Source organism: Crinia signifera, chromosome 6 (genome assembly GCF_055691185.1).
Source record: "Crinia signifera chromosome 6, ASM5569118v1, whole genome shotgun sequence".
NCBI classification, from domain to species: Eukaryota; Metazoa; Chordata; class Amphibia; order Anura; family Myobatrachidae; genus Crinia; species Crinia signifera.
The window spans coordinates 93,206,018-93,278,106 of record NC_139222.1 but is presented as its reverse complement, the minus strand read 5'-3'; the positions used below and the strand labels follow the sequence as shown (position 1 = coordinate 93,278,106).

Here is a 72,089-nt window from a genome sequence, read left to right as displayed (position 1 = left end):
GTATTGTGTTATGTGGAATAATTATTTCTGTTTATGTATTAAAGCTGGAGAATGCAAGACACCGGAGCAGGGAGGTGGAGCCTTCTTATAGGGGCTGGTGTCTTTTTTTCTTTTCCGAAGGACTACCCAGAAGGGAGGAACCCATAGTAATGGCTGCCATGGTGGAGTAGAGGAAAACATATTACCAGGTAATAATCTGATATTTTTGTATTTTTTTTTTCACCCAATTGGCACATTCTTTAATATTCACTTTTACTGTACAGCGCAGTGTACCCCTTGTTTTTCTTGTACCTAGAAAGAGGTTGACTACCCCCTATACACACTGCTGCTTGGCAAAGCACCCCATATCTATTGCGCCTCCTACACTAGTTACCCACTACCTTTCCAACTTCATTAGGTATACCTGGAATTGTGTGGATCGGTGCAGACATAGTCAAGCAGATTCAGAATTTGTTCATAATAAACAAAAAAATGTGATCTAAGTTACTTAGATGGTAGAATAATTACTGGTGCCAGAGCAAGGTTTTAGTATCTCAGAAACTGGTGATCTATAATTTAAGGATAAACAAAAATAATCCTGGGGTAGATTTATAAAAATACAATTATTAAGTTTCTTACATAACGCGCGCACACACACACACATACATATATATTCCGCAGCGCTTTACAGAGAATATATCAACATTCATATTAGTCCCTACCCCAGTGGAGCTTACAATCTATATTCCCTACCACATGTACATGAACACACAGACATTCTAGGTTTAATTTGTTGGGAGCCAATTAGCCTACCAGTATATTTTTGGATTGTGGGAGGAATCCAGAGTACCCGGAGGAAACCCACACAAGTACGGGGAGAATATACAAACTCTGCACAGTTAGGGCCATGGTGGGAATTGAACCCTTGACCTCAGTGCTGTGAGGCAGTAATGCTAACCATTACACCATGGGTCTTCAACCTGTGGCCCTCCGGAAATGGTACATCTGACAGACCAGACTTAGGTCTACAGTGATTAGGTTGACATGGGTCAAGGTCGACAGTCATTAGGTTGACATGAGTTTTTCACTGTTTTTTGACCCGAATGTCGACATGGACACAGTTGAAGTTGAACCGCAGCCCCTCGCATCGCTCGCGATGCTTCGGGCACGGGGCCTCGCTACGCTCAGCACACTATTTTATTCTCCCACCACGCCCTAGTGGATGGTAGGGCATGAAATACCGCCTGTCGACACATGTCGGCTCAAAAAACAGTGAAAACCCCATGTCGACCTTTAACCCTGTCGACCTTGGGGCCAGTCGACCTTCCGGGGTCGACATGATGACTGTCAACCTCTGGTCTGACAGATGACAGTTTCCCGTTCCAACATGCATTGCCACATTATTTCCTATCAGAGCATGCTAAAATGGTCAGTGCATTTTGGGACATGTAGTTCCACAACATCTGGAGGGCCACAGGTTGAAGACCTGTGCATTACACCATCTGTGTTTTGTATTATGCTGCTGGATATCTTTAACGATTACTATTAGTGCTGCATTTTCTTTTTTCATATATTGGCTACTGCACATGCACCTTTTAAAAAGCTAGCACTCTCTCCCCCGGCCGGCTGTAATGGGCATGCGCGAGATCTCCTGTGCAGCCCAGAGCCAGCAGCAGATACAGCATTGTCCCTGCTGTGGGGCGAGGATAATGCCAGCTTGGGGGGGGGCGTTTTTTTTTTTTTTATTCATGTCTGCAAACGGATGATACATTGGGGTATGGGCAATAGGGCAATATACTTAGTGCTAATTTGTTAATGAAAAGCTTTCCCCATTACCAGCTGCATAAAGCACATAGCACATTTTCATACATCTACCATCCAGTGAGCAGCAGTTCTGTGGATGATGCCACTTTATTAATGAGAGGTCAGAGGAGAATGGCCAGGCTGGGTAACGTTGACTTAGATGGCAACAGTAACTCTAGTAACCATGCATTACAACAGTGGTTTGCACAAGAGCATCACAGAACACAATAAACATTGAGTGCATGGCCTGCAACAGGCCACCATAATCTCTAGTCTTGTTGGCTAATAGCAGAAAACTCGAGGTTACAAGGGGCAAAACTGGGAAGTTGAAGATTGGAAAAATGTTGCCTTGTCTGGCAAATCTATTTTTTTGCTGTGGCATGCAGATGGTAGAACTATAATTTGACTTGACCACATGGCTCCAAATCGGGATGGGCTGTCTATTTTTTTGCTGTGGCATGCAGATGGTAGAACTATAATTTGACTTGACCACATGGCTCCAAATCGGGATGGGCTGTGCATGATTTTATTGTTGGGAAACCTTTTCTCATGAAGAATAAGGGCGGTATCCTATTAGCCACTTATTGGCTCACCTGGGCCTATATGATTAGCCCCAGTGCCAGCGCTTATCTGAGATTTTGTTGAAGCAGGTGATACCAAATCCATAATGAGTAACCATTTTTCCATGACAGCTAGTGTGAAAACACTTAAGTCCACAGATTTTTGCAGACCATAAGTTGCTGCATGAAAACCCGGGATATTATTGAATAGCCTGATAATGGCTATTAGGTTTTTATCGCCATAAAAGTCATTTTGTTTCATGCAGCAGGTTACCGTGGCTGAGGGACCCCTGTTAGTGCAGGGTCCTGTAGGGATACCACATGTCTGTGTATGATATTGCTGTGATGGAACTCTATTTCCCTTTGCACCTCATATAAATGAGAACAAAATTCAACAGTGTTGTGAGGACTGAAAGCTCCGATGGGACCCCGGGCCTCCTTGTTTTTGGTGTGTTTTTATTCTGTAATCTCCTTGTGCGTACAACATGTATGTCAGTGAGCTCCAACTTCAGGCTAATGATAGTAACAATAATCTATGCTTTGTTTCCTGAAATGGCAGTCGAGGAGCAAACTTTCTAAGCCAGGTCTTGCTGCGTCCAGGTGCCTCTGACTTAACTGGAAGTTTCAGGTAAATTAAAAGTAGTTCTATTTTGTATATAGAATAAAATGGGGGTGTACTGAGACACTGAAAAGGAGACTTCTATCAAGTCTGGACTATATTTTTAAAGTATGAAGATGGTGTATTCTTTTGCTACACCTTTTAAGAAAACATTGAGTAGAATTAAGCTATTTCGGACAGAAGACTGGTCTTTTGGTGCACTGTTGGATCCTGATCCCAGCTCAGTACCCTCTTTGACCCCCGGTGGCATCGCATCGCACCTCCCGCAAAATCGCATGCAATTTTATAGGATGTACGATGCCATGACCTTAGGTATACAATAATAGCATTGTATGACATACAATGAGGTTAAACGCACCCCCCACTATCAACGCATCCTCCGAACTTTTCATACCCCCTTTATTCATGTAGTTTATTTTATATATTGTGGCGAGCACACGCAGAATACATGTAAAGTAATCCGCGTCCCCTCGCGGGGCTCGATACGCTTGTGATTTGCTGCGCTCGCCACACTATATAAAATCAACTCCACGCCGACGTGGATAGTGGGGGTATGAAAAGGTCAGAGGACGCGTTCCGCTGTGCTCGCCACGCTTCGGGGTGGCGTGGTTAGTGGGGGGGTGCCTAAAACTGCATTGTATGTCATACAATGCTATTATTGTATACCTAATGTCATGGCATCGTACACCCTATAAAATCGCATGTGATTTTGTGGGAGGTGCGATGCGATCCCCCGGGGCTAAGAGAGCAGTGAATAAATTACATAGGAAAATCGCATCGCATGCCTCTTAAAATGGCACATGCAATGCGATTTTCCAAAGTTACTGTACGTATGCTAATTGGGTGCCCAACTAACATATAAGTACCGATAATTCTCATCCGTCAATTCACAGCCGTTTAGATACTCATTTTATATGTTCATTGATTGTTACGCAGGTTGTACAAAAAAGAAGTTCTACAGAAATTGGTTGAGCAGTGTGTGTCCAAGGGTTATGTCTTCCAAATGGAGATGATCGTGCGGGCCAGGCAGTTTCATTACAGCATTGGAGAGGTAAGTTTTATGTAATCACACCTGCATTATGGTACGTTATAGTTCAGAGGACCTAATGTTGCCTGTGTGTGTAAGATGTTAGCCAATGATTATCATCATGCATGTAGGTAACTAAATCAGGGATGATCTTGATCCCCCAGTGCATCCAGTCTTATTCTGGTCATATCAATAGTGTTGCTGAAAGTGGGCACTTATTTTGTACTACTACTTCCACCTAGGGCCTTGATGGCTAACCTTGACGCTCCAGCTGTTGTTGAACTACACATCCCAGCATGCTCTGCTTTAGTTTTGCTATTTGGCCATGCTAAATTTGATGCAGGACATGCTGGGATGTGTAGTTCAACAACAGCTGGAGTGTCAAGCTTAGCCATCAAGGACCTAGGGAATGCTTTTTGACTTGTCTGGGCAGAATTAAAGCAGGAAATAAATGTTTTTTTGGACATCAACACTATAATTATATGAAAGTGATGCTGCATTTGTATAGCGGTAGGAAATGTTACCAGTTTAAGCCTTGCACTACCGCTGTAAGAATGTACATTGGTTTTGAAAGTTCTTCATTATTTTGAATTTAGAGAACTCAAATTAACCACAAAGGGTGCGAGTTGCCACCGCTGTGGTGTTGCAACACCAACAAACAACACCACAATTCGCACACATCGTGGCACGATCACAGACCTGCAAACAAAAATCTGCAAGTCCGACAGTAGCATAAGTGCGGCATATTATTATTATTATTATTATCATCGTTTATTTATATGGCGACAAAAGGGTTCCACAGCACCTGACAATACATAGATGAGAAAATCACAAAACTAGAAAAATAGTGATTTACAGTACAAACGCAAATTAGGACAAGTACATGGTAAATAAAAAAGACAGTTGCAGCAGCGGACACCGACGCAATTATAACAGTGGCAGAGATCTACTCTAAGAAAAGCACATGAGGAGAGAGGGCCCTGCTCGTTAGAGCTTACATTCTAAAGGGAAGGGGCAGACAAACCAGGGTCACACAGCAGGGATAGAAGCAAACCTAAACATAGGATTAGGATGAGAAATGGTTGGATTTGCCCCATCTATCTAATCTAAATGGTTAGATAGATGGCATAGAACTGCACTTGTTCATGTCGCCATGATCTTGCGGTTAAATTGATTGACCCTCTAGTTTGAGGCTAACGGAACAGATCTAAATATGGAGGCCACCTTTCTAATACCAATGGGAGGTAGTGATGAACAGGGTGTGTAAACTAATCTGCATATCCTTAATGAGACAAATATCATAAATGATTGCTCTTAGTTACATCCATAGTTTTTCTTTCCTCTAGATCAGGCATGTCCAACGTTGGCCCTCCAGATGTTGTGAAACTATACATCCCAGCATGCTTTGCCACCGTTTTGCTATTAGAGAATGCTAAAACTATTGCAAAGCATGCTGAGATGTGTAGTTTCACAACATCTGGAGGGCCAACGTTGGACATGCCTGCTCTAGATATTACTGCAGGTCAGCGGTTGAAGTAACTATATACTTATTTACACTCTCCATTGAGATGACTGTAGATGGGGGGGGGGAAGCTGTGGTTCTCCATCACTGGTTGTATCTCAGACCAGGATATTGACGTTGGGTTGAAGTTAACGGAGAAGCAGAACATGGTGTCCCTGCTAAAATGATGAGTGTTAATGCAGCATGACTCTGCCATACATGTTCCCTGATAAATGGAAACTGGCCAGTTTAAATAGAAACTGAAGAATTATTTTTGTAGAATTCTTATAACTATTTGGATCTTGTTTACAGGTTGTTAATTGAATATTTTTGTCAATTTTTTTTTCTTCTGCTCAATAAAACAAAATGATTCTATTGAGAGTACTTCAAGAGGTGTGATAGCAGGATTGCCATTTAGTTTATTACAGCTTGTACAAGTGAAGATGAAAACCCTTGAATGCATGGAAACAACTTGTACTTTGCTGTTAGTGTTCGAGACATTGGTCCTGGTACAGACCGGTTAGCAGTGCTGCAGTGTTTCCAGATGGACCAAATCATGCTGCACTGCAGAAGGGGCAGATGTAATATGTGCAGAGAGAGTTAGATTTGGGAGAGTTATTTTGTTTGTGTGCAGGGTAAATATTGGCTGCTTGATTCTTACACTGAAATTTAGATTTTAGTTTGAACATAACCTACCCAAATCTAACTCTTGTCTGCACATCTGTTACATCTGCCCCACCTGCAGTGCAGCTTTGTCCATCTACAAAAATTGCAGCCTTGCTAACCGGTCTGAATCAGGCCCATTGTTCTGAAAACCATGAGCACTGCAGGTGGGGCAGATGTAACATGTGCATGGTTTTGCCCATTTTGAGAACAAATTTGTGCTGCGATCAGATCTGAATAAGGGCCCATGTACTTATGGATCACTCTTAATGAACTTGGAAGGGTTTCTGTTTTTAATGGTGTGTTTTTAGGTCCATCTGCTATCTTGGTTCTGTGTGTGTGTGTTTTTTTTTTTTTTTTTTTTATTATTTTTTTTTACTATCTGCATCAACTTGTGTTTGAATAGCTTTAAAAAAAAATGCACATTGAATACTTTTACATTTAATACTTTACAATAACATCAAAGTTTACAAGCTTACACTATGCTTGTGCTTCTAAAAATGAATCGCTTTTTGTCCATTATAACATGTTGCTGTAAGATGCATTTCTCACCAGTGCAGTGCTTTACATTGGTCTGCAGGTGGCAGCAATAAAACCATTCCATCTCATTCGGCTCCCAGCCAATATAAGCTTACCTCAGTCTCCTAGTTTAAAGTACAAATTGCACTCCACTTAGATTAGGAACAAGTTATTAAAGTAATTAGAAGGATGTTTGCGCTCTTTATGTTTTGCAGAGCAGTTTGTCATTCAATATTGGAGGTAAAATATTTGTGGTGGACACCGCGCACAATTTTAAACCTCAATTAAATTAAACTTTACCTAAGCCCCTGGAGTCCATCACAAATATTTTACCTCCAAAAACTCACCTATATGGTTAAGGGAAACCATATTGCTGTTGGACTAAAAGGCAGCTAAGGTAGCAGGTATGAATATCCAAATCTACCAACAATTTGTCATTCAATATTGGTTTATTTTCCTATCTCTATGAGGCCCAGGAATAATTTCAAATTTTGTTGTCATATCTACACAAAGCATAGAGAAATTCATTAATGATATGGGGGGGTATATTCAGCAAAATCTCTAACTTTGCTAATGACCCAAAACTAAGCCAGGTAATTAGATCAACTGAGGATGTCTCCACACTCCAGAGCGACCTTAATAAACAAGAAGAGTGGGAAAAAAATTAAAAAATGAGGCTCACTGTGGATAAATGCAAGGTTATGTATCTTGGGAGACCTAACCAGTGTGCTAGTTATAACCTTAGCTGGGTGATATTGGATAAATCAGAACTGGAAAATGATCTAGGAGTCCAAATTGACAATGCTCAGTGTCATGTAGCAACAAACAAGGCTAACCAGATACTAGCCTGTTTAAGAAGGGGTATGGAGACTAGGTACTCAAATGTAATTATGCCACTCTACAAAGCATTGGTTAGACCACATCTAGAATTTGGAGTACAATTCCGGGCCCCACACTACAAAAAGGACATCTTAGAACTGGAAAAAGTCCAAAGAATAGCCACACCACTTATAAAAGGGGTTGGAGAAATTAAACTGTGAAGAAAGATCAGACAAATTGGGATTGTTTACTCTAGAAAAGAGACATTTAAGGGGACCACACAATTGGCTGGTATAGTAATTGTCACAAGTGGGCTATTGAACTGCCGCTGACCATGACCCTCCCTCTCCTGGAAATGGCAAGTGCCGGGGGGGTCAGTTGAATACTGCTCTCCATAGGGCATTGAATACACCCAATAGTGTAACCTTCAGCAGCAATTTTGGAGTCCAACTAGCATTTTGTTTCTAGTACTAGATTGAAGTGAACGTCTTCAGAAACCCTCAGGCAAGGTATCAGGCATGTCCTTCAGTGTTTTGTGCACTTTCATTATTAAATTCCCTTTTAAGGTTTAGGAGGGTATTCAATCGTTGTCGTGCACCCGCAGCCATCTCCCGATGGGGGAGATGGCTGTGGGGCCCTATTCAATGCTGTCTTCCCCGACAGCATTGAATAGGGTTTCACCGCAGAACGAGCCCAACATCGCAAGCTGTCGGACTCGTTCTGCCGAGGAAAAGCCGGAAATAGGCGAGCTCCTGGCCGGAGCTCGTCTATTTCCGTCATCAACTCGCAGCCACGTCCCCTTCTCGCCGGTCGGGACATTGAATCCCGACTGCCGAGCTCCGGGCGAGCTGAACGGGACAGGGGCACGGCTGTCGAGCTTGCTCGACAGCCATTCCCCTAACATTGAATATACCCCATAACCTGGGTGTCCATCCTAGATTATTTCAAATCTTATTCATTAACTATCTAACCTCTTCATTGCAAGGGATGTGCTTCTACATTTATAGTGTGTGTTTATAATTGTCTTGGACAATCTGATATCACTTTTTTTTATTGTTGAGATATTTGCATTCTGCTTCATGCAATCATGGAGGAACGTAGTCGATGTTCTAGCTGTACTGTAGAAATATAATTGTTTAATTGAACCTGTGTGCAAGAAATGCTAAATGCAAATCTAATAGTGTGTTATATGTGTTCTTTTTGTCTGTTTTCACTACTTGCCATACACAATACTAATTTTGGAAATTCCCAGTGTAGGAAGGCTGTTTCATGCGGGTAATATGTTGATGATCTGTATTGAATTTCTTTCTGGACAGGTCCCCATCTCATTTGTGGATCGCGTTTATGGAGAGTCCAAGTTGGGGGGAAATGAGGTGGTCTCCTTCCTGAAGGGGCTGTTAACTTTATTTGCAACCACGTGATCTCAGATGGAGAACTTGCAACATTGCCAGATCAATCGATGGATGCATTATTGTCAGTCTGTGCTGAACCATTTTGGATCAAGGGAAGGAAAGTAGAAGATTGATGTTCGTTATATTAAAGAGATTTATCCTGTTCCAAACTTGTATTTTGGCAAATGAGGACATAACTGAAAAACTTTGACAACTAGATTTGTCAATTTGGTAAATTCTGTTCTTTTCTTTTTTAATATTTTTTTATTTATGAAAACCAACATGGCAAAAAAGCAACATTAAAACAAATTTGATAGCTTTCGTTGTTTGTTATTATAAAATGACAGTAATGCAAATTGACTGTGAAACCTATCTACATTAGGTTGCAAAAATAGTGCATTTGTCAATCGTCCCAAGCCAATTGGCTGCGTTTGCAGCAGTCAATCAGCACCCAACTGTCATTTTTCAATTTGGTCACAATTAGATCACTTCCATTTGATGGGTTCACCAGGCTTATTACATCTGCCCCAGTGTGTGATATAATATGCTGGGGTCACCACTTTAGCTGCAGTGATTGTGAGAAGTATGGTCGAATATCACCAATAACCCAGAACATATTTTACTTTTGGGTGAAAAAAAATATAACCGGTAGACCTGTACAGCATCTCTATCAATAGGTTTAAATTAGAGCTAGGTGCTGTTAAAAGTGCACTTTGTTGTCTGAACATTCGGACGAGCTGCCACCTGTACATAACTGTAGAATCCCAGTTCCGCGTGCAGCAGTTGGGTTTGTATTAATACCACCCCTCTGCCAATTTAATACGTTATTCAAGCAAATTTAGCTAAAAGTAAGACCAGTCAGATCAGACAGAAAAGCCACAGACATTGATATAGAAGCCTGTAAATGGGAAATGTTTGACTTTTATGAAAACTCTGCCCCTCAAATACAAGTAAACATTACAGTATAACAACATTTGTTCGTAGTGCCAAAAGATGGAGCCCAAGACTGCATCTGAGAGATCAGTCCCTCATCTACTACATATGCTCTGCTCATCCTTCCTTCCTGCACCATATCCTTTCCTCACACAGAAGGTCTTTTCCTCCCAATAGACCATTTCCAAACTGGAATATTCAAGTGTAGCCTGTGTCTATGGTGAGTAATCCCAACAACGGTGATTATTGCTTACATTCAAATGCAAGCTAGTTTCAAGCAAGGAAAGTTACTTTTGTCAATATTTATTGGTCAGTCATTTTTAACTGGCTCTATTGTTTAGATCATGCTGCCATGCACTCTGATGGTCTTGCAACAGTTCCTAATGCACCAAAAACCCTAAGCAGGCATGTCCAAAGTATGGCTCTCCAAATGTTGTGATACTACAACTTCCATTATTCCTTGCCACAGTTTTGCTACTAGGGAATGCTAAAACTATGGCAAGGCATGCTGGGATGTGTAGTTTCAAAACAGCTGGAGGGCTACAGTTTGGACATGCATGCCTTAATGTATTGTAGATTTTGTCAGTATATAGCCGCAGTCAGGTAGTTCAGTGCCTAGACAAGGCATGTCCAAACTGGGGCCCTCCAGCTGTTGTGAAACTACACATCCCAGCATGCCTTGCCATCGTTTTAGCATTCTCTAATAGCAAAACTGTGGCAAGGAATGATGGGACTTGTAGTTTCACAACAGCTGGAGGAACATAGTTTGGACATGCCTGGCCTAGACATAGGTTTTATCTACCCTGCCTATCGGCTTCTGTGAGTTGAAAAATTTGTAAAAACATCTGTGCATCCAGTTTCACCCACAGCAGTTCAGCGACATTGACCAGTGGTCCTGGTTCTGTGCTCAAAATAAATCCAGAATCTGACCTATATTCTCCACTCCTCACATGTCAATAAGGAATGACAAGAAAAGTGTAATTATATAATGATACTATTCAAGTTCAGTGGTTTCCAATCTTGGGCCTTGAGACGTCATAACGGTTTTAAAGATTTCCATTGCCCAGCACAAATGGTTACGTTTCTTAAACTGAGGACCTAATTAAGAGTCACCTGTGCCCAAGTGAAGATATTCTGTACTTAAAACCTTGGCTAATAGAGTTCCTTGAGGACTGAGTTTGGGAACCTCTGCCCTAAATTCATTCACCTACTAAAGGTAAAATGTGGACATCAAATGGTTTCTTCGATATTGCTGTCAATGAGCCACTCCTATAGCAGAGGAAGGATACTATTTATCAACTTTGTATGCTTTGGCCAGTCTTCCCCCAAAATGGAAAGAAATAAGCTCTATTAGTGCATCACCACTAATAAATATATAAATATATATACACACAAACAAACAAAGCACTCACATAGAATTATTCCTCCTATATTTTCTCTATATCATTGCCATCATTTTGCTTGGTAAGACATATTACACTTTTCAACTTTGACCTGGGAATGGTAGAAAACACCAACGCATTTCTGATATACTATCCAAATTTACAGGAACAAGAAATGAGGGAGTTATGAAGCAGAACACATTATGTAATCCGTATGAGTAGAAGCCATAGTCATTTCTATGTCATCGTCACAGCTGGTAAGCCACAGCCTTCTGCTTGTCTTATCAGCTTGGAAGTGACTGTTTAAATTCTTCTCACTTACTGCAAGCTCACAAAGCAGCAGAGTTCACAAAAGCTTCTGGGATCCCAGCAATTGGTACAATTCAAGTCCAACAGGAGCCATGTAGGAGCTGTTTGGTAAGATACACCTTATTAGTTCCCAGGGTGATGTCTTCAATAGGGTTGATCTTCGATGAGTCTCCTGCTGTCCACTGATCCTCCCCCTAGTGACGAGGAACAAGACAAAAGGAGAGACTAAGGGGTAAAATTACTAAAGCTTCTAAAATTGAAAAAGAGGTAATGTTGCCCATAGCATCCAATCAGATTATATCATATTCTAGGATGCAGTAGAAAAATGAGACACATAATCTGATTGGTTGGGATGGGCAACATCTCTTGATTTTTAGAACCTTAATACCACCTTCTCACTGCCAGTGAGAATAACTCGCCATTTAAATCCTGGGGACTGCAGCGCTGGACCCCCGTTCTTACTGCTAGGCAAATTACCGGGTAAAGCGGTTCTACCCAGTAATTTGCCTTTTAACATAGGTTATTTTGCAGTGTGAACATGTCTTGTGTTGGCATACCCGTGTATCCAACCGGAAAAAAAATAAGGCAAACTACCGGGTATAACATGCTTGGCCTGGTAATTTGCCCCTTAGTGTCAACATAGATATTTAAATCTTATTTACACAGCTCAAAAAAATAAAGGAAACACTCAAACAACACAATGTAACTCCAAGTCCGTCACACTTCTGTGAAATCAAACTGTCCACTTAGAAAGCAACACTGATTGACAATCATTTCACATGCTGTTGTGCAAATGGAATAGACCACAGGAGCAAAATATACCCCTTTCACACTTGCAAGCCGGATTCTAATGCAGGGTACACACCAGGACGACCCGCTCACTATGCACACCGTGAACGGGTCCGATCCGATGGTGACCCGCACCCGGGAGTATGGTCATTTCCAGATCCTACCTGCTGCAGGTAGGATCTGAATTCCGACCGACCCGCGGGACCGTGCATCGGATCGGTATCGGTCCACACCAGGACAGAAAAGGGCCCAATCACCACACAATCTACATCCAATCGGTCGGAATTGGATCTAAATTAATGGGATCGGACCCTTGTCGTCCTGGTGTGTACCCAGCATTAGTTCCGGGTTCGACCCGGCTTGCAAGTGCTTTCACACTGGCCACCTGACCCGGAATGAAGTCGGGCGGGTGGCGTCATCTGGAGGCTTGGCTGCGGCGCTGCATTTTCACTGCGGTGAACGGGATCTGGGTCACGCTGACCTGGAATACCCGTTCACACTCACCACATCCCGTGGTGAATTCAGAATCTACCCAGGTCAGGACCTGGGTAGAAATCCCGGAATGCTGAACACTGGATGCGGTGACAAGACCCTTTCACACTAAGCTAAATCCCGGGTTGATGCGCGTTCATGTGCAAAAACCCGGGATATTTTTCCAAGTGTGAAATGGGTATTCTAGGCAATTAGCAATAACACACCAATAAAGGAGGAGTTATGCAGGTGGTGACCACAGACCACTTCTCAGCTCCTATGCTTTCTGGCTGATGTTTTGGTCACTTTTGATAGCTGGCGGTGCTTTCACTCTAGTGGTAGCATGAGATGGAGTCTACAACCCACACAAGTGGCTCACGTAGTGCAGCTCATCCAGGATGGGCACATCAATGCGAGCTGTGGCAAGAAGGTTTGCTGTGTCTGTCAGCATAGTGTCTAGAGCATGGAGGTGCCCCCAGGAGACAGGCCAGTACATCAGCAGATGTGGAGGAGGCCGTAGGAGGGCAACAACCCAGCAGCAGGACCGCTACCTCCGCCTTTGCGCAAGGAGGAACAGAAGGATTAGAATTACGTTCTGCAAACATAAAAAGTGTTTCTAGCTAAATTTATTATCCAAATAATTTTATTTTCTCATTTGTGTTGTGCCCAGGGCTGCAGGGAGCAAACTAGGATAGTCACCATATAGCAAAGAAAATATTGAGGTTGCAGTTACTTGAATCCCAATGTAATATAACAGATTATGGCAGGAAAAGTAGTGTAGGACATATTTTACCCATCCCTGTATGGGTTTCTTCTCTGTGAGTGGTGCTTACAGGGTTAACAAGCATATTGGCAGATTACAGCAGCTGCTCCTGTCTTATATCTTCAATAGTGGTGAAAATGAATTGTTTAAATTGCAGATGATCTTCTCAACTGGGGAATATGGATGTTTCCTATAACACATGTGTACGTAAACCTTCTGTGCTGAGAACAAGGCAATTAGCGTTAAAGAGCTGTAAAATGCAAATGTATTATTCTAGAGAGATAGCGAGAGACTCATTTTCAAGCTGTAGTCACCTTTTTCCTATTTATTACTGAAGACCTTCTGCTTTTTCAGTGGTGATCTACCCAATCTGTAAGCAGTTCAGCCACAAGTGATTTACACGAAACAGGTCGTAAGTCTAGCAAATGGATCATAATGAAAAGCTGTCCTCATCTGGACAGTTCTAAAAGCTGCCTGTCTTCACAAACCAGCTGCTCTAGGGCATTGGTAACTTCTTGTTTCCTATTAAATATAAATCACTATATATAAAATCTTCCTCTCCTTTTTGAGGTGAAGTACCACCATTGACCACTAGAGGCCACTCAATTAACCAAATTACTCTTTCACAGAAAGTGAAACCAAAATTATATATTTCAAACTTTCTGGATAGGGGGACAGAGGGAGCTGTGAAAATAGAGATTTGATTTAGGAACAGATAGGGACTAAGCGTTATTTTTATGGGCTTTTAACAAGTTGGTTAATACATGGCCATGCAGTGTACTATGGTTGCCCAGTGTCAGAAACCACAATAATATCTGCAAATTCAGATGTTTTGATTATCTGAGGATGCGGATGTGCAGTGATAACATCGGCCCAACACGCAATGCGATAATTGACATAGTACTGCCTCCATCCCCGCTCCTGCCAACCTCTCTCCGTCAGGATGACCCCCATGCCGTGATACCCTCCCTTCACCGCTGGTATGCTCACCTACACAGGGATCAGCTCCTGCAGTGCTGTGGGTCTTTGGGACTTTCTTCTCCTGTGACCCTCGGTGCTGCAGTGAGATGCTGCTGTGCAGCATCACTTTACTGAACTGGGGGTCACAGTGCAGCAGGAGACCGGCAACCCTCACTGGACCACCGATCCCTAGACCCTGGGGAGATGAGTATGTTTGTTTTTTACACTGTGATCAGCCAGCCTGTGTGTCCATCAGACAAAGGGGTTGATCCTGTTAGGTCTGAAGGGTGCAAGATGCCATTTGGGTGCCGTTTTCACGTGCCCGTCCCCGCACAGCTTTCTCTGTCTAGGAGCAAAGAAAGCTGTACAGAAGCTATTGTTATTATCACAGGGCCAAATGCAATTTTATTTTATTTTTTTCACAGTTTTTTTTCTTGTAAATTTGGCCAGATCACATTTCCCATTCTAAGTATGGGAAATGTGATCTGCTTACTAAAAAAATTGGAATTGAAGGGTTTGGAGCATTTTTTCCCGAAAACGGCTCCACAAGCCCTTTAGAACATTCAGATGAAACTAAAATAATGTTTAAGGGTGTTTTCACACCCATGTCACATTATTTTAGTAAAACTACTGTTAGTAAATGGGCCCCATAGTCTCAAACTATTGTGAAAAGAAAACAACCACTGTAGTTTAAAATCTTTTACTTCACTCATATAAATGTAGTTTACATGTACTGTAATATCACCTCCTGACTACTGTATGTCACAGTTAACCGCAGCTGATTGATGCACAGGCAACCTGTATAGTTATTCCAGAGAGACTGTCAAATGCCAAATGATGGAGACCCTGCTGAGGAAATTACGTGCACATTTTCAATGACAAGCATATTAATAATAGTGCTCTAAAGAGGAAGCTTTGTCTAATAATATATCAAACAAGAATTCTATGCATATTACTGAGTAATGAAGTAATGTTTTGCAATAAAATTGTTTGTATTTGTGAATATATTGCTTTATAATATATAATTTGTAATTTAACAGTGGGGGAGATAGCAGTTCATTACCATCCCCTGCTTACGCAATAGGTCACTATTGGTTATGAATTTTTTTTTTTTATGGGACTGAATGATTGAGTGATAGCGAGATTATACATTTTATTGAATGTAACACGGTAGAGGCATTTCTTGATTGAATATTCTTTAAAATAAAAAAAGCAAGTCAGTATGCAAGTAGCTTTGCTACAGGAATACTAACATTTTTAGCTAGATATTAATCTTCTTCTTGCCTTTCAATGGTTAATGCCAGTGGGTACAGTATTAAGTCAATACAGTATACAAAAAAAAAGTATCTACCCCTAGTTTGCAGATGAGACCAAAGAGATTTTCTGCAGTTATTTTATAAGCTGTACAGCTTTATGTGAGGGTGACAGATAATGACTCAATGTTTTTTGTGAAGAGCCCCAACCCCCTTTTCCTATCCCCTGGTCCTCTGGTGTTTTAGTGTGAATATTAGATATGCAGTTGGAGGTAAGATATGGTAATGCCTTGGTGGAGAGTATGAGGGCTAAGCATGCTTTAGCAGCCTAGGCCAAGGTAGCCTGAGTCCTTTGAGTACCACAGAAAACTGTCACAGGTGCAGAATTATACATTTCCAGGATATATTGAATTTCGGGATATATAGCATCTCTATACTGTTGGTATAGGTGTGGACTCGGGAGGTGTAATGGCGTATGGGCTGACGGATGGTGTAATGGTTAGCATTACTTCCTCACAGCACTGAGGTCATGGGTTCAATTCCCACCATGGCTCTAACTGTGCAGAGTTTGGATATTCTCCACATACTTGGATGGGTTTCATCCGGGTACTCCAGTTTCCTCCCACAATCCAAAAATATACTGATAGGTTAATTAGTGTTCGACAAAAATAGGAAATAGGTAGGGAATAAAGATTGTAAGCTCCATTGGGGCAGGGACTGATGTGAAAGTTCAAATATATGCTCTGTAAAGCGCTGCGGAATATGTGAGCGCTATATAAGAAACTGTTAATAAATAAATGTCCCATAAGCATAGTGTCAGAACACTGACGTAGAAAAGTGGTAGGCAGCCATCAACCATCATCTTGTTTCATTGTCTCTTGTTTTTTCTCAGTGTAGAATAAACATAAATTTTGTTCAGTCATATGGCTTATTCTTTCTCTGGTCTCCTCAACACTTTACCCATAGGTGCCTACCTTCCTGTCTTCTACAACAGACTCCCAGAAATAGCAGCAATCTCCTTGACTCCATGAAGATTCTAGCAATCTCCTCAATTGCAGCTAACCACATTATGCAGCTGTTACATTTTGGGGAAAAATAAAGATAAATACATTCAAATGGGATATTCTGGGGCTACCGCCCAGATAAATAGTTAACTGCTACATCTACTTATGCACATTCTTTTGAAGTGCATACGTAGATGTCAATATATATTTATGATTGTTATATTAGAGTAATGCCATGGCTATTTATGTATATTTTATGTATTTTCTATGTACTCTTTATGTGTATTTTTTAATGGTCGGTATATATCCTATTTATAAGATGTATAAATATACCAAGCAACACTAAACCACGCTGGTCAATTTACCCCATTCACATCTGGTTGTTGATTGAGACGAGTCACCATCAAAATCAGATTAGAATTAGATGGTGATTTTACAGAGAATGCACGACAATTTATTTTGGATTCAGTTAAATGTATTGTTTCCCACAACTACTTAACATTTGATGGTGTATATAATTGATTTCCCTATAGATTGTAAGCTTGCAACTAGGCCCTCTTATCTCCAAGTCTTTCTGTTGTTAACCAGTTTGTTTTATCTGTCTACAATTGTAAAGTGCAACAGAATCTGCTGCGCTATATAAGAAACAATAAATAAATAAATCATTTGCAGATTCTTGGTACCGCGATGGGCACCAGGTTAGCCCCTAGTTTTGCTATTCTCTATATGGGTCTCTTTAAGGAGAATTTTATCTGGGTGTTCATATAGGATGAACCCGGTGCTCTACGGGTGGTACATTGATGACTTGTTCTTTGTTTGGAGGGTAGTGCTGACATAGCAATCTGGTGGCCGCTACTCAAAACTGACTTTACGCCTCAGATCTAGCCCAGCACTCTCCCTCCACAACTTTGATTAACACGCAGGATTGGCTTCCAGAGCTACTTGCCTGCGGCAATACTCCTCTGTACGGCAGCTGCTGTCTGCTGACATTCGGGTCCCTCATACTGAGATCGATCAGCTGGATGCTACTTAGATCCTCCACCAGCATAGGAACTCACTCATCTGGGACCCAGCTGCAGGACATTGTCTAGGAACCTGTGTGCATAATTGCTATTCGCACTGGAGTCAATATGGCACATATGCAAGCCTAAGGTAATTGTGCATAATTAGCTTTTAAATAATTGTGCCAACTGACAGCACATTTGTCTGGAGAGACTTTTCTACAGCAAACTACTAAAGGATATATTTTGGTATATGGTTCAGAATAAAGACAGAGACGGACTCATCTCAAAAAGGTGTTAGATTTTAGGAAAGCTCATTATGTAGAGCTGGGAAACTCTGTGTGGGATTCTTTGGCAGAGTGGAGGAAAAGTGGGGAAAAACAACAGAACTTTGTGTCAAAAGAGTTAGGAAAAACACAAGGAAAACCAGTGTGGTTTGCGAAAGAAGTAGCAACTATTGTGAAAACAAAAAAGTTGGCCTTTAAGAAATATAAGCAGACGCAAAATAATGAGGACAAAGAGGTGTACCTTGTTAGACAGAAGGAGGCTAAGAAGGTAATCAGAAGTGCAAAAGCACAGGCTGAGGAGAAAATGGCCCAGTCAGTGGGTAAAAGAGGGAAGACTTGTTTTAGGTATATAAGTGAAAGGAGAAAAACAAAAAATGGAGTAATAAGACAAAAGAGAGACAGAGAGTGGAAATCTTCTTGAGGGTGACAATGTAATAGCAGATCATATTAATAATTATTTCTGCTCAGTATTCACTGCTGAAAGAGAGGGGAAGGGGACACATTTAAGTTGCAAGTATAGTCAGAAAAATGAGGGAGAACAAGTACATTTACAGTCCTAACCGAACTCTCAAAACTGAAAGTTGATAAATCAATGGGGCCAGATGGGATACATCCAAGGATACTAAAAGAGCTTAAAGGGGAGCTGGTAAAACCATTAACATAATTAACATAATTAACTAGCTACTGGAGTAATCCCAGAGGACTGGAAAACTGCAAGTATCGACCAGTGAACCTTACATCAGTAGTAGGGAAATTGATGGAAACACTCTTAAAACAAAGAGTTGTAGAGTATCTCAAAACCAGCAACTTACACAATCGGAAACAGCATGGGTTTACTGGGGGAAGATCATGTCAAACAAATCTTATTGACTTTTTTGACTGGGTGACTAAAGTAATAGATCAAGGTGGGGCTGTAGATGTAGCTTATCTAGATTTTAGTAAGGCTTTTGACACTGTCCCACATCTCAGACTGTTAAATAAACTTGAAAGCTTGGGATTGGATTCTAAGATAGTTGAATAGATAAGATCTTGGTTGCAGGACAGAAAACAGAGAGTTGTAGTAAACAGAGTACAGTCAAAGGAGGGAAGGGTTACCCCAGGGATCTGTACTTGGACCAGTGCTTTTTAATATATTTATTGGTGATATTGCAAATGGAATTGAGGGAAAAATGTGCCTTTTTGCCGATGACACAAAGGTATTCAACAGGGTAGACACACCAGGAGGGGTAAAACTAATTATTGATGATCTACGTAGATTAGAGGAATGGTCAAGAGCATGGCAACTACAGTTTAATGCCAAAAAATGCTAAATTATGCACTTGGGTCTCAAAACTCCAAAGATTAAATATAGTATAAATGGCACTATAATGGAAACTACTGAGGAAGAGAGGGATCTAAGCGTCATTATTTCAGGGGACTTAAAGGCAAGTAGGCAATGTAACAAAGCAATGAAGAAAGCAAGTCAGATGCTTGGTTGCATAGGGAGAGGTATCAGCAGTAGAAAGAAGTAATAATGCCACTGTATAGGTCATTGGTATGACCTCATCTAGAGTATGGTGTTCAGTTCTGGAGGCCATATCTCCAGAAGGATATAAATACATTAGAGACTGTACAAAGAAGTGCAGCTAAAATGGTGCATGGCCTACATCACAAAACGTACCAGGAAAGACTAAAATATCTTAATATGTATAGTTTATAGCAGAGAAGGGAAAGGGGGGACATTATTATTATTAGTAACAGTTTCTTATATAGCGCATACATATTCTGCAACGCTTTACAGAGAATAGTTGAACATTCACATCAGTGGAGCTTACAATCTATATTCACGCACACACAGACATTCTAGGGTTAATTTTTGTTGGAAGCCAATTAACCTACCTGTATATTTTTGGATTGTGGGAGGAGACCAGAGTACCCGGATTAAACCCACGCAAGCATGGGGAGAATATGCTAACTCCGCACAGTTAGGGCCATGGTAGGGATCGAACCCATGACCTCAGCACTGTGAGGCAGTAGTGCTAACCATTACACCATCCGTACTGCCCTAAAAACATGATAGAAACTTTCAAATATATCAAGGGTTTTAACAAGGTACAGCTGGGAGACATTCTTCACAGGAAGAGGAGCAACAGAACATGAAATATGGTTTGCGGTAACATATTTAAAAAAGGGGCAGACTAGATGGGCCATCAAATTCTATGTTTCTATATATGATTATACCATCTCGAGGATCATCTATATTCCCCATTATCCTGACTTGTAATCTAGGGGTTTATTCTAGTTCATTCTTTCTGACAAAATCCTTCTTAGATGGACAAAACCATGTGCACTGCAGGGGGGCAGATGTAACATGTGCAGAGAGAATTAGATTTGGGTGAGTTATTTTGTTTCTGTGCAGGGAAAATACTGACTGCATGATTTTACACTTCAATATAGATCTCACTTTGAAGAAAAACCCCACCCAAATCTAATTCTCTCTGCACACTTACATCTGCCCCACCCGCAGTGCACATGGTTTTGTCCATCTAAGAAGGATTTTGTCAGAAAGAATGGACTAGAATAACCCCCCTAAAGTGGAGGGTTATTAATTAAGTGCGGATTCTGCTCACTCCCTGAGAAAATATATATCCACCAGATTTGCATTAATGACCAGATAATTAAATAATTGTTGTATTATTAGAGTTATTTACAATATATGTGTTTAATGTCTCATTTATGTCTTATTAATACATTTGATTTTTTTTTTTACTGTAAGCGCTCTCAATCTAATTATCCACCCATTAGTTCTTAGTCTCAAACTTAAATATTATAAAAATGTATTTACATATTGCTATTTATATTAGAATTTCCTTATGTTCTCCTCTGCTGGATCCACCGACCCCACCTTCTTCTCCCTCAATGCTTTCCCATGTTGACTATGTGGCAGAACTTATCACTATCAACTAAAACTGCATCATCTATGCGTAGGCACCAAATGTATGCCTAGTAATAACTAGATTTCAAAGATACTTAAAACTAAGTAAAACAACTCTGAGTCTTATACGGCCTACACACATGCCGATATTAAGGCATTTTCTAAGCGATTTTGCTTAGTTTGGCAAAGTCGCTTAGCAAATGCCCTCACATTGGTGTATGTGTGGGGGCTATATCGGCATCCGTGCGCGTCCCCTGCGCGTCTTTATCGCTGGCCGAGATTGATGGACAGTGTCCATCAATCTCGGCATCGGCAGTGTTCTCCCACCGGAGAACACTGGCGCTGTCTGCTCGCTTAGCACACAGAGCTGACAGCTCGCTCTGTGTGTGGGCTGTCAGCTCTGTGTGCTAGGCGATAGCGGCGCAGCACAGCCCGACCTAGCATAGCTAGGTAGCCCTGCACACATCGCAATGTGTGTAGGGCCCATTACTCAACTTGCAGTAGCTGTACTTTTGCATTGGGGGGGGGGGGGACAAGTGTTAGATATCTCACTGCAAAGTCTCTCAAACTTCCCTTCTGTTAACTAGCTTGTGGAAACTGCATAGTCCCCCCACCACCTAGATCATTTATTGTATCAACCCCTATAAGCATTAGTCTTTATTCAGAGGTGGACACAAGTGTAGTTATGGTAGAAGCTGCATTGAATATGGTAATGTCATGGTCAGCGGGCATCCTATTGAGATGCACAACAACTGCAACATAAATATGCTAATTTGCGTACAAAGATAAACCATCGGACATTAGAGCAACATTATGATTGAACAGAATGTCTGATGATAAACCAGGTAAACTGGGCCACCAGTGCCAGTGAAAGTGGGACTGCTTTTTTTGATGTGGTCCCTGAGCAGACCATCTCCAACATGTCCATTACCGATAGTCACCGTCCCACACATTCTCCACCCAGGAAAAAAAAGCATTTTGAAATTGCTGTGTCCTTTGGCATTAACCAATTGGACAGGTGCAGTGCATTGTGCAGGTTAATTTGAATACTGGTTGCACGTTACACCTTCTTTTCTTACCCGTCAATGGTTCCATTTTTATAGGCAGTTATCACTAGTTCACAAATAAAAAGTTAGCTAAAAGTGTCCAGCCACTGACATCAGGAAAATGGCATCGATAAAACATAAAAAGTGCAAATAGCATTTGCAGTTGGCTACAGTAGAGGACAGTTGATCCCAATGTGGGGTAGCAAGCTAACAGAATAGGTAGCATGTAAAAAATGCTTCCATTCAGAAATAAATTGTTATGGGATCATTGGGGCGATTCACGCCGGCTCGCTAAGAGACAAATTTGGTATGCGGACCGATGGTGCGGCTTTACGCATGCATTGGTGCATAAAGAGCCGATGTGTGAATGCCTCCGGCGACTGAGGCGTTCGCAGACATCGGGGCATGCCCACAAAAATGGTGGGTGTGCCCTAATGCTGGGCATCTCCATGTGAACACAAGTGGGCCGAACCCTGCATGGGACACTAATGAAACAAACAAAAGACAGTGAAAAATTACTCTTTAGCAATCATTACCGTATGTTCCTAATATTGATTGATTCCACACATTCATCCAAAGGTTAAATATCATTATTATGAAAGAGTTCAAAATAATGACATTTCCATCATCATGGCTGATAAAGACTACATATAAAACGACAGTACGAATCTAAGACTGTGTAATAAATATGCTTGTTCTCATTACACATGCAGATGACAGTAAACTCTAAACTAGCATGTAGTAACATCCAGTTTAATAAAAAAAAGTGTTTAACAAACATTGGAGCATAATACATTTGGCACAGATAGCTGGAGAAACCTTTTGGCACGTTTAGTAATAATGGCTGTTTGCCAGCAGTTTTATTTTTACTTCAGATGCACAATAACTCTCAAGAATTGTTATATAGAATATTTTTTTTTTTAAATAGAGCGACTAATACCTTGTTAATATAGAGTCTCAAGACCCAGCCCACTGCATTTAAAAAAACATTTGGATATCAGAAACAGCTTTACTTGTGTATAGTAGTAATTTGATTTGGATTGCTGTGCAACTGCCAGGGTGGAAACAAGTAAACAGTGATGGTACAGATAGATAGATATATATATATATATATATATATATATATATATATATAACATGTGCGGATATACACTAGGTGAGAGTGGTGGACAAAGACAGGGGGGGGACAAGGGGAAATATATTTTGGCTGAGCACAGTACCCAGGCAGCCACCAGCGGCGCCACATGGTCATTGACACAGCCAGGTAGGTAACAAGTAACATATATAAGACGGGGGGGGGGGCATATTTGGCTGAGCTGCACAGCTTCTAGGCAGCCATCAGTGGCACTCTCTTGGTCAGCAGCAGGCCTAAACAGGCCATTTTTTCTTATTCATTGTGATTTGTAGCTGAGTCCTGATCTCCTGGGAAGCTGAGGAGTGGCCAGCGTGTCCGGGGGCTATGGTTGGAGCCACTGCTGAGGGGTGGGTCAGAATGTGGAGAGAGAGGTGAGGCTGTGGGCTGATGCTGGGCCTTCATTGGATTGTGTGCCCATTGCCGCTGCCCCTCGTGGAGGGAGCCAAAAATATTTTCCAATTTTTCTTGGTGTTTCTCTGATATTTTTAAAGATATTGAGTTTCGTCGCCCAATATACAATTTCTCCAGAAAACACACAGGTACAGTGAAACCGATGTGGCTCCTTGGATAGCCCCTGTGGAGTCAAACACCCGCAATCAATGTTCGTGGGTAAATGGATACCTATCACTGTCTCTCAACTATCAATATCAAATTAATAAAATTACATTTAAAACTAAAGTTTTAAATGTAAGGGTGGATAAAACAAAGAAAATGCAACAAAACATTATGCGCTTGATATGCAAAGTGTATTATTATTCACTTTTTAGTAATTCCAGTCTCAGAGTCATGTTTAGTAACATTAGATAGGTGTAAAATGTGAACTAAAACTATAGTACCTACAGTATGGTTATTTTTGCTCTATATAGTATACAGACATAGGAAAAATATTTGTTGTGGTTAATGCAAATGTTGCTAGTAAATAACCCTTTCAGTTCTTTAAATGGATTACTAATGACAAGTCTCATGTCCATTATAAAAAAAATATTGCCCTGCAATCGGTTTTCCATTTAATGAATTTACTCAAATTAGTTCTTGAAAATTTTATCCGACTTACTTAAAGTCAGATTGCTTAGTCTACTAAAATGAAAAATTAGCAGCCGATTCCGACCAAAAAGACACAGATTCGCTGATCTTCGTCTTTTCTGAAATTTTCTGAAAGTCAGAAGATCAGAAATTAAATTGAATATGTTGAATGTAAATTCGACCTATTGTAAAAAAATGGACAATATTTTGATGGTTGGAAAAATTAATACCCCACAAATTTGATAATGTTACTAGTAACTCTTCAACTAATAGCTGCAGTTTTTAGGCTGGGTTACCTTACTAAGTTTAGTTACAAGTATTTTGGTTCAGGTTTACAGAACTATACAATTTATCGTCTGAAAAGGAGCACACAGCTCTTTTAGGCTGCCATTTTATTCCTAATATCCTTTTACTCTAGACAAGTGGTTTCCTGGTCCTCAAGTACCCCTAACAGTGCACGTTTTCCAGGTCACTCAGCAGGTGCACTCATTATTCAGACACGTTTTAAAAGGCCCACAGGTGGAGCTAATTATTTCACTTGTGATTCTGACACCTGGAAAATGTGCACTGTTGGGGGTACTTGAGGAAAAGGGTTGGGAATTAATTCCCTAGACCATGCACCACGTTAGTAACCCTACTTGTTTTCCAGGTGTGGTATTATCAATGGTCCAATTAAATATATCACCTTAGAACCTAATCCAAAGCAATCCAATGTATTTATCTGTTCTTAATGTAGGATACCTGAAAAGCCTAACTTAAGCTAGCACTAATAATGTCAGGCTGGTCTGTAGTTACTGGCATCTTTTTACTTCCACTTTATTGACAAAGAACTATAATTGCTATTTTCTGTCCTGTTAATAGAGACAAGTGTGTTTCGTACACTTCTTTGAGATCATTAAGTATTATAGGATTTGTATTCTAGCCCCATATAATTATAATTTATTTATATGGCGCCACAAGGGTTCCGCTTCATACATTAAGTTTTCACAGTTCAGTCGAGATCTTCCTCTGTAAATAGACTGAGATCTACCTCCCTTGCACCAATATTCCTATTTTACCATTTTACCTAGGTGCGTGTTTGTCTACTGTAAATGTGGGTGCCGGATGACAGCCGACAGTCAGGATCCCAACCATCATTATACCAACATCGGAATCCAGACAGTTTAACTGCCCAACAGTAGAAATTCTCCCTCAAGTGGATCTGGACCTGTGGCAAGGGGTTCTTGGCGCTCGCCTCCTTGTTGGAGTACCGGCGGTCGGGATTCCGATGTCATTATACTGACCTTCGTAATCCCGACCGTCAGCCTCTTATACCCATAAATGGAACTGTTAAGGTGCCCATACACTAGTAAGATTTATATTCAGATCTGGCTGGTTTGAACAAAAACATGGTTATGGATGAGTGACAGTTTGTCAGTTTTCCAGCATTTCCAAGCAAATGGTCAACTGTCATTTGCTCTCATCCATAACCATGTTTTTGTTCCAACCAGACAGATCTGCAGATAAATCTGCGTGTGTATGGCCACCTTTATTTTGATGATCTGCTATAACCTTGCCTGACTCAACAAGATTGTCTGCCTGTAACTTAAATCTTACCAGTCCTGCTTTTGTTTCTCTCCTTTCACGTATAACTCTGAAAATGTTTTGCCATCTTTATTTTTGACTGCCCTTTACTATTCAGCCTAGGAATTTACATGTCTGATTACTTTCTTCACCTGCTTCTGGTTTCCCACATATATAACTTTGTATTTATTCTTCTGAGTCTGCTAGTATTTCTTAAGTCAATATATTTACAATGTTTCCTGTGGCCTTGGAGAACCAGATGAGCTTTCTTTTTCATGTGTGGCTCACATGATTATGCCCTTGCATACGCATTACAATAAGTGATTTTTATTATATGGAAATGTTTCATTGATAAACACTGCAAAACTTGTCACAAAACCATGCTGTCCCCTTCAAAAATTATTATAGGCTTAAGCTAGGTACACACTGAGACTATATTCACCAGATGTGTAGATTCCAGAAGTTTGGTACAAAATAACAGACATATCGACAGTGCACAAGTGTCCACTATTTTTTCTGTATTGTATGTTCTGCATTTGGGGGTGGTATCCCTGGTGTGAAACGGTGCAGCAGCCTCAAGGTGCGCTCTATCCTTCGATTTAGTGTAAATGCCTGATATGCGAGTGCCCATGGTCTTATGTGATTTAGCACAGATGGCTGAGGTGCACAGTCAACCAGGCAATGTAGCGTGCAACTTGGTGTCTGCTAATGAAGGAGTGACCTTTCCATCAATTATTTGATTGCTCTGATGTACCCAGGATCCAATATGGTGGCAGTGGAGCAACAATTTTGGCATGCGCCCCAAAATTAGTGGGGAAGGAGGTGTGGCCTATTCTCACGGCACTCCTGCAAGGCCACGTCCCGATTTTTGATGGTGTTGGGGGCATGACCAGCACTAAGAGAGCAGCTGTCCATTCATCCTGTCCCTCTCTTGGCTAAATAGACTCCATGCCCATGCACAGGGGGGATTCCCAATTGGCCCACCACCACCATAGGACACTGCCTGTCCCAGTTGGGATGCGGGACTGTCCCCCAAAAAACAGGACGGTCCAGCTAAAAGCAGGAGAGTTGGAAGATTTGCTGTGCTCCTATGAATGGAAATGCTGTAGACTTTGATTGTCAAATTTCCAGTCAAGTTAACATGTGTCCAGTAGTATCTTCCACACCTACATCTTTGAAATTTATGACATGCCAGTTTCTTGCCGGTTGACCCGGTAATTAGTCTGATGTGAAAGGGGTTACCGGGTCCAGCAAACTGGTAGCAACACGGCAATATGAACTGGTAAAAAAAGTAGGGTTCTTACCGGTTTGTTGCCGTGTGAACGGGTTAATCGGGTCGAGCTACCCATTTCCCATTCACTTATAGGAGGAGGCAGCTTGGAGCAGCGCCAGCTTTAAGTGCTGCCTCCTTCCCCGCCCCCGGTGATGCTCCGCCATTCTGCTTCACCCCCACATGATGTCAGCGAACCAGCAATATTGCCAGTTTGCTGAAGCGATGGGAACATAACAAAATGCAGGGTCGCACTGGGACTGAACCATTTCAAAGTCCCGGTGCGACCCTGCATTTGCGATCTGAAATGGTAAAACTCTAGAGTCACCCACACCACACAAATAAGACAATCATCTTTGCCAATAGATTTTGCCACAAACCAAGGGCTTTCAGAACTCAATATCCCACTGACATTGTATTTTAGAAAATCGCAGACATGAACCCGGCACTAACAAATGGTGACTGAAATACAAAATACAAACTTTACCAAACTGAAATAAAGACCAACAGTTTATAACTGGTTTACAACTACTTCTGATTCTAATCAATGGTTTTATATCAATTTAGAAAAAAATAAAAGGAAAAATCACTCCACATAAAGGCAATTGTTTGATTATTGAAAAAAAAATGTTCCGCATATAGTCTATTTGGGTCATCTTTTAGAACAATTTCCATCAAGCTATTTGCATTATTTTGCAACTGTTAAGACATAAACCCAAGCAGGCTACTGTAGGGCCCATTCTGAGACATATGTATCTTTATACTAATGCCGCTACAAAGCCCTTCCCTGATGTAAATCTAGGTATTCAAATGTACAAGGACTGAGGCGCTCATTGTCAGTGTACATAGATGCTGTAATACCCCTTAAAGAGATTAGGGCAACTGAAAGGAGCTAAACCACTTCAATCATCATAGGTGGTCAACTATAATTTTTTACTCCAGATCCATACTGTACTTCTAGTGGTTACAGAATGTTTTTTGGTTTTTAATTTATAATGCTGTATTTATAGAAATATATTGTACTTATTCTAACCAAGATACCAAATCTGTCATCTATATTTTTCTAGAAATTGGGGTCAAAAACAACAAACATACAGGTAAACTAGTGTAAGTGGAATACTAACAAGGTGCTGAAGTTGCTAACAAAGCTAAAATGGTATTGGTTTCAAACTGTAAATGAAAAAATGAATTCAGTTTTCCTTTGTAAAGACCGCTGTAGGATCACTTGCTCTCAATACTTCTCAATGATAATTGTTTTTTGAGTCAGCTGAATTGCAATATGGTTGGATAATTTAATATACTTGCAGACCCAAATATACTGGGCCAAATGAAGAAAAGCTAACATCTGAAATTCTTCAAAGTAATTAGATGGGCAAGTTTATTGTACAACAGCAAATTCCAGCTGCCCATCATCCTCTCCTGCACTGTAACTAGATGCTTCTACAGGCTACTGTTTTTGTGACTTTAGATGCCAAGAAGTGCTGCAGCAGTTGCAGAAGCAGACAAAACTAACATGTGTCATAGGCCGGCCAGTAAGCATCATGTTGGTAATGGGGTGTAGACCATAGTCATGCATTTCCCACTTGACCAATGTCATCCTGCTTAAGCCTAAACAAAATGGCTACATGCACACACAAGCTGGCCCTCTCTGCCCAGTGCATGGGCCCCAGGGGTTTCCTGATGGGAGCAGCCATGTCTCTCTACCCTGGCCAATGTGTGCTGTGCACATGCAGGAAGAGGTGAATTTGGGCCACCCACCACAACCTGACCACATGGCCGCAGCACTGAGAACCCCCCCCCCCTACCATGTGACCAGACTCCAGAATGTAGTCCCTGCTGCGGAGGGATATGCTGGTGAGGGGAGAGAAAAAAAACACCACACTCCACACAGCCCCACAGTGATTCTATTTCATGTCTGTGTGTATCCCTCCGTCAGAGGAAGGCGCCCCCTGGCGGTGACAGTCTGCCGCTGCCGGTAAGAGACGCTCTTCCACCGCCGGGCCTGGGACAAAGAGACCCCCCGAGAGCCGATCACCGAATCGTCCCCGGACTCCCGTTCCTGCCAGGTTTGTGTTTTCCCGGGCTCCCGCCGCCCCCCGTCCGGACAATGAGTCCCCCCCACATGCTAATGAGCCGCTGACGCCACATCCGATCTTTCTCGGACGCCATTTTGGCCAGGGCAGGATCGGAGCCGCTGTGTATTGTCTGGAGGAGGAACTCAGCCGCCGGCTCCTTCCCCATCATCATCATCCTCCCATCCGCCTCAGACGGGCCGGGGTCTCCGCGCCCCACCTCCAGCGCCAGTGCCCCCGTCCTCCCTTCCTCCTCCGTGCCGGCCGGTGAGGGGAAGCCCGGCCTCTGTCACCCCCGTCTCCGGGGGCCCCGAGTGCAGCGCTGCAGGTACGTCCGGGCCCCCGGTGCTGCTGCCGCCGCCCGCGTTACGCGCACAGGGGGCAGATGCGAGTGAGGGCACAGGCTGGGGCAGCGCGTATATATGTATAGGGGCTGCGAGTACACTATAGGGGCAGTGCCACACAGGGGAGCAGTGTTTAGGTGGGGAAATTATACACCGCTGTAGATATGTGTGTGTTCCCCTGGGAGCAGGCAAGGGTGCAGCAGCGCTGTGCACACGGGGATGCCGGCTGCCGAGCGCTGTGTATTGGGGCAGCACCCAGGTACAGACTCCTATAGGTCTCAGTGGGTGCAGGATAGCGCCATGCATATTTGGGGCATCAGCCGGGCGCTATGAGTACATGCAGCCTGCTGTTGGTAAATACATGATGTATTGGGCGGCGATGTCTGCTCGGTATGGGCATCGGATGGCAGTGAGGCCCGCTGCACCCCCCCGGTACAGAAGGCTGTCATGTAACATACAAGGCTGGTGGCTGTCATGTGTATGGGGGGCACACATCTGGGTGTAACTGGCACAGAACGGGTTACCACATCTGGGGGGTGGGATGTGTGCTGCTAAGTAAGGGTTAATGGTCGGGGATGGGTACATGGCTGCTGCCGCCCCCTCCCCTCCAGCCTGTCTGCTGAAAAAGGCGCGACTTGTAGCATGCTGCACCGCACACCCCGCCATGTACATACACATGGATACGCCGGGCACGGGGCTGCAGAACAAAGGCTGCTGCCCCGCTAGGGTGATCACCCGGACACATGGCTCCAGCCGTCACATCTACCACCACCGCCTCTCACTCTAACTGCCCTGATGACCCTATATTACTGTTTCCTATGTAGATATACTCATGCTTTGCGTTCTAGGAAGAAAGGGGGCCAACAGAATACACAGCCTGCCTACACCCAAAATGCACCGCAGCCGTGTCACCGAGAGAGATCACTATTCACTCCCACATTCCTGTAGGGGGCGCATTCTGTGCGCTGGGTAAGGTTCTGGTGTGGGGGATGGGGAACAGGAACCGCAGCACAGCGTCCCCTGTAGGCCTGCGATAGGAATGGGCTGAGCTGCAGCATCTCACTCACTGCATACCCATAGTGCAGAGCGGTGAGTCACAGCAGCTCTGCTTCCCCTGGTTCTGGGCTGCTTGTGTCTCCCCACAATGCACACGGTGTGTAGCAGTCTGCACCTCTGCTACTTTTGTAGACTTTGCAGCAAAGTGCAACATTGCTTCCACATTAGCAAGCAATGATTATAGTCCTCAGGTAGATGCACTATGATGCTACAGGAACTATGTACCCAATAAGCATGTGTGTTAGGCAGAGCTTGATACACCTTTTATTTTGCATTTCCAGCTGGACTCCATTCGTTAGAGACGGCAACTTGGATGTATGGACACCGGTTCCAGCTGCGATCACCTTGCTTTGTGTGAGGTTTACCATCATCATTCGTGGCACTGGCATCCTTGCTTCATCTTCTTGATCTTTGCATTTTATTGACAAAAAGGTTTGTCATAAAATTATTTTTTTCCTGCATGCTGTCAACATAAACCTAATATATAGCTTGTATGCAGGGTCTTTGGCACTTCAGGAGTTTGCAATATTTCACATCTGATATGTCATCATTTTCTCCTTAGTAACTTTCAGACTGTTGATCTAGCGCCATGAAGTTAGCCAAGAATCTGCTAGCTGTCCTGAGCATGGGATTATGTTCTGACTGTTTCTAGGAGTACCTGACCTTACTTACACAGAGAGAGACTTTGGATACCGCATTCAGCCTTCCACACTTTGGAAGATATTTACAGTATTCATTTAGAAATGGATTGTGAATAAAGGTTGAAACAATCATTTCTGCCCATGAGTTTGAAACTCCCATTGTCTATTGGGACACCTTTACCTATGTCCCAATGGAATAGTTGGGAAAAGGATAAAAGAAAAAGGACATTGAGAACTTTGACATTAGCTATCTTCATACTTTATTTAGTAGATAAAGGGGAATATTTATTTAGAGTCTAACCCGCAGCAAATTATTGCGCTGAGTGGGGAAAGGGCTATTCAATTAGCCTTTTCCCCTGCACCAAAAATATTGTTTAAACAGAGAGCCACTCACTGATAAACTGGTAATCTATGGGTTTTCCTCACATGTTAACACTCTGATGGTTGCTGTCTTTTTCTTGAAGTGCCTGAAACTGCAAGGAGAAATACACATTAACATGCGGGTTGATACCTTCTAATTGTATTGGTATGGCACTATTACCCACAGTTATTTAAATCTTGACCTAAGCATAATCTCTGCATGCATGCAGCATAGTAATCGGTCGGTGTGCCTTTTTTAGACATGTAAACTTTCAAATGTTTCTTGATGAACATTTAGAATGATTCAGATATTGCAGTCTACTCTGGTAGTAATCTGTCCTGTTTGTGTGACTAAAGTCCAATACCCACTGGGCGCTTTTGAGTTGCTTTCAGCTCAAAACCACCCAGTGTGTATGTCCCGGCAGTGAGCGTTAATGCAAGCGCCCGCATCATCGCTAGCCACTACTGTTCATCGGCTGGTGTTACCAGCCGGCTGGATGGCTTTCCACAGCGTCCTGCTATGGAAAGCTGTTGAGCCCAGTGAAAATTGCTTGGACGTTAACAGAAATTTTAGGGCAGTGATTCCCAAACTTTTTGAATCCTGGCACGCACTAGGCCAAAACTTTTATTATTGACAAATTTTAAGAAGAAAAAAAATGTTAAATGAAGAAAATGTTGTTTATATTTTATTAAGAGTTTTTTTATATAGCGCAGCATATTCCATTGTGCTTTACAATTGGTGATTAAACAAACTGACATAGAGGAAGAATGGCCCTGCTCGCAAGCTTACAATCTGATTATCATTCTTGTTATGTGATGAAGAAAATAATTTTCTTCTCTTTGTCCACATATTTTATAACTGGTAGCTCCCACGACTGGTTTTGCCTATCACACTGTCTATAAATAATTTTATTTGGTCTTAGACCACCAATGCGAGGCACCCCTACAAGTGCCCCAACGCACCCCAGGGTGCTACGACACACAGTTTGATAACCAGTGTTTTCGGGTATGTTCAGCAATCCGTTAGTTATCACCCATAGCTGTTCATATGTAATTCAGTCTCAAAATGTTCCTAACTTTTCTATAAAGAGCTTTTGTTTAGACACTTAGTGCTAGATGGTGGTTTGGGGCTGTGAATCTGATGCCTCTCTGCTCATCTCATCTTGGATGTCTTCTCGTTACCTCAAACTCAACATTTCCAAAACAGAATTATATTCCCACCAGCTAAAAGCCGTTACCATCCCGATATCTCCATAACTGTTGTCAACTAGACAACCTACCTTACAAGCTTGCTGCCTAGGGGTCTTCCTCGACTCAGAACTGTCCTTTGTTCCCCACATTCAATCTGTCTTTAAATCATGTTGCATGCATCTAAAAAAATATCAAAAATATGACCTTGTCTTACACTGCCAAATCTTTTATCCATGCACTCCTTATATCCTGCATTGATTATTGCAATAGTCTACTTATTGGCGCACACTTGCCCCTACAATCCATTTTGAATGCAGCTGCTCGGCTGATCTTCCTAGCAAGATGTTCATCATCTGCTGATCCCCTCTGCCAGTCCCTCCCCTGGTTGCCCATACCAATATAAAATACTTCTATTCGCATATAAAGCTATTAACCATTCTACCCCAATATATATAGAATACCCTTCCACTAGTCTCCAAACTATGAAGCGTTTCCTGAAAAACTCATCTCTTCAGAGGCATTATGTATTTATTTAGCTTCCCTTCTGGACTTGCAACTTGGTGGGACTGCTATGCCATAACTGGTGCCTGTCCTTGTATTTCCCTATAGATCAGTGGTTCCCAACCCTGTACCCCCAACAGTGCATGTTTTGCAGGTCTCCACACAGTATCACAAGTGATATAATTAGCTCCACCTGTGGATCTTTTAAAATGTGTCTGAATAATGAGTGCACCTGCCGGGTGACCTAGAAAACGTGCACTGTTGGGGGTACTTGAGGACCAGGGTTGGCAACCACTGCTATAGATTGTAAGCTTGCAGCAGGGCCGTCTGTCTGTTACCCAGTTTGTTCTTTTGCTTACTAAAATTTTTACAGCGAGGTGGAAACTGCGTGTGCGGCCACCAAAACAGCGAGGCTTGCGGCAAAATGTAGCAGGCTCCCTGCATTAGCCACGAACCTTGAAGTTTGGGGGAATCCTCGCTGTCCTGACAGCGAGGATTCCCCTGGAACGTTGAATAGGGTGAGCGGCAGGCACGGGGTGTATGGCTTGTTTAGTGTTCCTTCAAGGAACCGTGGCAGGCAGGGCGCTGCTCCACGGGGGCTGCGTTAGGGGGGTGGCCCATCGACGTCACGAAAAGGGGCGTGTCTGGGCCACGGCATCAGGAAAAGGACAACTAGCAGTATTACTAAGAAATCACCCATTGCTGTAAAAACTTCGGCCGGGCCCATTCTTACGGTTTCTGATTGTGTTTGTTTAGACACTTAGCAGATCTTTACAGTATGTCCATTTACAGCAATGGGTGATTTCTTAGTAATATTGCTAGTTGTTAAATAGCTGTTGTGGATTTATGATGGTCTCTTTGGTATTATGCAGTATTTTAAACTTCTGAGTGTTTCATCTGGTGCAGGACACATTCATGTAGTTCTTGTTATATGTGAGATGCCCTCCTGTACTCCTACAATAGACCAACTTCACCGCTGGGTAATTAAATAATCCAGGGGTCCTCAAACTATTTTGCCCTGGGACCCCATAAGACAAGAAAAATAGGTACTTATGTAGTATCTGGGCTGCCGATTTTTTGATTGTATGCCTTAAGTTAAGGCATACAATCAGATGCGATGCGATATCGCATCGCATCGCATACGACCATGCGATGCGATGCGATGACCCGATTTTTCCATAGGATTCAATGTTAAAATGGACTGAGTCCATTTTAACATGGAATTCAATGGGAAAAGGGGTCCTTTTCATACCCCTACTATCCAAGTGGGCATGGAGTTGGATATAAACCTGTGGCGAGCGTAGCGAGCCACCGAGCCCGAAGCGTGGCGAGCGAAGCGAGCCCCGCGAGGGGACGGTATTCTGTGTCCCCTCGCGGGGCTCGCTACGCTCGCCACGCTTCGGGCTCGGTGGCTCGCTACGCTCGCCACAGGTTTATATCCAACTCCATGCCCACTTGGATAGTAGGGGTATGAAAAGGACCCCTTTTCCCATTGAATTCTATGTTAAAATGGACTCAGTCCATTTTAACATTGAATCCTATGGAAAAATCGGGTCCATCGCATCGCATCGCATGCGATATGGTCGGGTGCGATGCGATGCGATGGACCCGATTTCAAAATCGGCAGCCCAGTTACTACATAAGTACCGAAAAATAGTTACAGGACCCCAGCAAGTTACTGCAGAAGGTCATCACATCACATGAGTAGTCAGCAGACAGCACATACATGGCAGCATTGTAGGGGTGATGGGAGGAGTCTAACATAACCAACAACTAAATAGACTTTTCAGACTCCTTGAATCGCTGACTGAGATTACAAAAGTCATCAGCCTGATAGTCAGCAACATGAAGTTGGGACCCACTTTGAGGTCAGGACACACAGTTTGAGAACCGATGAAATAATGAATATAGAAAGCTAAGATTTTGTAAGGAAATCAACATCCCCCAATTGTGAAATATGATGAGCTTGTGAAGATTCAAGTAACTTGGTGTTTTCTTTCCAGTTGAGACTTCTTTATTGTGTTTGTATATATACATATATGCAACTGTGTATGGTTTTAGCTTTTTAAGTACTTTTTCAGCCTTTTGCTTATTTAAAAAAAAAAACAAAAAAAAAAACTCTTTACAATAGTAATATTGGGCCAAAGTGAAACCAGTATGCCAGTTTTGCTCTTTCTTTTCTCCTCATCTGCCTGTATAAATGGCATCATGTTTTCACATGGGTATTGGAGATTCCTGCAATGTTGCGACAACTGGCTTGTGGTCATTACACCTATGTAAATGAGTGTGACTGAAGAATACACTTGGTACATTAATTAATGAAAATCTTTTTGTAGTAGCTATTGGATCAGTGCTGTATACAATTGATGTCGCTGGGAAGTACTTGTTGGACTGAAAAGTTATTTCCTATTAGTCCTGCATATGGCTTTGTGCGCCACTGAATGACATTACCGATGGCCAGTATTTGATGATGTAAACTTGGGATACACCTCAATAATTTTATATTAAGGGGGTTATTCTGGTTCACACGTATAGGCAAATTCCTTTTCAAATGGACAAAACCATGTGCACTGCAGGTGGGGCAGATGTAACGTGCAGAGTTAGATTTGGGTGGGGTTTTACTTCAAAGTGAGATCTATATTGCAGTGTACAAATAAGTCAGTATTTACCATAAGATGCTGGTCATGCTCCTTAGAGAAGTTTCTCAAACCAGGTCTTTGTGGAATCCTACAGTGCAGGGTTTCCTGCTCATATAGCAGGAGCACAAGGGCATCAATTGAGTGGGCTATACATTTGCTGTAACTAACAATTGAAAACGCATAATATTGTACATACTCTAAACAATCATTCGTATACAAATTTTATATATGTTCAGAGGACTGTGAGCTGCCTATTGTCTGTGTACCATTGTCAGATCATCAGAACACATTAAAATGTTTCAGATATATTGCATAATCCCTGCAGCACCGCAAATGCAGTATGTCTAGCAGACAAATGATGATTTGGGTATTCACACTAAAAGACGGTCGTGACGAAATATCGTTGATGGGCTCTACACTATAGTTTTGTTTGTAACCAGCATAACATAATATTTGCAGGTGTTATTGCTTAAGATACTTTGAAAAGCCTGTTAAGGTTCCATAGGGACACTAGAGTGCAAGCAATACCATGCAACCTGGGTACTTTAGAAAAGTCTGTACACCCATCCTTCATTGCAGCATCTTATCCTGATGAGCTGATTCCACGCACAAGGCGGTGTTATATTAAGCATGTAATATATTATGCTGCCGTTCAATGGATTGTGTGGTGTGTATGGCAATATATCTATTCTAGAATGTAATCTCTCCCGAGCAGGGCCCTCATGAGCCCTTCCTTCCTTTTACCTAAAACATACTTCCTTGATGGCATCTAATCCCTTGGCTTTTACACCACCCTGATACGTATTTTAGTATTGTCTGCTAATTCAGAAATGTTATACCCTGTACTTGTCCTATACTGTATTGAACTGTAGGTCACTCTTGTTTTTGTTTACTTGTTTATGATCTCTGTGATTGGGTGCTGCAGATCCCTTGTGGCAGTATATAAATTGATGATGATGGTTGCATAGGAATGTTGCAGCATTGTTCAGTTATATTCTTAGCTTTAGAGCTACTGGTCCATGATGATGCAATAGTTATGCCTAGCGTTCCCTCTAGGACAGGCATTCCCAACCACGGTCCTCAAGGCACACTAACAGTGCAGGTTTTAGTGATATCCAGGCTTGAGCACAGGTGAATTAATTATTATCGGGGATATTTTTATTTAACGATCTGTGCTAAAACCTGCACTGTTGGTGTGCCTTGAGGACCGTGGTTGAGAAAGCCTGCTCTAGGATTGTGTGTAAGGGATCAGTGGTACAGGGACAGCATATACACATCTTCCGGAAGAGTCTGTCGGCGTCACTATTTAAAGTGAAGCAGTGCTTTAACTAATGGAGGTGCGTTCGTTCGTTGGGGTTGCAATTCATGGATCTGCCAAGCACCTACAGAGGTGCTGGGCTTTACATTAATTTTTTCCTTCCACAACACTTTAAATGTCGATTGGCGTAAGATGCTGTGACTTTGAGGCCAATAAAGAACAATAAACATCACCTTAATGGAACCAGGTTGAGACGACTGGGTGAGTTTACGAAAACGTTTGTGGTGATGTCTTCTCCAGCAAGTGCTCTGTGAAGGTCCTGTTCTGCGCAGGTGTGAGGGGCAGAGGTCAGGGGGCTACAGGGAACTTAGGTCCGGTGAAGCTAACTCTGGGTAGAAGCATTGAGCTTCCCTGATTATTTTGATTGCAGCACAGATAACGCTATCATGAAACTGCAAATCTGTACTCTGCTGAGGTATGGTTATTACATACAAAAGTATGGTGATACGATTCAAACACACATCAGGGGGCATTTCTGGAGAAGTCAGAAACTTCTCCACAGTAAGCTTCTTAAGTAATAGCCAATGCAATAGGAAGTACTGTTCTCCACAAAACAGGACTTTTCTCTTTATTATAAATAGACCCAAATATCGTCTGCGTATCACTGTGCTGATGCGTCCTCCCACATAATCACGATAGCCGCCTGCTGTGGAAAGCCATTCAGAGTGGAGAAAATCCCAGCGATCATCGGTCCATACACGTTGGGCAAAATCGCCCAGTGTGTATGGACCTTTTTAGGTTAAAATATGCGGTGGGGGACAGGATTAAAGGGGCCTACACACGGGCAGAACTGGCCCAACCGGCGATCTCTGCCTGCAGGTTCTTAATTGCTGGGCGATAGCGATGTGCATCGCTGCACACAATCGCCCCGTTGTGGGCCACTTAACTTCTGTTTGTCCATATAAACTAGGACTCGCTTATCACATTGACCGTAAATAATTTGAGTTAGTGCTGGACCACCAATCCAAGGCTTCCCTAGTGTCTGAGGCACTCCAGTTTGGCACTTCCCATGACACACCTTTTGGGAACCGGTGCTAGACTGTTCTGCATGGAAATCCCAGGAGATCAGCAGTTTTGAGATAATCAAACCTCCTTCCCATTTGGCATCTGATTATACCATGGTAATTAACTTTCCCTATTCTGTGCTTTGATCAGGACAACAACTAAACCTCTTGACCTGGTCTGAATGCTTTTTAACTATTGAGACTGACACACTATTGGCTGATTTGTATGCGTGCAAATTTTGAAATAAACCAATGTGTGTGTGTGTGTGTGTATATATATATATATGTATGTATGTATGTATTCGCTGCAGCAGCAATATAGATTCCAGAAAAGAGCAGCAATCCGATCCAAATGTTTTCCAAATATACTTTTATAAAAAACCACAGCAACGTTTCAATGTGATTGTATCGTCATCATATATACACTGTTTTGCATCATATATCAAGCTAAACATGTTTATTTAGTTTGGTCATGGATCCCATTCTACCCTAACATGTTGCCAATACAATCTCTCTCCATCTTCCTTGCTCTGTATGTTCACAATATGTGTGGCACTTGGTTTCTTTAGGTTTTGAAGTGTGCCTATTTATAAAAAAAATTACATATCCATACTTGGATACCTATGTTTTAAAATAACCATTCTTGGAATCAAGCTATCATTACCATCACGTGTAGTGATGAGTATATCAGTGGTCATAGTGATCTGTGGGGTAGATGTATTAAGCCTGGTAAGTGGCTGTTGATAATGCAACAGCCAACCAGCTATCAACAGTTATTTTTCTGTCCCAGTCTGTAACTTGTCAGTTAGGAGCTGTTTGGTGCGTTATCATCAGCCAGTTGATCCCGCCTCTGGGCTTAATAGATCTGTTTAATACGTGAGTAAAGATGTGACCTGGCTATAGCATTTACTGGGAGCAATTCAAATGTTTCAAATTGGGTGTTGTGTAGTTGAATTGTTGCACTGATGGAGGGGTATAGGTGCATATAGTGGCTAATGCCAGCCAAAGTCCTGGGTAGTGCGCTTATACTCCCATGTGGGGGCCTACCATCTATTCACACCTTTCTCCTTACCACCTCAGGACACAATGTTAAGATATAGCTGCTAATAAGTGCCCAAGTTGTGGTAGTTGGGGAATGTAATCGCTTTCATTATTATATGTATTGATCTGCCTACCAATCTTGTAATCATTGTTAGGATGTATAATGCGTAATTTTCGTGGTGGTGGTTTTTTTTTTTTTTTTTTTTTGCACCAGCCTTTTGATTTATATTGAGTTTTGAGTTATGACAAATTTCAGAAGTACAGGGGTATTCAAATGGCTTACTTTAGACTAAATGCCAGAAAAAAATCTCTGCAACGTGGGAAGGGCTATTCAATTCAACTTTTTTTCCGGGGTGGAAAAATCAGTATTCAGGAGTAAAGGTTTGATGTAAAATGTGTAATCTGTATGTTTCTATTTGATTTTGAGTTTATTATGCAGACTTTACCACTACACTCCATAAACTGCAAGGCTCAATCCAGTTGCGGGAACTCGTTCGCGTGATATTCCCCACTTACTGAATACCCCCCAAATATAAGAAATGAGGACTGTTTTGTCTTGCCATGTAGTTTAGATCATTATCCTGTTAATTACATTTTGTCCCCAGTTTAAGCTTTTTGGGAAGGTACAATATTTTTGGACCGGATTTGCCTGATATGAGCTATCAATCACAATGACATCACACTACATCCATAATTGGTACGAAAACTATTCATCATTTTTATTTTACCACTAAATTAACGACTTTCCAATTCATTCATACATTGATATTTCAGTAATTTGCTAAATTTTTTGTTTACTAATTACAGGTCTCCCAATTTTTAAAGGCTTTTCATTTTTACTAGTTACCGTTGGCTAACCCGATTTACTGATTCCAATCACTTTTTGGTCTGAATTGGTTTTGCTGTACCACATATTGCAGCTCAATTACCCAATTCACCTGCAAAACAGAATGGCCCTGATATATTATTAGTCCTTGGAAATACTCTCTATTTCATGAGGCTTCATCTGCTATACTTAACAATGTAGATCAGTGGTTCCCAAACTGTGTGCCTAGGCTCCATGGGATGCCTCTTGTTGGGGGTCCACAACCAAAACAAATTTGTTTATGCTCAATCTAAAACCAGTGCTGGTGGCTGCCAATCATAAAAGGTATGGACAATTAGAACCACCGCTATGTTTCCACCGCATAATTGAACCTGAGCACAATTTGCATATTTTTTTAAATTTATCCATAAGAAACTTTTTGACATGGGGTGCCTTAAACAAATGATGATATTCTAGGGCGCCCTAGTCAAGAAAACTTGGTAACCTCTGCTCCATGGGAGGCTTCTGTCCTCCCTGAGCTCGCCTTAGGATACCTGCGATACGGTTTAACAGGTGTACCGCCCCAGTCAAACTCCCCACCTGCCAGATGATGATGATACCAGGCTGGTATGCTACATGTCATACTTATTAATAGCTAAAGCCCTGAGGGGTAGATTTATTTAACTCTGTGAAGTGATAGTGTCTGGTTTTTATCACCGGCCATTCAGTGCTAAAATGGCCGGTGATAAAAAAAAAAAAAAAACATTTTAGCATTTCAACAGGCTTAATAAATCTGCCCCTCAGTCTTACCTATTTATGAGTTGCTAGAATACACAGAGAAAACCCAAGAAAACATGGGGGAGAATATACAAACGCCACACCATTACAACCATTGTGAGGCAGTAATGCTAAACATATCATCCTTACTGCTTGTTACAGCCAGATGATTTTAGCGTGTCCTGCATGAAAAGAAAAAGACGAATATTGCCCAAGTCTAAAGCAATGGGAGATCTCGCTCAGTGTGACTCTATTGTTATCGCACTCCCCATATCTGTACCCGCCCACAGGCAGCTATTCAATTGTTTCTGAAGATGAGCGCACGAGCGTCCATTTACAGTCGCATATAAGCAGAAATTGTATTTAGAAGCATATCTATCGCGGCCATTCAACGGACCAAAGTGAAAGCCGTTTTTGCAGGGACACTGATCTGTTCCAAACTTGCTGGATATGGAGAGAGGGTGCATGGGAGTAGGAACGGATAGGGCCTCGGGGTGGAGAGCTTGTGGGCTAAAAACTGTCAAAGCTAAAAGTGAAAGTTTACGGCAGAAGCCATTATTTTGACAGGCTTTTTTTAAAACTTGTGTGTTCACTAAATATGCAAACCCAATTTTTTTTTTTTTTTAAGGGGTGGGGGTAAAGTTTTCATGTTCTGCTACAGGCTTCAAGTAGTTCCGGTGCAATACATTACCACATCACAAGCGTTACAACACCGTTTCATGATTGTGAGGCTAATACTTTGTAATTGTCCTATTTTGACAGCGTTTACCAGTGCTTATGATGCAGTGAGACGTGTTTTAATGTGTGATTGCATTTGGCATGAGGCCAGATGTAAGCTAGTGAGTTCCTAAAAGTGACGTGATTTCTGTGAGCGATCAGTCAAATCTAAAATAACAATGGATATGAAGCTAAAAATGAAGTGCTTTTTCTCTTAATAACCATGATCATTATTACATTTTGCTGATGGTTTACAGAAATGTGATCTATATACTTGAAGCTGTTTGTTTTTTACCTAGGTAAGTGACATTTTATGTTTAGCACAGTCAAATATGTATTTTGCTCAATTAGGTCGTTTTTTTTTTTTTTTTGCTCGCAAGTTTAAAAAAAGTTAATATATTGTTTATTAACCCCTTCCTGACAGAGCCAGTTTTTGCGTTCCTGACAGAGCCCTTTTTTTCAAATCTGACATGTCTCACTTAAGTGGGGATAACTTTTTTTTGCTTTTACTTATCCCAGTGATTTTGAGATTGTTTTTTCGTGACACATTGTACTTCAAATTAGTGGTAAATTTGGGTCGATACAGTCTGTGTTTTTTTGTGAAAAATACCAAAATATCGTGAAAAAATGGAAAATTTAGCGATTTGCAAAATGTTAAATTTTCTGCTTGTGAGACAAATAATCTTACCACTCAAAATAGTGAATAACTAACATAGACCATATGTCTACTTTATGTTGACATCATTATTTCAACTTCCTTTTAATTTTTTGGGACACTAGGAGGCTTACAATATGAATAGCAAATTCTCAAATTTTCAAGAAAATTTCAAACACTGATTTTTTTAGGGACCAGTTCAGTTCTGATGTGACTTTGAGGGACTTGTATGTGAGACACCCCCATAAATGATGCCATTTCAAAAACTGCACCCCTCACAGTATTCAAAACAGCATTTTGGAAGTTTGTTAACCCTTTAGGTGTTTCACAGGAATTAAAACAAAGTGTAGGTGAAATTTCAAAATTTCTTTTTTTTTGCAGATTTGCAATTTTAATACATTTTTCTAAGGAACACAGTACATTTTACTAGAGAAATGTGACTAAAAATTGATTCCCCCAATTCTTTTGTTTTCATAAATATCCTATATGTGGCCCTAGTGTGCACGGTGACCAAACCACAGGCTTCATAATAGAAGGAGCACCTACTTGATTTTGGAGCCTCCTTTTTATGAGATTATTTTTTAGGCACCATGTAGGTTTCTAGGCACCATAAGATGCTAAAAGTTAGGAACCCCCCCACAAGTGACCCCATTTTGCAAACTACACCCCTCAGGGAATTCATCTAGGGGTATAGTGTACATTTCAAACCCCCAGGGGTTTCACCAATTGTGGTACAACTGGGCAGTGAAAATGAAAAATTATTTTTTTTACACAAAAATACAGTTCTGGCTCCAAATTTGTCATTTTCAGAAGGTATGAAGGAGACAAAGCACCCCAAAATCTGTGCCCCAATTTCTCCCGAGTACGGCAATGCCTCACATGTGACCAAAAAATACCAGTTGGGTGCATGGCAGGACTCAGAAGGGAAGGAGTGATTTTTGGATTTTGCAGCTCAGATTCTGGTGGAATTTTGGTGGGTGCTATGTCGCATTAGCAAGACCCCCAAAGCACCAATACAGTGGAACCCCCCCACAAGTGACCCCATTTTGCAAACTACACCCCTCAGGGAATTCATCTAGGGGTATAGTGTACATTTCAAACCCCCAGGGGTTTCACCAATTTTGATACAAGTGGGCAGTGAAAATGAAAAATTACATTTTTTTACACAAAAATGCAGTTCTGGCTCAAAATTTTTCATTTTCAGAAGGTATGAAGGAGAAAAAGCACCCCAAAATCTGTGCCCCAATTTCTCCCGAGTACGGCAATGCCTCACATGTGACCAAAAAATACCAGTTGGGTGCATGGCAGGACTCAGAAGGGAAGGAGTGATTTTTGGATTTTGCAGCACAGATTCTGGTGGAATGAATGGTGGGTGCTATGTTGCACCAATACAGTGGAACCCCCCCACAAGTCACCCCATTTTGCAAAGTACACCCCTCAGGGAATTCATCTAGGGGTATAGTGTACATTTCAAACCCCCAGGGGTTTCACCAATTTTGATACAAGTGGGCAGTGAAAATGAAAAATTACATTTTTTTACACAAAAATGCAGTTCTGGCTCAAAATTTTTCATTTTCAGAAGGTATGAAGGAGAAAAAGCACCCCAAAATATGTGCCCCAATTTCTCCCGAGTACGGCAATGCCTCACATGTGACCAAAAAATACCAGTTGGGTGCATGGCAGGACTCAGAACGGAAGGAGTGATTTTTGGATTTTGCAGCTCAGATTCTGGTGGAATTTTGGTGGGTGCTATGTCGCATTAGCAAGACCCCCCAAGCACCAATACAGTGGAACCCCCCCACAAGTGACCCCATTTTGCAAACTACACCCCTCAGGGAATTCATCTAGGGGTATAGTGTACATTTCAAACCCCCAGGGGTTTCACCAATTTTGATAAAAGTGGGCAGTGAACATGAAAAATTACATTTTTTACACAAAAATGCAGTTCTGGCTCAAAATTTTTCATTTTCAGAAGGTATGAAGGAGAAAAAGCACCCCAAAATCTGTGCCCCAATTTCTCCCGAGTACGGCAATGCCTCACATGTGACCAAAAAATACCAGTTGGGTGCATGGCAGGACTCAGAAGGGAAGGAGTGATTTTTGGATTTTGCAGCACAGATTCTGGTGGAATGAATGGTGGGTGCTATGTTGCACCAATACAGTGGAACCCCCCCACAAGTCACCCCATTTTGCAAACTACACCCCTCAGGGAATTCATCTAGGGGTATAGTGTACATTTCAAACCCCCAGGGGTTTCACCAATTTTGATACAAGTGGGCAGTGAAAATGAAAAATTACATTTTTTTACACAAAAATGCAGTTCTGGCTCAAAATTTTTCATTTTCAGAAGGAATGAAGGAGACAAAGCACCCCAAAATCTGTGCCCCAATTTCTCCCGAGTACGGCAATGCCTCATGTGTGACCAAAAAGTGGCAGGACTCAGCAGGGAAGGAGTGATATTTGGATTTTGCAGCACAAATTCTGGTGGAATGGTGGTGGGTGCTATGTCGCATTAGCAAGACCCCCAAAGCACCAATACAGTGGAACCCCCCCACAAGTGACCCCATTTTGCAAACTACACCCCTCAGGGAATTCATCTAGGGGTATAGTGTACATTTCAAACCCCCAGGGGTTTCACCAATTTTGATAAAACTGGGCAGTGAACATGAAAAATTACATTTTTTTACACAAAAATGCAGTTCTGGCTCAAAATTTTTCATTTTCACAAGGAATGAAGGAGAAAAAGCACCCCAAAATCTGTGCCCCAATATCTCCCAAGTACGGCAATGCCTCACATGTGACCAAAAAATACCAGTTGGGTGCATGGCAGGACTCAGAAGGGAAGGAGTGATTTTTGGATTTTGCAGCTCAGATTCTGGTGGAATTTTGGTGGGTGCTATGTCGCATTAGCAAGACCCCCCAAGCACCAATACAGTGGAACCCCCCCACAAGTGACCCCATTTTGCAAACTACACCCCTCAGGGAATTCATCTAGGGGTATAGTGTACATTTCAAACCCCCAGGGGTTTCACCAATTTTGATAAAAGTGGGCAGTGAACATGAAAAATTACATTTTTTACACAAAAATGCAGTTCTGGCTCAAAATTTTTCATTTTCAGAAGGTATGAAGGAGAAAAAGCACCCCAAAATCTGTGCCCCAATTTCTCCCGAGTACGGCAATGCCTCACATGTGACCAAAAAATACCAGTTGGGTGCATGGCAGGACTCAGAAGGGAAGGAGTGATTTTTGGATTTTGCAGCACAGATTCTGGTGGAATGAATGGTGGGTGCTATGTTGCACCAATACAGTGGAACCCCCCCACAAGTCACCCCATTTTGCAAACTACACCCCTCAGGGAATTCATCTAGGGGTATAGTGTACATTTCAAACCCCCAGGGGTTTCACCAATTTTGATACAAGTGGGCAGTGAAAAATGAAAAATTACATTTTTTTACACAAAAATGCAGTTCTGGCTCAAAATTTTTCATTTTCAGAAGGAATGAAGGAGACAAAGCACCCCAAAATCTGTGCCCCAATTTCTCCCGAGTACGGCAATGCCTCATGTGTGACCAAAAAGTGGCAGGACTCAGAAGGGAAGGAGTGATATTTGGATTTTGCAGCACAAATTCTGGTGGAATGGTGGTGGGTGCTATGTCGCATTAGCAAGACCCCCAAAGCACCAATACAGTGGAACCCCCCCACAAGTGACCCCATTTTGCAAACTACACCCCTCAGGGAATTCATCTAGGGGTATAGTGTACATTTCAAACCCCCAGGGGTTTCACCAATTTTGATAAAACTGGGCAGTGAACATGAAAAATTACATTTTTTTACACAAAAATGCAGTTCTGGCTCAAAATTTTTCATTTTCACAAGGAATGAAGGAGAAAAAGCACCCCAAAATCTGTGCCCCAATATCTCCCAAGTACGGCAATGCCTCACATGTGACCAAAAAATACCAGTTGGGTGCATGGCAGGACTCAGAAGGGAAGGAGTGATTTTTGGATTTTGCGGCTCAGATTCTGGTGGAATGAATGGTGGGTGCTATGTGGCATTAGCAAGACCCCCGAAGCACGGTGAAATTATGAACCTAATATTCCATAGATGTGTGGTATATTTTAAAACACTCCTTTATACATAGGCCGGGTTTGTCGGGGCAAGTGTCACACTGGAAAATAGTTTGCTTTCTTATTCCCTTTTTATAGCAAACTTTGCACCTTTTTTGTGTCCTGCCCTTTTTTCCAGTGGAGGGGATTTCATCAGGAAAATGCTGCCCTGGTACAATACGGGGGCCAGTACTAGAAGTACTGGGGCCCTCTGCCTGCTGGTTCCCAAATATTAGGCCCTTTATGACTTCCTCTTGAAAGTGCATAAATGTCCCCCTCTGGCCGGTAGAACGGAATAGCACGTAAGCGTTATACAGTGCCATCTGGATGATATACACGGCCACCTTCTTGTACCAGATTTTTGTTTTCCGCAGGGCACTGTACGGCTTCAGTACCTGATCTGAAAGATCAACTCCGCCCATGTACCTATTGTAATCCAGGATACAATTAGGTTTGGAGGTGTGGGTACTGGTACCTCGTACAGGGATGGAGGTGGTACTGTCTCCGTGAATTGTTGTCAGTATAAGGACATCCCTCTTGTCCTTATATTTGACCAACAACATATTTTCGTTGCATATTCCCCTGCTTTCACCCCTTCTCATTACTTGGGCAATGTGCGTTTTTGGGAGGCCTCTTTGGTTCTTGCGCACAGTACTGCAAGCTGCTGTACCTCTTGAACCAAGGGCCTTAAACAGGGGGATGCTGGTGTAAAAGTTATCCACATAGAGGTGATAACCTTTATCCAGGAAGGGGTGCACTAAATCCCAGACAATTTTCCCACTAACACCTACGAGGGAGGGGGGGCATTCTGGCGGTTCAATTCTTGAATCCTTCCCTTCATAAACCCTAAACCTGTGGGTGTACCCTGAGGTGCTTTCACACAGTTTATACATTTTTATGCCATACCTTGCCCTCTTACTGGGAAGGTACTGGCGGAATTTAACCCTTCCTTTAAAATGTATAAGGGACTCGTCGATACAAATAAATTTTTCAGGGATGTACACCTCTTCAAATTTGGCACTGAAATGATCAATGACCGGCCTGACTTTGAATAGCCGGTCAAAGGTGGGATCATCTCTGGGTGGGCACTGTGCATTATCGGTGTAATGTATAAATTTAAGAATTGTCTCAAATCGAGTCCGGGTCATGGCCATACGGTAAAATGGAGTACTGTACAGAACATCTGTACTCCAATATTGCCTAATTTCTGGCTTTTTTACTATGCCCATATGAAACACCAGACCCCAAAACGTCATCATCTCTACTGCATCTACAGGGGTCCACCTAGCAAATGATGACGTGGGGTTTTGAGCAATAAACTGCTGGGCATATAAATTACTTTGGTCCACCATTAAATTTATAAAATCATCAGAGAAAAATAATTTGAAAAAGTCAATTTCTCTGAGACCTGTGGAATCAAATTGGATTCCTGGCATGGCCAAAAACTCAGGAACCTGGGGCTCAAAATTGTCTGGTGGTGGGGTCCATACGAGATCAATTATTGGGGGGGGGGGGGTCTCAGCTGCTCTACGGGGGCGTCTTTGAGGGGGTCCCTCATCACTAGAGGAGGAAGATGAGGTTAAGGCGAATCCTTCAAATTCCCCGCTTGCATCACTGGCTGTGTCAAGAGTCAGAAGCAAGCATGGCATATGCCTCCTCCACTGAATACATTCTCCTGGATGACTGGGAGGACATTTGGGAGGACATTTGGGATGCCATTTTTATTTTTGTGTTACTGGTAGTGAAATGTTTCAACACGTGTATAGTGTAGGGGGGGGTACAAACTTTATTTCAATCCGGGGGGTATGTAGTGTGTAGTGTGTATGTGGTGCAGAAAAAAAAAAATACTTTATACCAATAAAAAAAAAAAAAAATGAAGGGGTTAAAAATAAAAAATTTAAGGGGTTAAAAAAAAAAAAAAGGTCCTGCGCCAAAAATTGAGCACAGATGTTGGTCAGTAACGTCTGTCACTGAACAGCGCTCAAAGGCAACAGGAATTTGATCAAAAAAAAAAAAAAAAATAGATCAACCCTGTGCCGAAAAAGATGATCAGTGATGTACGTCACTGATCAGCGCACAGCGGCCACAGGACACCCACAAAATCACAGTGTGTGTAAAAAAAAAATTAAAAAAAGACCCCACAGCGCACACACAAAAAAAAAAGGTGATCAGTGATGCGACACTGATTATCAGTGAGGTGCAGCAGGTGCACAACCTTTGGTGCAACTGACAGGTATATATAAAAAAAAAAAAACCTCTGTACCCCCAAAAAAGTTGCTGATCACCTCAGATATAGTGATCAGCACAAAAGGCGGGGGCAGCAGACACAAAATTTAGCACTCTCTATCACTCTGTCACTATCTCTCTCTATCTCTCTATCTCTCACTATCTATCACTCTATGACACTGCAGCAGCAGCACTGACAGGTATATCTATATATAAAAAAAAACCTGCGCCCCCAAAAAGTTGCTGATCAGTTAATTTATACTGATCAGCACAAAAGGAGGGGGCAGCAGTCAGTTATATAAAAAATATATAGCACAATCTGTCACTATCTCTCTCTATCTCTCTCTCTCTATCTCTCTCTATCTCTCTATAACTATCACACTGCAGCAGCACAAAATATAGCACTCTGTCACTAGGCCTCTCTATCTATCTCTCTCTCTCTATCTCTCTCTCTATCTATAACTATATCACACTGCAGCAGCACAAAATATAGCACTCTCTGACACTATCTCTCTCTATCTCTCTCTATCTCTCTCTATCTCTCTCTATCTCTCTCTATCTAGCTAGTACACTGCAGCAGCACAATTTCACAGGAAGGCACAAGTAGCAACAGGATCCAGGAAGCAGTGATGAAGCAGCGATCAGGTTAGTATGGAGCAAGTATGGAGCAAGGTTCTGGTCAGTATGGCGGCAGGGGGGTACGGTGACCGCACTGCACGCTATTCCAGACCGGAATGGCGTCTGCAGTGCAGTCACCGTTAGTTTAAATCCCCCTCCTTGGCTGTGATTGGTCCGTCGGTCCGACGAACCAATCACGGCCTTTGGGGGCGGGCGGGGTGAGGTGGGGTGACACCAGTGTCACCCTTACACCCCGCGGTGATTGGTGCTGTACTTTACAGCACCAATCACCTCTGATCCCGTGTCACCGGCGAACGTTATTCGCCGGTGACACAGGAAAACGCTGTGAATGGCTGTTCACACTGAACAGCCAATCACAGCGATCGCCGACGGGGGGGCGGCATCGCAGCCCCCCCTGGGCATGCACGGACATGTCTGCTGTCAGGGACAGCAGACATGTTGAAACTGTCACCGCGTCTATAGACGCGGTGACAGTTTAAATCCATGACGTACATTTACGCCATGTGTCGGGAAGTGCTTCCCGACCATGACGTAAATGTACGTCAAATGTCGGGAAGGGGTTAATTATATACAGTAGGTATCCTATTCCATGCGGTTATTTTACCACATGGCAAAAATGGGCTTCAGATCCAATTACAGACCTTCTTTTCTTTTTTTTAAATAAGCGATTTATAACCTATATTATCGAGCGATAACGTATGTGATCTGGGATAAGTTCCCAGGCCGTGTGTTGGCTGAGAAACGGATTCTGCAGCACATGATGCCTATGAGGCTAATTGGATAGCCCGGGGGGGGGGGAGGGTGTCCATTACCAGTGGTCTAGTACTGCTGCTAATGGCATTTGTTTCAAAGCAGACTTCCTTTCACATCGTGTGTGTGTATTAGATATAGATATATTACACAAATAGTTATTCGGGAAGAAAGGACCTTTCATGTATGTTTTGAACCTGGAACATCTCTTGAGATTCCAGTAATAGTCCGCAAGCATATTCATATCCCAGCAGTCCTGGTATCTCTCCCATCACTCGAATGTCTTACCGAAAGAGGTCTCCTTGCTCTCTGCTGAGTTAGCCGCAAAATACCAATGCGGTCCCGTAAATGTCTGGTTTGCAAAACTATGCTGTATTCCTGTGTAGGGTACACCATGCCATTATGTGTTTGCATGGAGAACATTTCATGCCGTCAAGAGATGCAAATTATAGTGTTTTGCTGCTGCTTCGTATGTGGTAACTTACTATATTACTAAATGTGAGGTTATCTGTTTTCCAGTGCACAGACTAATGGAGCAATGTGCTGCAGTTTGGGTTTTGCATGCATTGCAATAACTACGGCTGATATTGCTCTATGTATTTTCTTCAAAGAAATTATAGTTTTGCTACTGTATTAACTTTCACATTAATCCTAAAGGCTGCAGCTGTTGTCCCTTAATTTTTTAGGCAGCATCTATCCACTATGCTGATCACCATTGTCCTTTTTTTTTTTTTTTTTTTTTTTAGGCAGCCTGATCCACTATGCCATAACCCGCTGCCTGGGAAGCTCCCGGGCTGCAGGTGATGGCATAGTGGATTGATATTGCCTAAAAATAGTCGGCAGCATCTAGATAGACAGTAACAGAGGGTCAATGGGAACGTGGCTGACAGTGACGAGGTTGACACAAGTTGTTGGTGTGTCTAGGTCAACATGGGCATGCACTCGCCATGCTTCGGGACAATTATTTTATTCTACCTCTTTAACCGACCTGTTCATACCATCCCAGTAGAAAAATCAAGAAAAACGTTTTGACTGTTGCGGTCAACTTTGTTTACGTTGACCTCTTTGCTTGTGTCAGTCTGCTGTTCCTGTTAATCTAGATGCTGCTGACTATTTTTAGGCATCTATCTCGATGCGTTCGACCGTTAGGGTTGACCATGTGACACTGGCTCTAGACAGCGACTATCCATTAACCAGATACGGGATCGCATGCGGTCCTTTGCATGCCATCCCTGCAAATGCTTCCAGAGGCTGTCCGATCGATCCGACAAATCTTTGTGCAGCATTTGTCATCTAGGTGCTGTGATGTGATGGGCACAGGACCGCGCATCAGATCCAAAACACATGCTATTTGTCCAATGCTTCGGAATCTGGTGATATCTGGCAAAATTGCATAAGTGAATGACCAGCTTAAACAACAAAGGTGTTTACCAATGTACTAGCCTAGCTTGGGATCTCGTCCAGTTGTTTGGGACTGTGTATCGTAAAGATGTTATATCTGTGGTCGCGTCAATTTAGTTTATATATTGTCTAAACAAATTTTTTTCCTAAAAGCCTACTGTATAATGGTGTGTGATGCAGCCTGCAATAAACCAGGTGGTCTTTTTTTTTTTTTAGGCAATACTGTCCTATGTGTATGTCCCACTACCAATGAATTCTTATAGACCATGCTTTTTCCATGCTGTGCTGGATGATATATACATGTACCACAAAGCAATTACCATTGGTCGATATGATCCCTGCAGGAGCCATTGTAACTATATCATCAATGTTCACTTTTATAATCGGTGGTTTTAATTTTATGATCGGTGCATATTACATGCATTCTAACCAGTCTGCGATTTGAAACTTAACATAATGAAATCTGCACAATACATCATTTTGTTAAGGTGCAAGTAGTAGTTTACAGGTATTCTACCATCTCATGATCCAAACTGACAGCAATATGGATCCTTGGTCACTGGCATGTAGTACTCTGATGCAGAAATATGCATACACAATTTGGACAATGTCTATATATGGCAGCATCTTTTGATGGGTGTTTTGGCTGCATCCAAAATAGCTTCCTTGTCCTGTGAATATTCACATGTGTACCTAATTTCCTGATCCTGCTTCTAACGGATTTGCACCTACCTCTAAAGAGTGAGTGTGCTTTATCTGCAATGCAGTTACTTACTGGGTAACACGCATAATTAGGAGTGAAAAATGCAAAGGTCTTATTGATTGTTTTGTTCAAAAGTAATTGCAGGCGAATGCACAGTGCATCAAAAGTATTGTCCGTATTTACCTATAAATATATGTATTTCCTCATTATAGGAAGTTAGTAGTGATTTTGTTGACCAGACAGTAATGTATTAAAAACCAAAACGGTATTCCAGCACGTCTTCTGCATGAAATCTGCCACAGGGCCATTTGTCTATTCTGGGCTCCTAGTTTAAGAAATACTTCAAGTTTAGGATAGTTATAGGAGTTTGTAACCATGATGTATTAAGCCTGAAAATACAAATTTGTAATTTTTCTGACACCGTTGATTGGCTGGTACATTATCACCTTCCATTTAATCACCACTTTATCACTTTACCAGGCTTATTACTTCTGCTCTATTAGATATATCAAATGTAGGTAAAGATTAAGTTGGGGTACAAAAGTGGGAAATGGTTCCAGCAATTTAAGACAAAATGGTTAGGGGGGTACAAGAAAAAAAGGGAAGACGCCGAACAATTATTGTTTATTTTTTTTACAATGAACTCGATGGCGAATATGAGATCATGTAAAAAGTATTCTGACTGCCCCAAAAGGTAGATTAATACCCCTTTCAGACAGAAAAGTCTGAAAATCCCGGCAAATACACGGCATTTCAAATGCCGTGTCAATTTGCCGGGAGCAGCCTGACCCCCCCTTCACACAGAAGAACAAATTACCGGGTTGAAAATTTCTACCCGGTAATTTGCTGAATAACACGGGTATTTCTTCTGTGTGAAAGGGTCAACACGGGTCATAAATCCCGTGTCCTCGACCCTGGTCAATTCCCGGGTCGGAGACACGGCATTTACGACACGGGTGTGCCCTTTCACACAGAAAAAGGACCCGTGTATTTATTGAAATTCCCGGGTGGAACTGCTTCACCCGGGTATTTCATTTTCTTTGTGAAAGGGGTATTAGTTTGGAGGAAATAGCCAGGAAAGCTTGGTTAGAGAGGGTGATACTAGTAAAGGACAGGGACCTCAGGGCTGTACCTAATACATACATGCCATTGGAGAAATTTCATTATGGGTGAGGTCAATTTTTTTAATTTTTTTTTCTGTGCCCACAGTTTTCGATTGTGGAGGGCATGTCCAAACAAGTTGGACCAAATTCCCCATAAGTTCCCCGGGAGGGCTCACTTACGATTTGGCACTTGATGTGTCATTTTTACATGCAATAAATCTATTTATCACATATAAAGACTCCAGGGGAGCTGCAGCAGCAGTGGGTGGCAGGAGATCCGGGCAATGGCGGCAGAATAAAAAAAAAAATACTGTTAAGACTGGCCAGCTGTTGATTGGCTGAGAGTGCTTTCTCAGCCAAATCAGCTGCCTCCCATCTGGGTGGCTGGTGATTGGCTGAATTAATTCTCTCTGCCAATCCAGCCTGCCAGTCTTTTTGAAAGTTTTTGTTGTGTAGTGTGGTGTTTTTTGTTTTTTTTTTTTAAATTCTGCTGCCACTGCCCGGATCTGCACATAGGTGTGTGCCAGCGGTGCTTCACTACTGGCACACATCAACCAAGTCTGACCCAATACATTGTGGATGCTAAAAAGAACCTGCAATGTGCCACTGATTGGGTCTGATATGATAGATATTATGTGCCGGGTCCGACGCAATGCGCATGGACCACGCATCGGTTTGGATGGGATGTCAAACACATTCGATTTGGGCCGATCTCTCTAGGGCTATCCATTGGCATCAGGTGAAATAGGCCCAAGTCGTACCAGTGTATGGGCACCTTAAGTGGTTAGCCCCCTGGGCGAACAATTACCCGTGGTACTATAATTTACTACGGGTAATTGAATACCACCATTGGTCTACTACTGAACTTTATAAATGGTGTGTGTGCTCAGCAACAAGCATTACAGTTAAACGATTATTGCATGCTGTTTCTATGTTCTATGCAACTTATGTATGTGTATTGTCCTGGGATTAAAGACCAAGCTAAAAGTAAAACCACAGAACAGCACTTTATCATATCCCAAGGCAATGAAAAATCCACTCTGTCTGTCTAATAAGAGAATTTGCATGTTCAAAACAAAAAAGGACAAATAGTAATCTATGTACTGGAAGACCATTATAGTTTCTGTATGCACACCATAGTTTTATTGCCAGAATATTGTTGTGTGGTACATCACCTACTGATGTGTACATAGTAGACATAGACAGAATTAATGCTTGTTAATATTGAAATATATAATATAAAAAATTCCATTGTGAGGATATTTGAGTATTGTTGTATTACTTTTTCCTGTAAAATGTAAACCATTTCTTTTCCCAGGTAGCAATAATGTTCCAGCTTCCTGTAAATAACCTGGGCAGTTTGCGAAAAGCTAGAAAGACAGTGAAGAAGATCTTGGGGGATATTGGCCTGGAATACTGCAAAGACCATGTTGATGTGAGTCTGACCCGATGGGTTCTGTTAGATGGTGATAGTTGATTATATGACATGTTCATTAATGGTCTTTGTTTCGATAGTTTTAAAATTGAAATTAGTATGTTCCCCTATGCGGTGTAAATCAGAAAATATTAGGCTTTGGTTGGATATGAATTAGCTGGGAAAAAACCAATGTGTACAATAATTAATCATTGTGGGGCAAGCGTGTTGCCATTACATTGACCTAACATTCATGTTTCTTCTTTTGCAAATGCAGGAATTTAAACAGTTTGAACCCAATGACTTCTACGTGAAAAACACATCGTGGGATGATGTTGGATTGTGGGATCCTGCATTCACAAAGAATCAGGTATTTACTTTTGCTGATTTGTGTAGAGTAATTAGGGTGTGTCATCATTGGGTCATCAATATTGTTACAATGTCGACAAACATGGTTGTAGCTGGTGCAGTTCAATCACTGTGGTTCGGGTACAGAAGAGAAACTGCAGCTTCCCTGAGCTCAGGATATTGGTAAGATTGCCTTATTACCGCTATGAGCAGGCGATCCATTTGGGCGGGTGGGGTGCTGAGGCCACGCGGCTATGCGTAGCAAGGCGGCTGTTGGAAATTACGTTTCCAGCACCCTCCGGCAGCAGTCGCTGACACTGCTGCATCAGATACGCTCCAGTCAGGGAAAGCCAGCTTGGCCTATCACATGTGATATGAGCATGCCAGGCAAATGTTTGAGAATAATTCGTAGTAAGAAAAATGTGAGGCATTCTATCAACAGAAAATGTGATGAAGCATTGTTTTTATTTGGAACATCTGAATAATTATTGAAGTTGTGGCTCTTGTATTTTAATATGTTAGTGTTGAGTGCTTGTTGATAATTATTATGCTGTCCATGTGTTTAAAAAAAAAAAAAAAAAAACTTTCTCTAAACTTGTTTGATTCAAAAGTAGTAGTTTGCCTTGTAATGTGATTTTTATGAAAATCAGCCAAAAAATTTAATAGAAAAGAAATCAACCAAAAACATGTAGGCCTATTCATAATGAGTATTTACCTTCCACCTCCACAATAAGTCACAAGCAAGTTGGGAAACCTTTGCCAATGAATTCTAGTACCCTGCTTGCTATTACTAGAACTTTGTGATCCGAGGGAGAGACCTGTGTCTGTAGCTTTATTCCTCCATGCAAATTAATTAGGGGCCATTAATCTTTCAAATATTTTCTTTTTAAAATAACCATAAAAGTGCAACTATATTTAGATGCCCGAAATAGAAAATAAGCACCCGCTTTAAAGTGTTTTTTTCTCAAGCACCTACCATTACACAAAGCTGATGTCAGAATGGGTTTGCGTTCTGGGCTGATAGAATGGGCAGCATGAGAGCATAGGAAGAGTGCAGCGCCACGGCTCCCATTCTTCATTTTTCCCTGCTACGTGTTAATTATTTTAAAGCTTCATCTTCAGTATGTGTAAGTTAAGATGAATAGTCTAATATCTGCTGCTGTTACTGAGGGTAACTACTTCAGTTGGAGCCATGGAGGGTTATGGGAGGATGACTCAAGTTAATCTGTGCGGCCTTCTCGGCAATTATACTTTTATACTTTTTGATTTCTTCTAAACTAATGGGCTCGACACCGTTCTGTTCATACAAGTGACTGCATATTTCAGCTTGCTGTTAGAAATCATTGAAAACCGACAAAACAATTTGACAATGACCTTCTGGTACTTTTCTGGGAAAATCCCGAAACTAATGCTTCCCCGTAAGAATATCTAAATTTATAGTATCTCCCCGGGGTAGGTTTCTTTCGATAGTTTATTTGCTGTATATTGTGGTCATCTTTTAAATTCAGAGACGTATGCCCTGATGGCCTGTGTGTGTATATATATATATATATATATATATATATATATATATATATATATATATATATATATATATATATATATCTCTAATGTTAGGCAGTCTGAGCAGGTATGCAGTGCCACAAGTGTGCAGCATGATTCACATAATGCTGCTATTGGGGTGCAGGGAAGTGGCGGTGTAGCCAGTTTAAAAAAAAAAAAAAAAAGTTCTGTTTTCCTGGCCATGTCAGTGGCTCTGTCCTTGGATGCCGCTTCACTGGATCCGGGACTGTGAAAACACTGGCCACCCCAAGTAAACCGAAGGTCACGCAGATGCCGGATATTCACGCATATGATCTGATGCTGCATCCTCATAGTTCGGGCAAGCCATCAGGAGGTGTCTATTATACACAAGACGCCCCAAGTGGTCTTAGAATATCATTGCACAATTGCTGTGTGCAAAGTTGCTGCAGCAGTACAAAAGCATCCATCTCTGAATCAGGGCCTTGGTATGGATAGTGAAGTGCGCATGCATGCTGACTGTAATCTCTTGTTGCTAACTTAATTTTTCTTAGATTTTCCAAAGCTTGGCACAAACTTAACATCTTATAAAATAAATAACTCTTCATGATTCCATCATTACTGATTTTTGCACTTTTCTCTTTTGTTTTAATAGGATTATCGAACAAAACAGTTCTGCTGCAGTCAGTGTCCATTTTCATCAAAGTTCTTCTCTGCTTACAAAAGTCACTTTCGAAATGTCCACAATGAAGACTTTGAGAACAAGATCCTCTTGAATTGCCCGTACTGTACTTATAATGGAGACCGAAAAACTTTGGAAATGCACATCAAGGTGTTCCATGCTCCCACCGCCCCTCAGCCCAACCAAGGCCTCGGCGCTTTTAAAGATAAAAACAAGTTTGACAGCCTTAAACCGAAGCAGGGCGACAGCGTTGAGCAAGCTGTTTATTATTGCAAAAAGTGCACTTACAGAGATCCTCTCTATGAAGTGGTGAGAAAACACATATACAGGGAACATTTCCAGCATGTTGCGGCACCATACGTTGCGAAGGCCAGTGACAAATCACTTAATGGTGCCTTGGGCGGAAACCCGAACAATGAAAGCAGCATTCATTGCAAGCGATGCCTGTTTATGCCGAAGACTTATGAAACTTTAGTCCAGCATGTTATTGAAGACCATGAGCGCATTGGTTATCAAGTAACTGCAATGATTGGACACACAAATGTGGTTGTTCCTAGATCCAAGCCATTGATGCTGATTGCTCCAAAGCCACAAGATAAAAAACCCTTGGGTATTCCACAAAGAATGGGTCCAATGTCCCCAGGGAATGTCCGACCTCTTCCTTCCCAACAAATGGTGAATAGACTCACGATACCAAAGCCTTCGATGAATTCTAATATGATGTCCAATGTCCATATGCAGCAAAATAACTATGGAGTCAAAGGAATGGGCACTGGATACTCCATGGGTCAGCAGATGAGATTAGGAATGGGTGGCAATGCCAATGTTTCTATCCCCCAGCAGTCCCAGTCTATGAAACAGTTACTTCCTGGTGGAAATGTAAGAACTTATTCTCTTGGTAATGATCAGAGGTCGCCAGCTCCTTTAAGGTACTCTCTTCAACCTGGAAACTCTGGTCTTTCCGCTAGCCACCTTAAACAAACTTCCATTAATTCACCCCATATAGCTTCTCGATCTCTGGTTCAACAGAGTTCAAAACCCCCTGTGGCAGCTTCTGCGGCGGCTGCCGCTGCCATCGCTGCTGCAAACTCCACTTCATCTACTCAAAAATGGAAAATCTGTACAATCTGTAACGAGTTATTTCCTGAAAACGTGTACAGCATTCACTTTGAGAAGGAGCACAAAGCAGAAAAGGTGCCAGCGGTGGCTAATTACATAATGAAAATACACAATTTCACAAGCAAATGTCTTTACTGTAATCGATACTTGCCAACTGACACCTTGCTAAATCACATGCTAATACACGGCCTATCCTGTCCTTATTGTCGATCGACTTTTAATGATGTAGAGAAAATGGCTGCTCACATGAGAGTGGTTCATGCTGATGAAGAAATGGCCCCTAAAACAGATTCCACTTTGACTTTTGACTTGACATTACAGCAGGGAAGTCATACCAATATCCATTTACTTGTCACCACATACAACCTACGAGATGCTCCAGCTGAATCTGTAGCTTACCACGCACAGAACCAACCGGCGGCGGCAGCGGCTGCTGCTGCTGCAGCTCCTCCTCCGAAAACTCAACCTAAAGTAATTGAGAAGGTGGATCCAGCTTCCAAAAACACACCACAAACTGCAGTGCCGTATAAGAAAGATGTAGGTAAAACTCTTTGTCCTCTCTGCTTCTCCATCTTGAAAGGTCCCATATCTGATGCTCTCGCCCATCACTTAAGAGAAAGGCATCAAGTCATCCAGACCGTCCATCCTGTTGAGAAAAAGCTCACCTACAAATGCATCCATTGTCTGGGTGTGTACACAAGTAATATGACTGCATCAACAATTACATTGCACCTTGTGCATTGCAGAGGTGTTGGCAAAACCCAAAATGGGCAGGATAAATCGGGTACCATAAAAATAAATCCAGGTCAACCAATACCTGCAATGAAACGTTCAAATGATTTTGTGGAAATAGCACTTTCGAAGAAGAGAAGGCCAGACGAAGACCCAGATGCACCAATCATTTTAGATGATAAGCCCGAAGAGCCGGTAGCCTTGGCACTGGATCCCAGGGGACATGAAGATGACTCCTATGAAGCCAGAAAGACATTCCTTACAAATTACTTCAATACGCAGCCCTATCCTAACAGGAGAGAGATTGAAAAATTGGCGGCCAATTTATGGTTATGGAAGAATGACATTGCATCCCATTTCAGCAACAAGAGGAAGAAGTGCACCAGAGATTGCGAGAGATATAAACCCAGCGTCTTGCTTGGTTTCAACATGAGGGAGCTGAATAAAGTTAAGCATGAAATGGAATTTGGGGCTGAATGGATGTTTGAAAATATTGATGAAACCCAAGCCACACCTAATGCAAGCAAAACAATGGATAAGAAAAAAATGAACGAGTCGAATTCTTCAGATAGTATTGCAAATGATGAAGAGAACTCAAATGAAAGTGCTAGTGAGCAGACTCTGGAAAAAGATGTTAAAGTGCCCGTAAAGTCCCCTGTTTTAGAACTGGATACAAGTCTTTCACTGAAGCCCAAGGAATCTGTAGAACCCCAAAATGCTAATGTTTTGCCGAAAGCAAACAATCTCTCTGAAACGTCTAATGAAATCATCCTAGACCATTCTGACAATGAGGCAGAGACAGAGGTGATACCTGGGAAGAAAAGTGAGGCCTCCCGTTCTGATGGTGAATCTGGTTCATGGAAGCCTTTGGTCTTTGATAGCGGAGCTTCAGTAGCAAAGCCTGAAATTTTGCTCAATGATTCCAATCACAGCGAGGATGCAGAAAATAGCAAAGAGATTGTGAAAAATCACTTAGACGACAGCGATGAGGAGCAAGCCCAATGGAAAACAAATGCGTTCGGAAAAGCAGAAGAGTTTTGGTCTAAAGACAAATCTCCATCATTAACTAATACAACGGTAAAGGAGGAAAGTTTGTCACTTCAGCCAATGGAGTGGCAGACTAGCACAAATGACAGTGAAGATGGGGATCAGTTTGACATGACTGTTACAGACACAATGCACAGCAGTCTACCTGGTGTAGGACTCAGTAGCCAAGAAGTATAGGTTAAGTTTTTAGACACCACTGCTATGTACAGCCAAGTAGCTGCTGAAATCTTTTCATTACAACAGGACTGCTAAGCTTCTCTCAAACTGTTACTGCCCCTAAGTGGCAGGTCTCCTGCAATGGGGGAAATCTCGGCTGCTGGTATTCCATTTCTTTCAATTGCTTGTGATATTCTCTGCATTGGGCGCTCGCCAGTGTGAAAAGCAACATTGGATGATACAAAATGCACACTTGTGTTTTATCTGCAAGTTTTCTTTAAACCAATGTTCATCAGTATGTTATTCCCTCCCCCCCTTTGTACAACAAATCAGACAACAAATCCCTTGCTGCAGGGAACCAGCAAACCTCACCGAGAGGTTTCCAGCAGCTGAACTGTGTGATACCCATCGCAGATTCTTCTAATAGAAGATTCTGACTCACTGTGTATAGAATTTTGGGATACTAATTTTTTTTTTCCGTCATGTATTCATTCTGAATAGTTAAAATGTATATTTGTACAGTATTTTAGACTTATTCAAAGTGAGACTTATGACTATGTTCTCGTGTACCCACTATAGATTTTTTTTTTTCATTTAGTGATGGCCTGCTGTGTAATTAACGCTGTATCTAGTTTATCTAGCAAAAGGCTTGAAACTGCTATAGTTAAAAAAAAGAAACAAAAAAAAAAACAAAACAAAAAAACTAAAATGATTTATGACTAACTTAGTTTTTGCACATAATCTGTACAATCTCCAAATTAAGTCCGGTCATATAACATATACCTGGGCTGTTGTACTAGATGTATCTTCTCTTCCCTTTCCTCCCGACCACCCCACCACCACCGTAAATCACCCAAACACCCTCAACAGTAAGAACTAATACAAATTGGGATTTCAGGAGAGATGTAATATATTAAAGTATACATGGTGCCCACATGCAGTAGAGGCAATCATTTTGGGTCTGGACAAGGTTTCTTATAAAATTATACATTCAATGTTGGTTCAGCCCACTAAAATGGCTGCCTCCACTATCTGTAGGTGGCAGGTGCACTTTAAACTGAAATGTCTATTGCAAGAAAAAGTTTGCAAGCCTACATATTTTTGACACCTTTTAAGGAAAAAAATCTGTATAATATGTATTGTGTTAAAGTATCAAACAAAACACAATGCTGTATTTTGGTTATTAGTATATTTAGTTTTCCACATAGTGATGTTCATTTATACCATCTAATATTGACACACTGTTGTAGTAGTATTTTGTGATATTTCTTTCCCTTTGTATTCATTTAAGCATCTAAATAAAAAGCTGTATTGTGCTTAATGTGAATTTTTGGCTCTGTTCTGTGGATAAATATTAAGGTGATTAGGTGCATACAATGCTATATCAAGGACTGTTTAAGATCTGTATTAAGCAGTTTTTAGTATTGAGATCTCTCTCTCTCTTTCTCTTTTTCTTTTTCTCTTTCTCTTTCTCTCTCTCTCTCTCTCTTTCTCTCTCTCTTTCTCTCTCTCTCTTTCTCTCTCTCTTTCTCTCTCTCTCTCTTTCTCTCTCTCTCTTTCTCTCTCTCTCTTTCTCTCTCTCTCTTTCTCTCTCTCTCTTTCTCTCTCTCTCTTTCTCTCTCTCTTTCTCTCTTTCTCTCTCTCTCTCTCTCTTTCTCTCTCTCTCTCTTTCTCTCTCTCTCTCTCTCTTCTCTCTCTTTCTCTCTCTCTTTCTCTCTCTCTCTCTTTCTCTCTCTCTCATACTATCTCTCATACTATCTATCTAGAGATATTCACAAAAAGAATGCGAATGATCAGTGCAGCCTCATACCTAGGACAGTGCTTTACAGCAATTAGAAAGAAAGGAAGGCGATCTAGCATGTAAAAAAAGAAATACCCTTTTACTTGAAATGAATGCTCACCTACATCAAAGTTGGCGTGTGCTCTGCTCATCAGTCTTCTGACCCACACTGGTAATGCATTTGCTCTCTGATCTCCAGCTCCGTATGCTGCAAAGGTCCTACTGATCTTTGATCACTAGGAAACTGTATTTATCCAGAATCAAATTGCATTTTTAGAGTTGGTTCAGAGGTTCCCAAATGTCCTCAAGGCACCCCAATGGTCCAGGTTTTCAGTATATCCTTATTCAGTACAGATAGTTAAATCAAATTGACTAAAGGTGCCCACAGACGCATCAATTATCAAATGCGTTTTGTACTTTTTAAGTACAAAACGCATCTTATGTACAATTATCGGGTGGTGTTTATGGGCTTGTGCGATGCGATGCGCGTTCCCGGGAGCCGATATTGTATGTCTAAAAAAGTACGTGCTGCACGTACTTTTTAGACTACATCTGAAAATTAACATTACAAACATGGGTTCATCGCATCGCATGCATCCAAGTGCACATCGCATCGCAAGCTGGAAGAAAAATTGTATAGAACCATTTTACAGTCAAAAACGCATAGCACAGTAAAATTGATGCGACTGTGGGCACCTTTAGACTAAGTTACCAGTGGCAAAGCAAGGAGATCCTTAAAACCTGTTTCACTATCATTTATTTGGGATACTTAGGTCTCAATACATTGGGGAATAGAGGTCATCCGACAGGAGACAGGCACATACATTTCTTCAAGGGTGTGCTGGCTCCTTCCCTCTATCTCCCCTTACTAGCCAGTTTTAGAAATTGTGCCCTCCTAGAGCTCCAGAGTTTTTCTTCAATTTACTTTTAGTTTATTATTTTTGGGTTGCTGTTTGGGCTACACAGCTTCCCTGCTTCGAGAGAAGCTGTGGGAAGAGACAGTTGCCGGCCTCTAAAGGTACCGAACTGATCCCTGCTGCAGGTCCACTGACCTGATAGGGTGCTTGTTACCGCGGGCATTGCGCTGCAGCGCGCACACCCCTGGCTCAGCCTGAAGCCGTCGAGTGGTGATTGTTACCAGGGGTCCCCACAGTGGGGTACCCTGGTTCATGTGCAGCAAGATGGCAACGGCGGTGTCCCTGCACAGCGACCGCTGACAGCCCCGCTGACACTGGATGCCAGGGCATGTTCCGATTCTGTTGTTAACCCTTTGTTTAACACAGGCGCCGAAGCTGGACGGCTCGGTCAGACCGATCCTTGATTTAAAATCCTTGAACACTTATCTTCGTGTCTTTTTAAATTCCGCATGAAATCATTAAGGGCGGTCATTGCAGGGTTGGAAGAGGGAGAATTCCTGGCATCAACCGACATGAAAGTTGCCTATCTTCACGTACCGGTGTGGGGTCCACACCACACCAGGCATACTTGAGATTCGCCATACTGGACAAACAGTTCCATTTTCAGGCCCTACCGTTTGGCCTGTCCACCACTCCCCGCGTCTTTACCAAGGTGATGGCGGAAATTTGTTCCTTCTGAAGATTCAGGGGATAAACATAATTCCATACATGGACGACCTTCTCTTGAAGGCGGAGTCAGACGAGCCTTCAAAGGGCAATAGAGACTACCAGACGTGTACTGTCAGACCACGGGTGGATACTGAACATACCCAAGTCCTCTCTAGTGCTGACCCAGCGTCTCCAATTCTTGGTGATGATATTGGACAAGGTGGAGAGGAGGGTGTTTTTCCTGGCGGAAAAGATTGCCACACTCAATCAGTCACTGTTGGAAGTACTGGCCCCAGAGAAGGTGTCAGTTTACCTGTGCATCAGGTTGATGGGGAAAATGGTGGCCTCATTCGAGGCACTCCAGTTTGGGAGATTCCACTCCAGAGTGGTCTGGATCACATGCACAGGTTAATCCGTCTGTCAGCAAAGGCAAGACAGTCGGTGGCTTCACTCTCCAAACCTCCTTGTGGGATGAAGATTCCGAATCCATGACTGGATTCTATTGACAAGACTTCAGCCTCCTCGGCTGGGGAGCAGTAACACAAGTGGACACCTGTGGAAGCGCAGCTCCATATCAACAACTTGGAGCTGAGAGAAGTCTATTACACTCTATTGCAGGCTCATTCCCTCTTGAAACATCGGGCGATCCAAGTCCAGTCGGACAACGCAACATATATGCAACGCATGCATATATAAATCGGCAAGGAGGGACATAGAGCTGGGCCTGCATGAGGGAAACCTCCAAGATCCTTGCCTGGACGGAACTTCATGCAGTGGCGATTTCGGCTATCTTCATTGCATTGGCGATTTCAGCTATCTTCATTCCCGGGGTGGACAACTGGGAAGCAGACTTTCTCAGCCGCCACAACCATCACTCCGTGGAATGGGGACTACATCCCCAGGTGTTCGCGAGCATTACAAATTTGTGGGGAGTGCCGCAGATAGACCTGATTGCTTCAAGAGTCAACAAGGTCAACTGATACTGCTCAAAGATGAGAGATCCCCAGGGGGAGGCGCTGTATGCTCTGACTACGACATGGTCATACGATCTGGTGTACTTGTTCCCCCCCTCTCCCGCTGTTTGGAAGAGTGTTAAAGAATCCGAAACCAAAGGGTGGAGGCAATTCTAATAGCTCCAGATTGGCCTCGGAGGGCGTGGTACGCAGTCTGCAAAACATGCTAGTGGAGGATCCGTGGCAACTGCCTCTCAGAAGGGATCTTCTGGTCCAAGGCCCCTTCGTCTACCAGGACTTAGGGTGGCTTCCTTTAACGGCCTGGAAGTTGAGCGGCCGATCTTAGCTCAAATGGGGTTTCATTCCTGTCATTGATACTATGACCCAGGCCAGGAAATCAGTGACTGTCACACTACCACAAGATTTGGCATAGATATGTGGCATGGTGTGAAAAGATGAGTTTTCCACCAGCGGACTTCAAACTGGATCCGTTTCTGCATTTTTTGCAGGTGGGCCTAGTTTTAGGCCTCCATCTGGGGTCCTTTAAAAGTTCAAGTGTCGTCCCTTTCTATCTTCTTTCCGAAGAAGTTGGCTGCCTTTCCAGAAGTCCAGACAAGGTGTGCTACGTATACAGCCTCCATTTGTGCCTCCAACGGCACCTTGGAAACTGGATGTGGTTCTTGCCTACTTGAAATCATCATGGTTTGAACCATTGGATGCTACAGAATTGAAACACCTCACCTGGAAGACAGTGACTTCGGCCAGAAGGGTGTCTGAACTGAACGCTCTTTCATGCAAGAGCCCCTATCTGATTTTTCATCAGGATAGGGCAGAGCTTAGGACAAGACAGTTCCTGCCGAAAGTGGTATTAGCGTTCCATGTGAACCAGCCGATTGTGGTACCTCCCAGCTTAGGACATCAGGATATACCAGAATCCTTAGATGTGGTCAGAGCTCTGCAAGCTTACGTCAAGAGGACTGTACGTGTTCGTAAGACAGTGTATTTTTGTGCTTTATGATGCACAAAAGAAAGGCTGCCCGGCTTCCAAGCAATCAATTGCTAGATGGATCCGCTCCAACATACAACAGGCTTATGTTACAGCACAATTGCCAGTGCCGGTTTCTGTGAGAGCTCATCCTGGGCGGCTGATCGGGGTGTTTCAGCATTGCAGAGAGCTGCCACTTGGTCAGGTCAACATACCTCTGTCAAATGTTATAAGTTTGACACTATGGCCAAGGATGATACCCAGTTTGGGCAGGTGGTATTGCAACAGGCTCCGCACGTTCCAGCCCTTTCTGGAAGCTTTGGGACCTCCCCAATGTATTGAGACCTCCGTATCCCATATGAAAGTGAAAATAGGTTTTTAATACCTACCGGTAAATCCTTTTCACAGAGTTCATATGGGATACTGAGCGCAGTGATCTGAATTCAATTACTGTGATCTTGTTCCAGCTGTTCTTGCACGTTGCGAGACAGTGGCTTCAGTACTCTGTTGTACTTTACAGGTCCGTTGACCTGAGTTGGAGCGTCTGAGTTTTGGTGCCTTTTTTGCTCCCTACAAATCACTCCGTGATTTTAAAAGTTATTATGTTTTATGACACAACGGGGTTAACTAAAACCAGTTGAGAGTGTTGTATTTGTTGTGGTGTGCTGGTGCAAATCTCACCATATTACTTGTTCATGTTAAATCCTACCTCACATACGTTATCCTTCCTTCGGGCACAGTTTCTTAACTGGCTAGTAAGGGGAGATAGAGGGGAGGAGCCAGCACACCCTGGCTGAAGAAATTTTATGTGCCTGTCTCCTGTCGGATGACCTCTATTCCCCAATGTATTGAGACCTCACTATCCCATATGAACTCCGTGAAAAAGGGTTTACCGGTAGGTATTAAAATCCTATTGTTGGCGTGTCTTGAGGGCTGCATTTGGTAACCGCTTGGTTAGTTGGTTTTTGAGCAGTATACCTGTTTGTTTGTTTCTCTTGCTATTCGACTTCAAGATTCGATTGCTATGCAATCGTTTCTACCTAATGTGCTATTTACATACAATTCTTACTACGGTATCTACATTCAATCTGCATTATATAGTCATTGCTGTATTGTCTATTTGGCTTTTCAATTTCAGCTGAGCAAAACCGCGCATCGGAATAGAAAGCTTAAAAATGTTCCATCTCCATACGATGTATATGCGATCCCGATTCGATTTTTGTCTATATATTCAAAATTAAATGTCAAATTGTACCGTGTGTACACAGCAAAATTAACCATATCAGGGATCGTATCCCCTTTCTCGTGTGTTTTTTTTTTATTTTTATTTTTTTGTGTCCCAAGCCAAGGGTATACAGGAGCAAGCTCTCTCTATGGCTGGTTTTATGATCGATCGATCGATCAATAGATACTCAGAGCTTCACATAACCAACAGGACAAGGCTGTGTCTTCAGCAACGTTTTAGCACTTTAATGTAACCAACCTTAAATAACACTCTCCCAATCAGAACCGTGCAACAGGATTCATTCCGGATTCACAAAGCTGTCATTCAAATCCTGATGACCCCTTCCAATAATATCGAATTAAAAACCTATGTATCACTTAATCCGATAAATACATTGTAACACCTACAAAAAAAGATGATAAATTCACATTAACATGCTGAAATATTACTGAAGACACAGTTTGGGCTTCATTCAGAGTTGATTGCAAATGCAAATCTTTCTCAGATGCGGAAAATCGTGCTGAACTGCAGGTGGGGCAAATGTTAGATGTGGACGAGAGATTTTGTTTCTGTGCAGGATAAATATTGTCTGCTTTTATTTTTGCACTGCAATTTTTAGTTTTTTATTTTAGTTTGAACACAACTTACTCTGCACATGTTACATCTGCCCCACCTGCAGTGCAGCATTGTTTTACCCATCTGAGAGAGATTTTGCATTTGTGATCAGCTTTGAATCCGGCCTTCTATCTTGCAACATAGTGTTTTTTTGTTTGTTTTTTGTTTTTAACGTATATTTGAATATTTCTGAACCATAATGAGATCTGTCTTGGGGATGGTAACAAAATCCAAACATGAAGTGAGTCTCGTACAGAAAAATACGGTTCAACAATGTCAATAATACCTCATTCTCACTGCTAGGCAAAGTCCTGGGTCTAGTATGTCGACCCAGTAATTTGCCTTTTAACGCAGGTTTTTTTTTCTGTGTACACGGGTCAACCAGGTCTCCAACCCTGCTTTTTACCAGTGTTTGAGATTCGGGTATGCATACATGGTTTGAGCCGTTCACATTGCCAAAAAAACAGTGTTAAAAGGCAAATTACCGGGTAGAACTGCTTCACCTGGGAATTTGCCTTAGCAGTAAGAACGTGGTCTGGTACTGCAGACCCCGGCATTAAAATGCTGGGTAAAAGCTGTGTTGTTCACACCAGCAGTGTGAACGCGGCATAAGTGTAGACAACCCTGTTAGCAACAATGTTTTATGCAGAAGACCTTCTCTATTGCTTTTTACATTTTCAGGGTTAACTCAAAAAGGATGGCACCTTCAGATCATTGTGCTGTTTGCTAAAAGTTACTAGAGATTCTTAACCCTTTGAGTGCCAAAATCTGAAATGTGCAAAATATCCGCTAAAAATGCCATCGTCGCTCACATTTGTTATTTACTGTAAATTCAAATAAAAAAAAATTCTAAATGTATATTTCCTATATCAGGTAAACATTACAGGTCATTATGATGAATAAAAATGTTTGCTTGGCAATTTTCACACCATTTGCGGACTGCCCGATAGCAATTTGGCAGGTGGAATTCATTGTCCCGCCTTACGATCGTCGAAAAGGGGGCATGTCTGCATAAATGGCTGTGGATTGTTGATATACGGTCGGGATTGCGGCAGTTATCGGCAGAATGGGCCCGACAGCTGTTAAAGTCGGGCTTGTTTTGCCATGATCCCTCTTCAATGCTGTCGGTTAAGACCACATTGAATAGGACCCCGCCGCTATTTCCGACGAGGGATTGCATACCCTTATTACCTTTTTTTCTGAAACTGCTTCTTAAAGGTTTATAACAGTGCTTGGCAATCTGAACATCTGTAACAATAGAAACCCAAGTACAATTGCAATTATTTTTGTAATGTACAGTATATACATTTTATTTATTTCATTTTTTTTTACCTGGACTATAGGTTTTACTAAGGAAAAAGTGTATTTTTCACAACCCATGTGTCAAATAACACTACCTCTTTTGCCTGACACCTACAGTTGAACACTCAGAATAACACTTGCTGCCACTTCACAGGTTGCGAATTTCTAAATGACTTGCCATTTAAAGAATCAAGTAATTTAACCCTTTCATTGCCAACATCTTGGAGGCAAAATATCCACTAGAAATGCATAGATCTCTGTGAGAGATGTGCAAAATGAGTGTCAACATATTTGTGAAGTATCTGCAGAATATCTGCTAAAAATGCCAGCATCTCTCACCATTTTGTTATATAGATGCATATAAAAAAATGTTGTGTAAAAATAGATTGTGTTTCCCATATAAGTTAAATATTCCAGGTCATGATGATGAATGAAAATGTTTGCTTGGCATTTTGACAAATTCACTTGGCACTCAAAGGGTTAAATAAGTTGTAGTACGTGGCTTAATTACTTCAGTTGGTCAAACTCCTGTTGAGTGGAATGAAGCTAATGGGGAATATTTACCATTTTCTTTATAGCCTGTAGACAAGGAATGAAAAATCACAATGACTGAACAGAGCAGCTACTTGTCAGGTGATGAGGTTCATAAATGGAGTTAAATCTTTTCATCTAATTTTATCACATTCATGTGTATACATTTTAACATAAATGATTCCTCCCCCCCCCCCCCCTGCTTTGTCTATTCCTTTATATAGTTAAGTACTTTTATTAATGCGTTTCTAAACACAAAAAAATATACAATAAAATAAAAATCAAGTGAGCAAATTGGCTTAGAACACATTTCTTATTTGAATATTTATATTCTACCAATATTATTATATTATAACATTTTTGTGTTGGCCTCTATACTTGGAGAGTATGGAAAACCTTTAGCCGAAGGTTGTTGTGTTTTGTTTTTCTTAAACCCAAGTTACCTTTCATACTTCTATGTATAGTTTACACAATGCAAGTAAAACATTTGCTGCTACAGATTGCAGATACTTTTGCTGGACACAGTCACTGGTGAGACCCTCTACTGTCTTGTATATAAGTAGCATTTACAGATGTCAATATTGCCATCTCTCTAATACCCCTTTTACACCAAAATCCCTGGTCTTTGAACATGGGAGTTTCGAGGGTTGGACCCAGCTTCATACCCCATATACACAGCACTGTGACCCAGGTCTGCACCGTTTACACTGAACCTGGGTCAGCACTGCTTTTCCCTATGGATGACATTAAAAATGTCGTTTTTAGGATAAACTGCCATCCAACTTTCCCTCAATGATTTAAAATAAAAATTAAAAGACATGACTAGTTAGCACTGAAAAATGTTTTTTTTTTTTATTTAGTAAAATATTTTTCAAAATTTTATTCACTGCTCAAGCATACATAGCGGTATAAAAGTGCAAGTGGTATAAAAGTGCAACATCTCCCATGTGCCCCCCCCCCCCAAAATATAATAATAATATAAATGATACTGCGTCCAATTATCCAATTATGATTTCTGTGTGCACTGCCCGTATCCTTCCTGGCTGCTGTCTTTTGCCACTGCAGCGCACTGTGGAAAGGCGTCCAGCACCATTTACACCGCCCACGACCCAGGTCCAACCAGTGTTCAACCCTGGTCAGGACCTGGGTAGGAGACCAGTGTTACTGGACCTGGGTTGACCCCTTTTACACCAACGCTGACCTGGGTCCGACCTGGGTTATTTCTTGGTGTAAAAGGGGTATAAATTGCCCTTGGTGCACCAGGTCTCCTGAAACTCACCTTGCTCTGACTGCATCCTCGGTACTATGCGACATCTGTGTACGACGGGATCTGTCTGGAAAGTGCTGCAATGCAACAGTCATAAATTGATGGTTTTTGTTTGTTTCCCCCCAAATCCAGATGGTGGTACTTTGCTACTTCTGTGCTGCGGAGAAAACACCAATCTCTTAAAGCACTACAATACACCGCCACTCGGCATGGCTCACTCTCATCCGGCATCTAACGCTGCAAGGCTTATTGCCGACTACATGCACAGTAATAAAGTAACTGGGGTATTGATGGGTAGAAGGTTATTGGTCCAAGCTTAAAATCTTTAGTAGAATAGGTATGTGATATAGAACACAGGTCCATCTCTATTCTGCATCGGGAAGAACAGTTTAGCAGTGTTTGAGGGGAAGCAGGAGGAGAATGTAGGTTTGGGGGCATAGTAGAGGGAATTGCGGTTAATAGATTTACCACTATTGGTTGGCAGTCAAAAGGTTGACATCTTTTTTTATTTTTCAAAAAGAGGTGGTTATTCATACTTAACTGGAAAGATAGGGGGTTGGGGAACACTATAAATCAGGCGCTTGGAGTAAGATGTTATAACAGCCAATATCTTAATGGTAGAAATTTTATTTAAAAATATATTAAAAAAAAAATTGAAAAAAAAACTCACTCATAAAAATTCCGGTGGGTTGCACCAAGTCAAAACAGTCCTGTATGTTTGTAGGAAGTGAAGGGTATTTTTGTACCTCCTTTTGTCCGGACTTGATTTGTAATCCAAATATCTGTGTAGACAGAAGCGCTGTCAGGCTCCCCGACAATTGCTGCAGCCGTGGAACCGGCTTCCAGTATGAGAAGGAATCTTGTGTGCTGCTGTCAATTTAACAGATAGAGATTCTGCAGCTCTGTCCCAGACCGGGGTATTTGCGGAGAAGAATCTTTGTGCTGCTGCTATCTGATGTAAGATTCTGCAGCTCCGTCCGAAAGCAGGGTTCTGCGGAGAGACTTAATAACTCCTAGGTGTTAGTAGCGACCACGTCCACCTGCCGCCAGCGCGTTTCGATCCGCAGCGGGATCTTTGTCAAGGCCTTGACAAAGATCCCGCTGCGGATCGAAACGCAGCAGCACAAAGATTCTTCTCCACAAATACACCGGTCTGGGACGGAGCTGCAGAATCTCTATCTGTTAAATTGACAGCAGCACACAGATTCCTTCTCATACTGGAAGCCAGTTCCACGGCTGCAGCAATTGTCGGGGAGCCTGACAGCGCTTCTGTCTACACAGATATTTGGATTACAAATCAAGTCCGGACAAAAGGAGGTACAAAAATACCCTCCACTTCCTACAAAGATACGGGACTGTTTTGACTTGGTGCAACCCACCGGAATTTTTATGTGAGTTTTTTTCTTCTTTTTTTTCTATTTTTTTTTTATATATTTTTAAATAAAATTTCTACCATTAAGATATTGGCTGTTATAACATCTTACTCCAAGCGCCTGATTTATAGTGTTCCCCAACCCCCTATCTTTCCATATATGCAATGTGTTGGCTGATTGAACTGGCTGGGGAACATTTTTGGGCTGCTGGTGGAGGGGCGCACTAGATAAACCACACACCGCCTTTGTATATACATTCGTACTTAACTATCCATGTGGACATAGCAGGATAATATAATACTGTGCCAAGCCCAAAGCATGGTGAGCGAAGCTATACAACTATACAGTGTTCATGTTGACATAGACACCAAAAATACCCTGAAAACTCATGTTGACATTTTCCATGTATTGATGTGTTGACTGTCAACCAATAGTGGTTG

General features: G+C 42.0%; 2 protein-coding genes across 5 annotated transcripts in view; both read left to right on the top strand.

Annotated features, from left to right (window-relative positions):
• The window catches only part of DPM1 (dolichyl-phosphate mannosyltransferase subunit 1, catalytic), a 22,428-nt gene extending 13,228 nt beyond the window's left edge, over positions 1 to 9,200 (top strand). The window contains exons 7-9 of the mRNA XM_083146484.1: positions 2,902 to 2,970; positions 3,898 to 4,012; positions 8,807 to 9,200. Of these exons, the coding sequence (XP_083002610.1) occupies positions 2,902 to 2,970; positions 3,898 to 4,012; positions 8,807 to 8,911 (289 nt within the window). The 3' untranslated portion in view covers positions 8,912 to 9,200. The remainder of the gene's footprint in view (positions 1 to 2,901; positions 2,971 to 3,897; positions 4,013 to 8,806) is intronic.
• A 19,654-nt stretch (positions 9,201 to 28,854) lies between these two features.
• On the top strand, positions 28,855 to 61,374 carry ADNP (activity dependent neuroprotector homeobox). 4 transcript variants are annotated; one of them, XM_083146481.1, is made up of 5 exons: positions 28,855 to 29,050; positions 30,738 to 30,888; positions 54,353 to 54,469; positions 54,726 to 54,818; positions 56,973 to 61,374. In XM_083146481.1, exons 3-5 carry the CDS (start codon positions 54,362 to 54,364, stop codon positions 60,072 to 60,074), a joined length of 3,303 nt encoding a protein of 1,100 aa, XP_083002607.1. In that variant the 5' UTR covers positions 28,855 to 29,050; positions 30,738 to 30,888; positions 54,353 to 54,361; the 3' UTR covers positions 60,075 to 61,374. The 4 variants fall into 4 exon arrangements, with proteins under 4 accessions (XP_083002607.1, XP_083002606.1, XP_083002609.1 ...); XM_083146480.1 differs by lacking the exon at positions 28,855 to 29,050 and adding an exon at positions 29,090 to 29,384; XM_083146483.1 differs by lacking the exon at positions 28,855 to 29,050 and adding an exon at positions 30,350 to 30,369.
• The last annotated feature ends 10,715 nt before the right edge of the window (positions 61,375 to 72,089 follow it).

What these genes read in the sequence shown, in the direction of transcription:
- ADNP (XM_083146481.1), top strand. Translation starts at nt 54,362, where the DNA reads ATGTTCCAGCTTCCTGTAAATAACCTGGGCAGTTTGCGAAAAGCTAGA. An exon ending in ACTGCAAAGACCATGTTGAT is followed by an intron (nt 54,470 to 54,725) that starts GTGAGTCTGACC and finishes TTGCAAATGCAG; the next exon opens with GAATTTAAACAGTTTGAACC. An exon ending in CTGCATTCACAAAGAATCAG is followed by an intron (nt 54,819 to 56,972) that starts GTATTTACTTTT and finishes TTGTTTTAATAG; the next exon opens with GATTATCGAACAAAACAGTT.